This window comes from Watersipora subatra, chromosome 5 (genome assembly GCF_963576615.1).
Source record: "Watersipora subatra chromosome 5, tzWatSuba1.1, whole genome shotgun sequence".
Taxonomy (NCBI): domain Eukaryota; kingdom Metazoa; phylum Bryozoa; class Gymnolaemata; order Cheilostomatida; family Watersiporidae; genus Watersipora; species Watersipora subatra.
In genome coordinates, this window is record NC_088712.1 from 11589510 (window position 1) to 11657896 (window position 68387).

The window sequence follows — 68387 nt, forward strand, 5'->3', positions numbered from 1 at the left end:
AAGGATCCATGGGTGCTTTACCACTTTATGGAATAATTCTCAATATACTGATTACTCTTGATGATCTCTCACAGTGCATGGAACTAGCAAGTCTACTAGTTTAATCTAATTAAAAGATCCATGAGCGCTTTACCACTTCATGGAATAATTCTCAATATACTGATTACTCACGATGATCTCTCACAGTGCATGGAACTAGCAAGTCTACTAGTTTAATCTAATTAAAGGATCTATGGGTGCTTTACCACTTCATGGAATAGTTCTCAATATACTGATTACTCATGATGATCTTTCACAGTGCTTGAAACTAGCAAGTCTACTAGTTTAATCTAATTAAAGGATCTATGGGTGCTTTACCACTTCATGGAATAATTCTCAATATACTGATTACTCATGATGATCTTTCACAGTGCATGGAACTAGCGAGTCTACTAGTTTAATTCAATTAAAGGATCTATGGGTGCTTTACCACTTCATGGAATAATTCTCAATATACTGATTACTCTTGATGATCTCTCACAGTGCATGGAACTAGCAAGTCTACTAGTTTAATCTAATTAAAGGATCTATGGTGTTTTACCACTTCATGGAATAATTCTCAATATACTGATTACTCATGATGATCTCTCACAGTGCATGGAACTAGCAAGTTTACTAGTTTAATCCAATTAAAGGATCTATGGGTGCTTTACCGCTTCATGGAATAATTCTCAATATACTGATTACTCATGATGATCTTTCACAGTGCATGGAACTAGCAAGTCTACTAGTTTAATTCAATTAAAGGATCCATGGTTGCTTTACCACTTCATGGAATAATTCTCAATATACTGATTACTCATGATGATCCCTCACAGTGCATGGAACTAGCAAGTCTACTAGTTTAATCTAATTAAAGGATCTATGGGTGCTTTACTACTTCATGGAATATTTCTCCATATACTGATTACTCATGATGATCTCTCACAGTGCATGGAACTAGCAAGTCTACTAGTTTAATCTAATTAAAGGATCTATGGTGTTTTACCACTTCATGGAATAATTCTCAATATACTGATTACTCACGATGATCTCTCACAGTGCATGGAACTAGCAAGTCTACTAGTTTAATCTAATTGAAGGATCTATGGGTGCTTTACCACTTCATGGAATAGTTCTCAATATACTGATTACTCATGATGATCTTTCACAGTGCTTGAAACTAGCAAGTCTACTAGTTTAATCTAATTAAAGGATCTATGGGTGCTTTACCACTTCATGGAATAATTCTCAATATACTGATTACTCATGATGATCTTTCACAGTGCATGGAACTAGCGAGTCTACTAGTTTAATTCAATTAAAGGATCTATGGGTGCTTTACCACTTCATGGAATAATTCTCAATATACTGATTACTCTTGATGATCTCTCACAGTGCATGGAACTAGCAAGTCTACTAGTTTAATCTAATTAAAGGATCTATGGTGTTTTACCACTTCATGGAATAATTCTCAATATACTGATTACTCATGATGATCTCTCACAGTGCATGGAACTAGCAAGTTTACTAGTTTAATCCAATTAAAGGATCTATGGGTGCTTTACCGCTTCATGGAATAATTCTCAATATACTGATTACTCATGATGATCTTTCACAGTGCATGGAACTAGCAAGTCTACTAGTTTAATTCAATTAAAGGATCCATGGTTGCTTTACCACTTCATGGAATAATTCTCAATATACTGATTACTCATGATGATCCCTCACAGTGCATGGAACTAGCAAGTCTACTAGTTTAATCTAATTAAAGGATCTATGGGTGCTTTACTACTTCATGGAATATTTCTCCATATACTGATTACTCATGATGATCTCTCACAGTGCATGGAACTAGCAAGTCTACTAGTTTAATCTAATTAAAGGATCTATGGTGTTTTACCACTTCATGGAATAATTCTCAATATACTGATTACTCACGATGATCTCTCACAGTGCATGGAACTAGCAAGTCTACTAGTTTAATCTAATTGAAGGATCTATGGGTGCTTTACCACTTCATGGAATAGTTCTCCATATACTGATTACTCATGATGATCTTTCACAGTGCATGGAACTAGCAAGTCTACTAGTTTAATTCAATTAAAGGATCTATGGGTGCTTTACCACTTCATGGAATAATTCTCAATATACTGATTACTCTTGATGATCTCTCACAGTGCATGGAACTAGCAAGTCTACTAGTTTAATCTAATTAAAGGATCTATGGTGTTTTACCACTTCATGGAATAATTCTCAATATACTGATTACTCATGATGATCTCTCACAGTGCATGGAACTAGCAAGTTTACTAGTTTAATCCAATTAAAGGATCTATGGGTGCTTTACCGCTTCATGGAATAATTCTCATTATACTGATTACTCATGATGATCTCTCACAGTGCATGGAACTAGCAAGTCTACTAGTTTAATCTAATTAAAGGATCTATGGGTGCTTTACTACTTCATGGAATATTTCTCCATATACTGATTACTCATGATGATCTCTCACGGTGCATGGAACTAGCAAGTCTACTAGTTTAATCTAATTAAAGGATCTATGGTGTTTTAGGACTTCATGGAATAATTCTCAATATACTGATTGCTCACGATGATCTCTCACAGTGCATGGAACTAGCAAGTCTACTAGTTTAATCTAATTAAAGGATCTATGGGTGCTTTACCACTTCATGGAATAGTTCTCAATATACTGATTACTCATGATGATCTTTCACAGTGCTTGAAACTAGCAAGTCTACTAGTTTAATCTAATTAAAAGATCTATGGGTGCTTTACCACTTCATGGAATAGTTCTCAATATACTGATTACTCATGACGATCTTTCACAGTGCATGGAACTAGCAAGTCTACTAGTTTAATTCAATTAAAGGATCTATGGGTGCTTTACCACTTCATGGAATAATTCTCAATATACTGATTACTCTTGATGATCTCTTACAGTGCATGGAACTAGCAAGTCTACTAGTTTAATCTAATTAAAAGATCCATGAGCGCTTTACCACTTCATGGAATAATTCTCAATATACTGATTACTCTTGATGATCTCTCACAGTGCATGGAACTAGCAAGTCTACTAGTTTAATCTAATTAAAGGATCTATGGGTGCTTTACCGCTTCATGGAATAATTCTCAATATACTGATTACTCATGATGATCTTTCACAGTGCATGGAACTAGCAAGTTTACTAGTTTAATTCAATTAAAGGATCCATGGGTGCTTTACCACTTCATGGAATAATTCTCAATATACTGATTACTCTTGATGATCTCTCACAGTGCATGGAACTAGCAAGTCTACTAGTTTAATCTAACTAAAAGATCCATGAGCGCTTTACCACTTCATGGAATAATTCTCAATATACTGATTACTCACGATGATCTCTCACAGTGCATGGAACTAGCAACTCTACTAGTTTAATCTAATTAAAGGATCTACGGGTGCTTTACTACTTCATGGAATATTTCTCCATATACTGATTACTCATGATGATCACTCACGGTGCATGGAACTAGCAAGTCTACTAGTTTAATTTAATTAAAGGATCTATGGGTGCTTTACTACTTCATGGAATATTTCTCCATATACTGATTACTCATGATGATCTTTCACAGTGCTTGAAACTGGCAAGTCTACTAGTTTAATCTAATTAAAGGATCTATGGGTGCTTTACCACTTCATGGAACAGTTCTCAATATACTGATTACTCATGATGATCTTTCACAGTGCATGGAACTAGCAAGTCTACTAGTTTAATTCAATTAAAGGATCCATGGGTGCTTTACCACTTTATGGAATAATTCTCAATATACTGATTACTCTTGATGATCTCTCACAGTGCATGGAACTAGCAAGTCTACTAGTTTAATCTAATTAAAAGATCCATGAGCGCTTTACCACTTCATGGAATAATTCTCAATATACTGATTACTCACGATGATCTCTCACAGTGCATGGAACTAGCAAGTCTACTAGTTTAATCTAATTAAAGGATCTATGGGTGCTTTACCACTTCATGGAATAGTTCTCAATATACTGATTACTCATGATGATCTTTCACAGTGCTTGAAACTAGCAAGTCTACTAGTTTAATCTAATTAAAGGATCTATGGGTGCTTTACCACTTCATGGAATAATTCTCAATATACTGAGTACTCATGATGATCTTTCACAGTGCATGGAACTAGCGAGTCTACTAGTTTAATTCAATTAAAGGATCTATGGGTGCTTTACCACTTCATGGAATAATTCTCAATATACTGATTACTCTTGATGATCTCTCACAGTGCATGGAACTAGCAAGTCTACTAGTTTAATCTAATTAAAGGATCTATGGTGTTTTACCACTTCATGGAATAATTCTCAATATACTGATTACTCATGATGATCTCTCACAGTGCATGGAACTAGCAAGTTTACTAGTTTAATCCAATTAAAGGATCTATGGGTGCTTTACCGCTTCATGGAATAATTCTCAATATACTGATTACTCATGATGATCTTTCACAGTGCATGGAACTAGCAAGTCTACTAGTTTAATTCAATTAAAGGATCCATGGTTGCTTTACCACTTCATGGAATAATTCTCAATATACTGATTACTCATGATGATCCCTCACAGTGCATGGAACTAGCAAGTCTACTAGTTTAATTCAATTAAAGGATCTATGGGTGCTTTACCACTTCATGGAATAATTCTCAATATACTGATTACTCTTGATGATCTCTCACAGTGCATGGAACTAGCAAGTCTACTAGTTTAATCTAATTAAAGGATCTATGGGTGCTTTACTACTTCATGGAATATTTCTCCATATACTGATTACTCATGATGATCTCTCACGGTGCATGGAACTAGCAAGTCTACTAGTTTAATCTAATTAAAGGATCTATGGTGTTTTACCACTTCATGGAATAATTCTCAATATACTGATTACTCACGATGATCTATCACAGTGCATGGAACTAGCAAGTCTACTAGTTTAATCTAACTAAAGGATCTATGGGTGCTTTACCACTTCATGGAATAGTTCTCAATATACTGATTACTCATGATGATATTTCACAGTGCTTGAAACTAGCAAGTCTACTAGTTTATTCTAATTAAAGGATCTATGGGTGCTTTACCACTTCATGGAATAATTCTCAATATACTGATTACTCATGATGATCTTTCACAGTGCATGGAACTAGCAAGTCTACTAGTTTAATTCAATTAAAGGATCTATGGGTGCTTTACCACTTCATGGAATAGTTCTCAATATACTGATTACTCATGATGATCTTTCACAGTGCTTGAAACTAGCAAGTCTACTAGTTTAATCTAATTAAAGGATCTATGGGTGCTTTACCACTTCATGGAATAATTCTCAATATACTGATTACTCATGATGATCTTTCACAGTGCTTGAAACTAGCAAGTCTACTAGTTTAATCTAATTAAAGGATCTATGGGTGCTTTACCACTTCATGGAATAATTCTCAATATACTGATTACTCATGATGATCTTTCACAGTGCATGGAACTAGCAAGTCTCCTAGTTTAATTCAATTAAAGGATCTATGGGTGCTTTACCACTTCATGGAATAATTCTCAATATAATGATTACTCATGATGATCTTTCACAGTGCTTGAAACTAGCAAGTCTACTAGTTTAATCTAATTAAAGGATCTATGGGTGCTTTACCACTTCATGGAATAATTCTCAATATACTGATTACTCATGATGATCTCTCACAGTGCATGGAACTAGCAAGTCTACTAGTTTAATCTAATTGAAAGATCTATGGGTGCTTTACCACTTCATGGAATAGTTCTCAATATACTGATTACTCATGATGATCCCTCACAGTGCATGGAACTAGCAAGTCTACTAGTTTAATCTAATTAAAGGATCTATGGGTGCTTTACTACTTCATGGAATAGTTCTCAATATACTGATTACTCATGATGATCTTTCACAGTGCTTGAAACTAGCAAGTCTACTAGTTTAATCTAATTAAAGGATCTATGGGTGCTTTACCGCTTCATGGAATAATTCTCAATATACTGATTACTCATGATGATCTTTCACAGTGCTTGAAACTAGCAAGTCTACTAGTTTAATCTAATTAAAGGATCTATGGGTGCTTTACCACTTCATGGAATAATTCTCAATATACTGATTACTCATGATGATCTTTCACAGTGCATGGAACTAGCGAGTCTACTAGTTTAATTCAATTAAAGGATCTATGGGTGCTTTACCACTTCATGGAATAGTTCTCAATATACTGATTACTCATGATGATCTTTCACAGTGCTTGAAACTAGCAAGTCTACTAGTTTAATCTAATTAAAGGATCTATGGGTGCTTTACCGCTTCATGGAATAATTCTCAATATACTGATTACTCATGATGATCTTTCACAGTGCATGGAACTAGCAAGTCTACTAGTTTAATTCAATTAAAGGATCTATGGGTGCTTTACCACTTCATGGAATAATTCTCAATATACTGATTAATCTTGATGATCTCTCACAGTGCATGGAACTAGCAAGTCTACTAGTTTAATTCAATTAAAGGATCCATGGTTGCTTTACCACTTCATGGAATAATTCTCAATATACTGATTACTCATGATGATCCCTCACAGTGCATGGAACTAGCAAGTCTACTAGTTTAATCTAATTAAAGGATCTATGGGTGCTTTACTACTTCATGGAATATTTCTCCATATACTGATTACTCATGATGATCTCTCACGGTGCATGGAACTAGCAAGTCTACTAGTTTAATCTAATTAAAGGATCTATGGTGTTTTACCACTTCATGGAATAATTCTCAATATACTGATTACTCACGATGATCTCTCACAGTGCATGGAACTAGCAAGTCTACTAGTTTAATCTAATTAAAGGATCTATGGGTGCTTTACCACTTCATGGAATAGTTCTCAATATACTGATTACTCATGATGATCTTTCACAGTGCTTGAAACTAGCAAGTCTACTAGTTTGTTCTAATTAAAGGATCTATGGGTGCTTTACCACTTCATGGAATAATTCTCAATATACTGATTACTCATGATGATCTTTCACAGTGCATGGAACTAGCAAGTCTACTAGTTTAATTCAATTAAAGGATCTATGGGTGCTTTACCACTTCATGGAATAGTTCTCAATATACTGATTACTCATGATGATCTTTCACAGTGCTTGAAACTAGCAAGTCTACTAGTTTAATCTAATTAAAGGATCTATGGGTGCTTTACCACTTCATGGAATAATTCTCAATATACTGATTACTCACGATTATCTCTCACAGTGCATGGAACTAGCAAGTCTACTAGTTTAATCTAATTAAAGGATCTATGGGTGCTTTACCACTTCATGGAATAATTCTCAATATACTGATTACTCATGATGATCTTTCACAGTGCATGGAACTAGCAAGTCTACTAGTTTAATTCAATTAAAGGATCCATGGTTGCTTTACCACTTCATGGAATAATTCTCAATATACTGATTACTCATGATGATCCCTCACAGTGCATGGAACTAGCAAGTCTACTAGTTTAATCTAATTAAAGGATCTATGGGTGCTTTACTACTTCATGGAATATTTCTCCATATACTGATTACTCATGATGATCTCTCACGGTGCATGGAACTAGCAAGTCTACTAGTTTAATCTAATTAAAGGATCTATGGTGTTTTACCACTTCATGGAATAATTCTCAATATACTGATTACTCACGATGATCTCTCACAGTGCATGGAACTAGCAAGTCTACTAGTTTAATCTAATTGAAGGATCTATGGGTGCTTTACCACTTCATGGAATAGTTCTCCATATACTGATTACTCATGATGATCTTTCACAGTGCATGGAACTAGCAAGTCTACTAGTTTAATTCAATTAAAGGATCTATGGGTGCTTTACCACTTCATGGAATAATTCTCAATATACTGATTACTCTTGATGATCTCTCACAGTGCATGGAACTAGCAAGTCTACTAGTTTAATCTAATTAAAGGATCTATGGTGTTTTACCACTTCATGGAATAATTCTCAATATACTGATTACTCATGATGATCTCTCACAGTGCATGGAACTAGCAAGTTTACTAGTTTACACCAATTAAAGGATCTATGGGTGCTTTACCGCTTCATGGAATAATTCTCAATATACTGATTACTCATGATGATCTCTCACAGTGCATGGAACTAGCAAGTCTACTAGTTTAATCTAATTAAAGGATCTATGGGTGCTTTACTACTTCATGGAATATTTCTCCATATACTGATTACTCATGATGATCTCTCACGGTGCATGGAACTAGCAAGTCTACTAGTTTAATCTAATTAAAGGATCTATGGTGTTTTAGGACTTCATTGAATAATTCTCAATATACTGATTACTCACGATGATCTCTCACAGTGCATGGAACTAGCAAGTCTACTAGTTTAATCTAATTAAAGGATCTATGGGTGCTTTACCACTTCATGGAATAGTTCTCAATATACTGATTACTCATGATGATCTTTCACAGTGCTTGAAACTAGCAAGTCTACTAGTTTAATCTAATTAAAGGATCTATGGGTGCTTTACAGCTTCATGGAATAATTCTCAATATACTGATTACTCATGATGATCTTTCACAGTGCATGGAACTAGCAAGTCTACTAGTTTAATTCAATTAAAGGATCTATGGGTGCTTTACCACTTCATGGAATAATTCTCAATATACTGATTACTCTTGATGATCTCTCACAGTGCATGGAACTAGCAAGTCTACTAGTTTAATCTAATTAAAGGATCTATGGGTGCTTTACTACTTCATGGAATATTTCTCCATATACTGATTACTCATGATGATCTCTCACGGTGCATGGAACTAGCAAGTCTACTAGTTTAATCTAATTAAAGGATCTATGGTGTTTTACCACTTCATGGAATAATTCTCAATATACTGATTACTCACGATGATCTATCACAGTGCATGGAACTAGCAAGTCTACTAGTTTAATCTAACTAAAGGATCTATGGGTGCTTTACCACTTCATGGAATAGTTCTCAATATACTGATTACTCATGATGATATTTCACAGTGCTTGAAACTAGCAAGTCTACTAGTTTATTCTAATTAAAGGATCTATGGGTGCTTTACCACTTCATGGAATAATTCTCAATATACTGATTACTCATGATGATCTTTCACAGTGCATGGAACTAGCAAGTCTACTAGTTTAATTCAATTAAAGGATCTATGGGTGCTTTACCACTTCATGGAATAGTTCTCAATATACTGATTACTCATGATGATCTTTCACAGTGCTTGAAACTAGCAAGTCTACTAGTTTAATCTAATTAAAGGATCTATGGGTGCTTTACCACTTCATGGAATAATTCTCAATATACTGATTACTCATGATGATCTTTCACAGTGCTTGAAACTAGCAAGTCTACTAGTTTAATCTAATTAAAGGATCTATGGGTGCTTTACCACTTCATGGAATAATTCTCAATATACTGATTACTCATGATGATCTTTCACAGTGCATGGAACTAGCAAGTCTCCTAGTTTAATTCAATTAAAGGATCTATGGGTGCTTTACCACTTCATGGAATAATTCTCAATATAATGATTACTCATGATGATCTTTCACAGTGCTTGAAACTAGCAAGTCTACTAGTTTAATCTAATTAAAGGATCTATGGGTGCTTTACCACTTCATGGAATAATTCTCAATATACTGATTACTCATGATGATCTCTCACAGTGCATGGAACTAGCAAGTCTACTAGTTTAATCTAATTGAAAGATCTATGGGTGCTTTACCACTTCATGGAATAGTTCTCAATATACTGATTACTCATGATGATCCCTCACAGTGCATGGAACTAGCAAGTCTACTAGTTTAATCTAATTAAAGGATCTATGGGTGCTTTACTACTTCATGGAATAGTTCTCAATATACTGATTACTCATGATGATCTTTCACAGTGCTTGAAACTAGCAAGTCTACTAGTTTAATCTAATTAAAGGATCTATGGGTGCTTTACCGCTTCATGGAATAATTCTCAATATACTGATTACTCATGATGATCTTTCACAGTGCTTGAAACTAGCAAGTCTACTAGTTTAATCTAATTAAAGGATCTATGGGTGCTTTACCACTTCATGGAATAATTCTCAATATACTGATTACTCATGATGATCTTTCACAGTGCATGGAACTAGCGAGTCTACTAGTTTAATTCAATTAAAGGATCTATGGGTGCTTTACCACTTCATGGAATAGTTCTCAATATACTGATTACTCATGATGATCTTTCACAGTGCATGAAACTAGCAAGTCTACTAGTTTAATCTAATTAAAGGATCTATGGGTGCTTTACCGCTTCATGGAATAATTCTCAATATACTGATTACTCATGATGATCTTTCACAGTGCATGGAACTAGCAAGTCTACTAGTTTAATTCAATTAAAGGATCTATGGGTGCTTTACCACTTCATGGAATAATTCTCAATATACTGATTACTCTTGATGATCTCTCACAGTGCATGGAACTAGCAAGTCTACTAGTTTAATTCAATTAAAGGATCCATGGTTGCTTTACCACTTCATGGAATAATTCTCAATATACTGATTACTCATGATGATCCCTCACAGTGCATGGAACTAGCAAGTCTACTAGTTTAATCTAATTAAAGGATCTATGGGTGCTTTACTACTTCATGGAATATTTCTCCATATACTGATTACTCATGATGATCTCTCACGGTGCATGGAACTAGCAAGTCTACTAGTTTAATTCAATTAAAGGATCTATGGGTGCTTTACCACTTCATGGAATAATTCTCAATATACTGATTACTCACGATGATCTCTCACAGTGCATGGAACTAGCAAGTCTACTAGTTTAATCTAATTAAAGGATCTATGGGTGCTTTACCACTTCATGGAATAGTTCTCAATATACTGATTACTCATGATGATCTTTCACAGTGCTTGAAACTAGCAAGTCTACTAGTTTATTCTAATTAAAGGATCTATGGGTGCTTTACCACTTCATGGAATAATTCTCAATATACTGATTACTCATGATGATCTCTCACAATGCATGGAACTAGCAAGTCTACTAGTTTAATTCAATTAAAGGATCCATGGGTGCTTTACCACTTCATGGAATAGTTCTCAATATACTGATTACTCATGATGATCTTTCACAGTGCTTGAAACTAGCAAGTCTACTAGTTTAATCTAATTAAAGGATCTATGGGTGCTTTACCACTTCATGGAATAATTCTCAATATACTGATTACTCATGATGATCTTTCACAGTGCATGGAACTAGCAAGTCTCCTAGTTTAATTCAATTAAAGGATCTATGGGTGCTTTACCACTTCATGGAATAATTCTCAATATAATGATTACTCATGATGATCTTTCACAGTGCTTGAAACTAGCAAGTCTACTAGTTTAATCTAATTAAAGGATCTATGGGTGCTTTACCACTTCAGGGAATAATTCTCAATATACTGATTACTCATGATGATCTCTCACAGTGCATGGAACTAGCAAGTCTACTAGTTTAATCTAATTAAAAGATCTATGGGTGCTTTACCACTTCATGGAATAGTTCTCAATATACTGATTACTCATGATGATCCCTCACAGTGCATGGAACTAGCAAGTCTACTAGTTTAATCTAATTAAAGGATCTATGGGTGCTTTACTACTTCATGGAATAGTTCTCAATATACTGATTACTCATGATGATCTTTCACAGTGCTTGAAACTAGCAAGTCTACTAGTTTAATCTAATTAAAGGATCTATGGGTGCTTTACCGCTTCATGGAATAATTCTCAATATACTGATTACTCATGATGATCTTTCACAGTGCTTGAAACTAGCAAGTCTACTAGTTTATTCTAATTAAAGGATCTATGGGTGCTTTACCACTTCATGGAATAATTCTCAATATACTGATTACTCATGATGATCTTTCACAGTGCATGGAACTAGCGAGTCTACTAGTTTAATTCAATTAAAGGATCTATGGGTGCTTTACCACTTCATGGAATAGTTCTCAATATACTGATTACTCATGATGATCTTTCACAGTGCTTGAAACTAGCAAGTCTACTAGTTTAATCTAATTAAAGGATCTATGGGTGCTTTACCGCTTCATGGAATAATTCTCAATATACTGATTACTCATGATGATCTTTCACAGTGCATGGAACTAGCAAGTCTACTAGTTTAATTCAATTAAAGGATCTATGGGTGCTTTACCACTTCATGGAATAATTCTCAATATACTGATTACTCTTGATGATCTCTCACAGTGCATGGAACTAGCAAGTCTACTAGTTTAATCTAATTAAAGGATCTATGGGTGCTTTACCGCTTCATGGAATAATTCTCAATATACTGATTACTCATGATGATCTTTCACAGTGCATGGAACTAGCAAGTCTACTAGTTTAATTCAATTAAAGGATCCATGGTTGCTTTACCACTTCATGGAATAATTCTCAATATACTGATTACTCATGATGATCCCTCACAGTGCATGGAACTAGCAAGTCTACTAGTTTAATCTAATTAAAGGATCTATGGGTGCTTTACTACTTCATGGAATATTTCTCCATATACTGATTACTCATGATGATCTCTCACGGTGCATGGAACTAGCAAGTCTACTAGTTTAATCTAATTAAAGGATCTATGGTGTTTTACCACTTCATGGAATAATTCTCAATATACTGATTACTCACGATGATCTCTCACAGTGCATGGAACTAGCAAGTCTACTAGTTTAATCTAATTAAAGGATCTATGGGTGCTTTACCACTTCATGGAATAGTTCTCAATATACTGATTACTCATGATGATCTTTCACAGTGCTTGAAACTAGCAAGTCTACTAGTTTATTCTAATTAAAGGATCTATGGGTGCTTTACCACTTCATGGAATAATTCTCAATATACTGATTACTCATGATGATCTTTCACAGTGCATGGAACTAGCAAGTCTACTAGTTTAATTCAATTAAAGGAGCTATGGGTGCTTTACCACTTCATGGAACAGTTCTCAATATACTGATTACTCATGATGATCTCTCACAGTGCTTGAAACTAGCAAGTCTACTAGTTTAATTCAATTAAAGGATCCATGGGTGTTTTACCACTTCATGGATTAATTCTCAATATACTGATTACTCATGATGATCTTTCACAGTGCATGGAACTAGCAAGTCTACTAGTTTAATTCAATTAAAGGATCCATGGGTGCTTTACCACTTCATGGAATAATTCTCAATATACTGATTACTCATGATGATCTTTCACAGTGCATGGAACTAGCAAGTCTAGTAGTTTAATTCAATTAAAGGATCCATCGTTGCTTTACCACTTCATGGAATAATTCTCAATATACTGATTACTCATGATGATCCCTCACAGTGCATGGAACTAGCAAGTCTACTAGTTTAATCTAATTAAAGGATCTATGGGTGCTTTACTACTTCATGGAATATTTCTCCATATACTGATTACTCATGATGATCTCTCACGGTGCATGGAACTAGCAAGTCTACTAGTTTAATTTATTTAAAGGATCTATGGTGTTTTACCATTTCATGGAATAATTCTCAATATACTGATTACTCGCGATGATCTCTCACAGTGCATGGAACTAGCAAGTCTACTAGTTTAATCTAATTAAAGGATCTATGGGTGCTTTACCACTTCATGGAATAATTCTCAATATACTGATTACTCATGATGATTTTTCACAGTGCATGGAACTAGCAAGTCTACTAGTTTAATCTAATTAAAGGATCCATGGGTGCTTTACCACTTCATGGAATAATTCTCAATATACTGATTACTCATGATGATTTTTCACAGTGCATGGAACTAGCAAGTCTACTAGTTTAATTCAATTAAAGGATCTATGGGTGCTTTACCACTTCATGGAATAGTTCTCAATATACTGATTACTCATGATGATCTTTCACAGTGCTTGAAACTAGCAAGTCTACTAGTTTAATCTAATTAAAGGATCTATGGGTGCTTTACCACTTCATGGAATATTTCTCAATATACTGATTACTCATGATGATCTCTCACAGTGCATGGAACTAGCAAGTCTACTAGTTTAATTCAATTAAAGGATCCATGGGTGCTTTACCACTTCATGGAATAATTCTCAATATACTGATTACTCATGATGATCTTTCACAGTGCATGGAACTAGCAAGTCTACTAGTTTAATTCAATTAAAGGATCTATGGGTGCTTTACCACTTCATGGAACAGTTCTCAATATACTGATTACTCATGATGATCTTTCACAGTGCTTGAAACTAGCAAGTCTACTAGTTTAATCTAATTAAAGGATCTATGGGTGCTTTACCACTTCATGGAATAATTCTCAATATACTGATTACTCATGATGATCTTTCACAGTGCATGGAACTAGCAAGTCTACTAGTTTAATTCAATTAAAGGATCCATGGGTGCTTTACCACTTCATGGAATAATTCTCAATATACTGATTACTCATGATGATTTTTCACAGTGCATGGAACTAGCAAGTCTACTAGTTTAATTCAATTAAAGGATCTATGGGTGCTTTACCACTTCATGGAATAATTCTCAATATAATGATTACTCATGATGATCTTTCACAGTGCTTGAAACTAGCAAGTCTACTAGTTTAATCTAATTAAAGGATCTATGGGTGCTTTACCACTTCATGGAATAATTCTCAATATACTGATTACTCATGATGATCTCTCACAGTGCATGGAACTAGCAAGTCTACTAGTTTAATCTAATTGAAAGATCTATGGGTGCTTTACCACTTCATGGAATAGTTCTCAATATACTGATTACTCATGATGATCCCTCACAGTGCATGGAACTAGCAAGTCTACTAGTTTAATCTAATTAAAGGATCTATGGGTGCTTTACTACTTCATGGAATAGTTCTCAATATACTGATTACTCATGATGATCTTTCACAGTGCTTGAAACTAGCAAGTCTACTAGTTTAATCTAATTAAAGGATCTATGGGTGCTTTACCGCTTCATGGAATAATTCTCAATATACTGATTACTCATGATGATCTTTCACAGTGCTTGAAACTAGCAAGTCTACTAGTTTAATCTAATTAAAGGATCTATGGGTGCTTTACCACTTCATGGAATAATTCTCAATATACTGATTACTCATGATGATCTTTCACAGTGCATGGAACTAGCGAGTCTACTAGTTTAATTCAATTAAAGGATCTATGGGTGCTTTACCACTTCATGGAATAGTTCTCAATATACTGATTACTCATGATGATCTTTCACAGTGCTTGAAACTAGCAAGTCTACTAGTTTAATCTAATTAAAGGATCTATGGGTGCTTTACCGCTTCATGGAATAATTCTCAATATACTGATTACTCATGATGATCTTTCACAGTGCATGGAACTAGCAAGTCTACTAGTTTAATTCAATTAAAGGATCCATGGTTGCTTTACCACTTCATGGAATAATTCTCAATATACTGATTACTCATGATGATCCCTCACAGTGCATGGAACTAGCAAGTCTACTAGTTTAATCTAATTAAAGGATCTATGGGTGCTTTACTACTTCATGGAATATTTCTCCATATACTGATTACTCATGATGATCTCTCACGGTGCATGGAACTAGCAAGTCTACTAGTTTAATCTAATTAAAGGATCTATGGTGTTTTACCACTTCATGGAATAATTCTCAATATACTGATTACTCACGATGATCTCTCACAGTGCATGGAACTAGCAAGTCTACTAGTTTAATCTAATTAAAGGATCTATGGGTGCTTTACCACTTCATGGAATAGTTCTCAATATACTGATTACTCATGATGATCTTTCACAGTGCTTGAAACTAGCAAGTCTACTAGTTTATTCTAATTAAAGGATCTATGGGTGCTTTACCACTTCATGGAATAATTCTCAATATACTGATTACTCATGATGATCTTTCACAGTGCATGGAACTAGCAAGTCTACTAGTTTAATTCAATTAAAGGATCTATGGGTGCTTTACCACTTCATGGAATAGTTCTCAATATACTGATTACTCATGATGATCTTTCACAGTGCTTGAAACTAGCAAGTCTACTAGTTTAATCTAATTAAAGGATCTATGGGTGCTTTACCACTTCATGGAATAATTCTCAATATACTGATTACTCATGATGATCCCTCACAGTGCATGGAACTAGCAAGTCTACTAGTTTAATTCAATTAAAGGATCTATGGGTGCTTTACCGCTTCATGGAATAATTCTCAATATACTGATTACTCATGATGATCTTTCACAGTGCATGGAACTAGCAAGTCTACTAGTTTAATTCAATTAAAGGATCCATGGTTGCTTTACCACTTCATGGAATAATTCTCAATATACTGATTACTCATGATGATCCCTCACAGTGCATGGAACTAGCAAGTCTACTAGTTTAATCTAATTAAAGGATCTATGGGTGCTTTACCACTTCATGGAATAGTTCTCAATATACTGATTACTCATGATGATCTTTCACAGTGCTTGAAACTAGCAAGTCTACTAGTTTATTCTAATTAAAGGATCTATGGGTGCTTTACCACTTCATGGAATAATTCTCAATATACTGATTACTCATGATGATCTTTCACAGTGCATGGAACTAGCAAGTCTACTAGTTTAATTCAATTAAAGGATCTATGGGTGCTTTACCACTTCATGGAATAGTTCTCAATATACTGATTACTCATGATGATCTTTCACAGTGCTTGAAACTAGCAAGTCTACTAGTTTAATCTAATTAAAGGATCTATGGGTGCTTTACCACTTCATGGAATAATTCTCAATATACTGATTACTCACGATGATCTCTCACAGTGCATGGAACTAGCAAGTCTACTAGTTTAATCTAATTAAAGGATCTATGGGTGCTTTACCACTTCATGGAATAATTCTCAATATACTGATTACTCATGATGATCTTTCACAGTGCATGGAACTAGCAAGTCTACTAGTTTAATTCAATTAAAGGATCTATGGGTGCTTTACCACTTCATGGAATAATTCGCAATATACTGATTACTCACGATGATCTCTCACAGTGCATGGAACTAGCAAGTCTACTAGTTTAATCTAATTAAAGGATCTATGGGTGCTTTACCACTTCATGGAATAGTTCTCAATATACTGATTACTCATGATGATCTTTCACAGTGCTTGAAACTAGCAAGTCTACTAGTTTATTCTAATTAAAGGATCTATGGGTGCTTTACCACTTCATGGAATAATTCTCAATATACTGATTGCTCATGATGATCTTTCACAGTGCATGGAACTAGCAAGTCTACTAGTTTAATTCAATTAAAGGATCTATGGGTGCTTTACCACTTCATGGAATAGTTCTCAATATACTGATTACTCATGATGATCTTTCACAGTGCTTGAAACTAGCAAGTCTACTAGTTTAATCTAATTAAAGGATCTATGGGTGCTTTACCACTTCATGGAATAATTCTCAATATACTGATTACTCATGATGATCTCTCACAATGCATGGAACTAGCAAGTCTACTAGTTTAATTCAATTAAAGGATCCATGGGTGCTTTACCACTTCATGGAATAGTTCTCAATATACTGATTACTCATGATGATCTTTCACAGTGCTTGAAACTAGCAAGTCTACTAGTTTAATCTAATTAAAGGATCTATGGGTGCTTTACCACTTCATGGAATAATTCTCAATATACTGATTACTCATGATGATCTTTCACAGTGCATGGAACTAGCAAGTCTCCTAGTTTAATTCAGTTCAAGGATCTATGGGTGCTTTACCACTTCATGGATAAATTCTCAATATAATGATTACTCATGATGATCTTTCACAGTGCTTGAAACTAGCAAGTCTACTAGTTTAATCTAATTAAAGGATCTATGGGTGCTTTACCACTTCAGGGAATAATTCTCAATATACTGATTACTCATGATGATCTCTCACAGTGCATGGAACTAGCAAGTCTAGTAGTTTAATCTAATTAAAAGATCTATGGGTGCTTTACCACTTCATGGAATAGTTCTCAATATACTGATTACTCATGATGATCCCTCACAGTGCATGGAACTAGCAAGTCTACTAGTTTAATCTAATTAAAGGATCTATGGGTGCTTTACTACTTCATGGAATAGTTCTCAATATACTGATTACTCATGATGATCTTTCACAGTGCTTGAAACTAGCAAGTCTACTAGTTTAATCTAATTAAAGGATCTATGGGTGCTTTACCGCTTCATGGAATAATTCTCAATATGCTGATTACTCATGATGATCTTTCACAGTGCTTGAAACTAGCAAGTCTACTAGTTTAATCTAATTAAAGGATCTATGGGTGCTTTACCACTTCATGGAATAATTCTCAATATACTGATTACTCATGATGATCTTTCACAGTGCATGGAACTAGCGAGTCTACTAGTTTAATTCAATTAAAGGATCTATGGGTGCTTTACCACTTCATGGAATAGTTCTCAATATACTGATTACTCATGATGATCTTTCACAGTGCTTGAAACTAGCAAGTCTACTAGTTTAATCTAATTAAAGGATCTATGGGTGCTTTACCGCTTCATGGAATAATTCTCAATATACTGATTACTCATGATGATCTTTCACAGTGCATGGAACTAGCAAGTCTACTAGTTTAATTCAATTAAAGGATCTATGGGTGCTTTACCACTTCATGGAATAATTCTCAATATACTGATTACTCTTGATGATCTCTCACAGTGCATGGAACTAGCAAGTCTACTAGTTTAATCTAATTAAAGGATCTATGGGTGCTTTACCGCTTCATGGAATAATTCTCAATATACTGATTACTCATGATGATCTTTCACAGTGCATGGAACTAGCAAATCTACTAGTTTGATTCAATTAAAGGATCTATGGTGTTTTACCACTTCATGGAATAATTCTCAATATACTGATTACTCATGATGATCTTTCACAGTGCATGGAACTAGCAAGTCTACTAGTTTAATTCAATTAAAGGATCTATGGTGTTTTACCACTTCATGGAATAATTCTCAATATACTGATTACTCACGATGATCTCTCACAGTGCATGGAACTAGCAAGTCTACTAGTTTAATCTAATTAAAGGATCTATGGGTGCTTTACCACTTCATGGAATAGTTCTCAATATACTGATTACTCATGATGATCTTTCACAGTGCTTGAAACTAGCAAGTCTACTAGTTAATTCTAATTAAAGGATCTATGGGTGCTTTACCACTTCATGGAATAATTCTCAATATACTGATTACTCATGATGATCTTTCACAGTGCATGGAACTAGCAAGTCTACTAGTTTAATTCAATTAAAGGATCTATGGGTGCTTTACCACTTCATGGAATAGTTCTCAATATACTGATTACTCATGATGATCTTTCACAGTGCTTGAAACTAGCAAGTCTACTAGTTTAATCTAATTAAAGGATCTATGGGTGCTTTACCACTTCATGGAATAATTCTCAATATACTGATTACTCATGATGATCTCTCACAATGCATGGAACTAGCAAGTCTACTAGTTTAATTCAATTAAAGGATCCATGGGTGCTTTACCACTTCATGGAATAGTTCTCAATATACTGATTACTCATGATGATCTTTCACAGTGCTTGAAACTAGCAAGTCTACTAGTTTAATCTAATTAAAGGATCTATTGGTGCTTTACTACTTCATGGAATATTTCTCCATATACTGATTACTCATGATGATCTCTCACGGTGCATGGAATTAGCAAGTCTACTAGTTTAATTTAATTAAAGGATCTATGGTGTTTTACCTCTTCATGGAATAATTCTCAATATACTGATTACTCATGATGATCTTTCACAGTGCATGGAACTAGCAAGTCTACTAGTTTAATTCAATTAAAGGATCCATGGGTGCTTTACCACTTCATGGAATAATTCTCAATATACTGATCACTCTTGATGATCTCTCACGGTGCATGGAACTAGCGAGTCTACTAGTTTAATCTAATTAAAAGATCCATGGGTGCTTTACCACTTCATGGAATAATTCTCAATATACTGATTACTCACGATGATCTCTCACAGTGCATGGAACTAGCAAGTCTACTAGTTTAATCTAATTAAAAGATCTATGGGTGCTTTACCACTTCATGGAATAGTTCTCAATATACTGATTACTCATGATGATCCCTCACAGTGCATGGAACTAGCAAGTCTACTAGTTTAATCTAATTAAAGGATCTATGGGTGCTTTACTACTTCATGGAATAGTTCTCAATATACTGATTACTCATGATGATCTTTCACAGTGCTTGAAACTAGCAAGTCTACTAGTTTAATCTAATTAAAGGATCTATGGGTGCTTTACCGCTTCATGGAATAATTCTCAATATACTGATTACTCATGATGATCTTTCACAGTGCTTGAAACTAGCAAGTCTACTAGTTTATTCTAATTAAAGGATCTATGGGTGCTTTACCACTTCATGGAATAATTCTCAATATACTGATTACTCATGATGATCTTTCACAGTGCATGGAACTAGCGAGTCTACTAGTTTAATTCAATTAAAAGATCTATGGGTGCTTTACCACTTCATGGAATAGTTCTCAATATACTGATTACTCATGATGATCTTTCACAGTGCTTGAAACTAGCAAGTCTACTAGTTTAATCTAATTAAAGGATCTATGGGTGCTTTACCGCTTCATGGAATAATTCTCAATATACTGATTACTCATGATGATCTTTCACAGTGCATCGAACTAGCAAGTCTACTAGTTTAATTCAATTAAAGGATCTATGGGTGCTTTACCACTTCATGGAATAATTCTCAATATACTGATTACTCTTGATGATCTCTCACAGTGCATGGAACTAGCAAGTCTACTAGTTTAATCTAATTAAAGGATCTATGGGTGCTTTACCGCTTCATGGAATAATTCTCAATATACTGATTACTCATGATGATCTTTCACAGTGCATGGAACTAGCAAGTCTACTAGTTTAATTCAATTAAAGGATCCATGGTTGCTTTACCACTTCATGGAATAATTCTCAATATACTGATTACTCATGATGATCCCTCACAGTGCATGGAACTAGCAAGTCTACTAGTTTAATCTAATTAAAGGATCTATGGGTGCTTTACTACTTCATGGAATTTTTCTCCATATACTGATTACTCATGATGATCTCTCACGGTGCATGGAACTAGCAAGTCTACTAGTTTAATCTAATTAAAGGATCTATGGTGTTTTACCACTTCATGGAATAATTCTCAATATACTGATTACTCACGATGATCTCTCACAGTGCATGGAACTAGCAAGTCTACTAGTTTAATCTAATTAAAGGATCTATGGGTGCTTTACCACTTCATGGAATAGTTCTCAATATACTGATTACTCATGATGATCTTTCACAGTGCTTGAAACTAGCAAGTCTACTAGTTTATTCTAATTAAAGGATCTATGGGTGCTTTACCACTTCATGGAATAATTCTCAATATACTGATTACTCATGATGATCTTTCACAGTGCATGGAACTAGCAAGTCTACTAGTTTAATTCAATTAAAGGATCTATGGGTGCTTTACCACTTCATGGAATAGTTCTCAATATACTGATTACTCATGATGATCTTTCACAGTGCTTGAAACTAGCAAGTCTACTAGTTTAATCTAATTAAAGGATCTATGGGTGCTTTACCACTTCATGGAATAATTCTCAATATACTGATTACTCATGATGATCTCTCACAATGCATGGAACTAGCAAGTCTACTAGTTTAATTCAATTAAAGGATCCATGGGTGCTTTACCACTTCATGGAATAGTTCTCAATATACTGATTACTCATGATGATCTTTCACAGTGCTTGAAACTAGCAAGTCTACTAGTTTAATCTAATTAAAGGATCTATGGGTGCTTTACCACTTCATGGAATAATTCTCAATATACTGATTACTCATGATGATCTTTCACAGTGCATGGAACTAGCAAGTCTCCTAGTTTAATTCAATTAAAGGATCTATGGGTGCTTTACCACTTCATGGAATAATTCTCAATATACTGATTACTCATGATGATCTTTCACAGTGCTTGAAACTAGCAAGTCTACTAGTTTAATCTAATTAAAGGATCTATGGGTGCTTTACCACTTCATGGAATACTTCTCAATATACTGATTACTCATGATGATCTCTCACAGTGCATGGAACTAGCAAGTCTACTAGTTTAATTCAATTAAAGGATCCATGGGTGCTTTACCACTTCATGGAATAATTCTCAATATACTGATTACTCATGATGATCTTTCACAGTGCATGGAACTAGCAAGTCTACTAGTTTAATTCAATTAAAGGAGCTATGGGTGCTTTACCACTTCATGGAACAGTTCTCAATATACTGATTACTCATGATGATCTCTCACAGTGCTTGAAACTAGCAAGTCTACTAGTTTAATTCAATTAAAGGATCCATGGGTGTTTTACCACTTCATGGATTAATTCTCAATATACTGATTACTCATGATGATCTTTCACAGTGCATGGAACTAGCAAGTCTACTAGTTTAATTCAATTAAAGGATCCATGGGTGCTTTACCACTTCATGGAATAATTCTCAATATACTGATTACTCATGATGATCTTTCACAGTGCATGGAACTAGCAAGTCTAGTAGTTTAATTCAATTAAAGGATCCATCGTTGCTTTACCACTTCATGGAATAATTCTCAATATACTGATTACTCATGATGATCCCTCACAGTGCATGGAACTAGCAAGTCTACTAGTTTAATCTAATTAAAGGATCTATGGGTGCTTTACTACTTCATGGAATATTTCTCCATATACTGATTACTCATGATGATCTCTCACGGTGCATGGAACTAGCAAGTCTACTAGTTTAATTTATTTAAAGGATCTATGGTGTTTTACCACTTCATGGAATAATTCTCAATATACTGATTACTCGCAATGATCTCTCACAGTGCATGGAACTAGCAAGTCTACTAGTTTAATCTAATTAAAGGATCTATGGGTGCTTTACCACTTCATGGAATAATTCTCAATATACTGATTACTCATGATGATTTTTCACAGTGCATGGAACTAGCAAGTCTACTAGTTTAATCTAATTAAAGGATCCATGGGTGCTTTACCACTTCATGGAATAATTCTCAATATACTGATTACTCATGATGATTTTTCACAGTGCATGGAACTAGCAAGTCTACTAGTTTAATTCAATTAAAAAATCTATGGGTGCTTTACCACTTCATGGAATAGTTCTCAATATACTGATTACTCATGATGATCTTTCACAGTGCTTGAAACTAGCAAGTCTACTAGTTTAATCTAATTAAAGGATCTATGGGTGCTTTACCACTTCATGGAATATTTCTCAATATACTGATTACTCATGATGATCTCTCACAGTGCATGGAACTAGCAAGTCTACTAGTTTAATTCAATTAAAGGATCCATGGGTGCTTTACCACTTCATGGAATAATTCTCAAAATACTGATTACTCATGATGATCTTTCACAGTGCATGGAACTAGCAAGTCTACTAGTTTAATTCAATTAAAGGATCTATGGGTGCTTTACCACTTCATGGAACAGTTCTCAATATACTGATTACTCATGATGATCTTTCACAGTGCTTGAAACTAGCAAGTCTACTAGTTTAATCTAATTAAAGGATCTATGGGTGCTTTACCACTTCATGGAATAATTCTCAATATACTGATTACTCATGATGATCTTTCACAGTGCATGGAACTAGCAAGTCTACTAGTTTAATTCAATTAAAGGATCCATGGGTGCTTTACCACTTCATGGAATAATTCTCAATATACTGATTACTCATGATGATTTTTCACAGTGCATGGAACTAGCAAGTCTACTAGTTTAATTCAATTAAAGGATCTATGGGTGCTTTACCACTTCATGGAATAATTCTCAATATAATGATTACTCATGATGATCTTTCACAGTGCTTGAAACTAGCAAGTCTACTAGTTTAATCTAATTAAAGGATCTATGGGTGCTTTACCACTTCATGGAATAATTCTCAATATACTGATTACTCATGATGATCTCTCACAGTGCATGTAACTAGCAAGTCTACTAGTTTAATCTAATTGAAAGATCTATGGGTGCTTTACCACTTCATGGAATAGTTCTCAATATACTGATTACTCATGATGATCCCTCACAGTGCATGGAACTAGCAAGTCTACTAGTTTAATCTAATTAAAGGATCTATGGGTGCTTTACTACTTCATGGAATAGTTCTCAATATACTGATTACTCATGATGATCTTTCACAGTGCTTGAAACTAGCAAGTCTACTAGTTTAATCTAATTAAAGGATCTATGGGTGCTTTACCGCTTCATGGAATAATTCTCAATATACTGATTACTCATGATGATCTTTCACAGTGCTTGAAACTAGCAAGTCTACTAGTTTAATCTAATTAAAGGATCTATGGGTGCTTTACCACTTCATGGAATAATTCTCAATATACTGATTACTCATGATGATCTTTCACAGTGCATGGAACTAGCGAGTCTACTAGTTTAATTCAATTAAAGGATCTATGGGTGCTTTACCACTTCATGGAATAGTTCTCAATATACTGATTACTCATGATGATCTTTCACAGTGCTTGAAACTAGCAAGTCTACTAGTTTAATCTAATTAAAGGATCTATGGGTGCTTTACCGCTTCATGGAATAATTCTCAATATACTGATTACTCATGATGATCTTTCACAGTGCATGGAACTAGCAAGTCTACTAGTTTAATTCAATTAAAGGATCTATGGGTGCTTTACCACTTCATGGAATAATTCTCAATATACTGATTACTCGCGATGATCTCTCACAGTGCATGGAACTAGCAAGTCTACTAGTTTAATCTAATTAAAGGATCTATGGGTGCTTTACCGCTTCATGGAATAATTCTCAATATACTGATTACTCATGATGATCTTTCACAGTGCATGGAACTAGCAAGTCTACTAGTTTAATTCAATTAAAGGATCCATGGTTGCTTTACCACTTCATGGAATAATTCTCAATATACTGATTACTCATGATGATCCCTCACAGTGCATGGAACTAGCAAGTCTACTAGTTTAATCTAATTAAAGGATCTATGGGTGCTTTACTACTTCATGGAATATTTCTCCATATACTGATTACTCATGATGATCTCTCACGGTGCATGGAACTAGCAAGTCTACTAGTTTAATCTAATTAAAGGATCTATGGTGTTTTACCACTTCATGGAATAATTCTCAATATACTGATTACTCACGATGATCTCTCACAGTGCATGGAACTAGCAAGTCTACTAGTTTAATCTAATTAAAGGATCTATGGGTGCTTTACCACTTCATGGAATAGTTCTCAATATACTGATTACTCATGATGATCTTTCACAGTGCTTGAAACTAGCAAGTCTACTAGTTTATTCTAATTAAAGGATCTATGGGTGCTTTACCACTTCATGGAATAATTCTCAATATACTGATTACTCATGATGATCTTTCACAGTGCATGGAACTAGCAAGTCTACTAGTTTAATTCAATTAAAGGATCTATGGGTGCTTTACCACTTCATGGAATAGTTCTCAATATACTGATTACTCATGATGATCTTTCACAGTGCTTGAAACTAGCAAGTCTACTAGTTTAATCTAATTAAAGGATCTATGGGTGCTTTACCACTTCATGGAATAATTCTCAATATACTGATTACTCACGATGATCTCTCACAGTGCATGGAACTAGCAAGTCTACTAGTTTAATCTAATTAAAGGATCTATGGGTGCTTTACCACTTCATGGAATAATTCTCAATATACTGATTACTCATGATGATCTTTCACAGTGCATGGAACTAGCAAGTCTACTAGTTTAATTCAATTAAAGGATCTATGGGTGCTTTACCACTTCATGGAATAATTCTCAATATACTGATTACTCACGATGATCTCTCACAGTGCATGGAACTAGCAAGTCTACTAGTTTAATCTAATTAAAGGATCTATGGGTGCTTTACCACTTCATGGAATAGTTCTCAATATACTGATTACTCATGATGATCTTTCACAGTGCTTGAAACTAGCAAGTCTACTAGTTTATTCTAATTAAAGGATCTATGGGTGCTTTACCACTTCATGGAATAATTCTCAATATACTGATTGCTCATGATGATCTTTCACAGTGCATGGAACTAGCAAGTCTACTAGTTTAATTCAATTAAAGGATCTATGGGTGCTTTACCACTTCATGGAATAGTTCTCAATATACTGATTACTCATGATGATCTTTCACAGTGCTTGAAACTAGCAAGTCTACTAGTTTAATCTAATTAAAGGATCTATGGGTGCTTTACCACTTCATGGAATAATTCTCAATATACTGATTACTCATGATGATCTCTCACAATGCATGGAACTAGCAAGTCTACTAGTTTAATTCAATTAAAGGATCCATGGGTGCTTTACCACTTCATGGAATAGTTCTCAATATACTGATTACTCATGATGATCTTTCACAGTGCTTGAAACTAGCAAGTCTACTAGTTTAATCTAATTAAAGGATCTATGGGTGCTTTACCACTTCATGGAATAATTCTCAATATACTGATTACTCATGATGATCTTTCACAGTGCATGGAACTAGCAAGTCTCCTAGTTTAATTCAGTTCAAGGATCTATGGGTGCTTTACCACTTCATGGAATAATTCTCAATATAATGATTACTCATGATGATCTTTCACAGTGCTTGAAACTAGCAAGTCTACTAGTTTAATCTAATTAAAGGATCTATGGGTGCTTTACCACTTCAGGGAATAATTCTCAATATACTGATTACTCATGATGATCTCTCACAGTGCATGGAACTAGCAAGTCTAGTAGTTTAATCTAATTAAAAGATCTATGGGTGCTTTACCACTTCATGGAATAGTTCTCAATATACTGATTACTCATGATGATCCCTCACAGTGCATGGAACTAGCAAGTCTACTAGTTTAATCTAATTAAAGGATCTATGGGTGCTTTACTACTTCATGGAATAGTTCTCAATATACTGATTACTCATGATGATCTTTCACAGTGCTTGAAACTAGCAAGTCTACTAGTTTAATCTAATTAAAGGATCTATGGGTGCTTTACCGCTTCATGGAATAATTCTCAATATACTGATTACTCATGATGATCTTTCACAGTGCTTGAAACTAGCAAGTCTACTAGTTTAATCTAATTAAAGGATCTATGGGTGCTTTACCACTTCATGGAATAATTCTCAATATACTGATTACTCATGATGATCTTTCACAGTGCATGGAACTAGCGAGTCTACTAGTTTAATTCAATTAAAGGATCTATGGGTGCTTTACCACTTCATGGAATAGTTCTCAATATACTGATTACTCATGATGATCTTTCACAGTGCTTGAAACTAGCAAGTCTACTAGTTTAATCTAATTAAAGGATCTATGGGTGCTTTACCGCTTGATGGAATAATTCTCAATATACTGATTACTCATGATGATCTTTCACAGTGCATGGAACTAGCAAGTCTACTAGTTTAATTCAATTAAAGGATCTATGGGTGCTTTACCACTTCATGGAATAATTCTCAATATACTGATTACTCTTGATGATCTCTCACAGTGCATGGAACTAGCAAGTCTACTAGTTTAATCTAATTAAAGGATCTATGGGTGCTTTACCGCTTCATGGAATAATTCTCAATATACTGATTACTCATGATGATCTTTCACAGTGCATGGAACTAGCAAATCTACTAGTTTAATTCAATTAAAGGATCTATGGTGTTTTACCACTTCATGGAATAATTCTCAATATACTGATTACTCATGATGATCTTTCACAGTGCATGGAACTAGCAAGTCTACTAGTTTAATTCAATTAAAGGATCTATGGTGTTTTACCACTTCATGGAATAATTCTCAATATACTGATTACTCACGATGATCTCTCACAGTGCATGGAACTAGCAAGTCTACTAGTTTAATCTAATTAAAGGATCTATGGGTGCTTTACCACTTCATGGAATAGTTCTCAATATACTGATTACTCATGATGATCTTTCACAGTGCTTGAAACTAGCAAGTCTACTAGTTTATTCTAATTAAAGGATCTATGGGTGCTTTACCACTTCATGGAATAATTCTCAATATACTGATTACTCATGATGATCTTTCACAGTGCATGGAACTAGCAAGTCTACTAGTTTAATTCAATTAAAGGATCTATGGGTGCTTTACCACTTCATGGAATAGTTCTCAATATACTGATTACTCATGATGATCTTTCACAGTGCTTGAAACTAGCAAGTCTACTAGTTTAATCTAATTAAAGGATCTATGGGTGCTTTACCACTTCATGGAATAATTCTCAATATACTGATTACTCATGATGATCTCTCACAATGCATGGAACTAGCAAGTCTACTAGTTTAATTCAATTAAAGGATCCATGGGTGCTTTACCACTTCATGGAATAGTTCTCAATATACTGATTACTCATGATGATCTTTCACAGTGCTTGAAACTAGCAAGTCTACTAGTTTAATCTAATTAAAGGATCTATTGGTGCTTTACTACTTCATGGAATATTTCTCCATATATTGATTACTCATGATGATCTCTCACGGTGCATGGAATTAGCAAGTCTACTAGTTTAATTTAATTAAAGGATCTATGGTGTTTTACCTCTTCATGGAATAATTCTCAATATACTGATTACTCATGATGATCTTTCACAGTGCATGGAACTAGCAAGTCTACTAGTTTAATTCAATTAAAGGATCCATGGGTGCTTTACCACTTCATGGAATAATTCTCAATATACTGATTACTCATGATGATTTTTCACAGTGCATGGAACTAGCAAGTCTACTAGTTTAATTCAATTAAAGGATCCATGGTTGCTTTACCACTTCATGGAATAATTCTCAATATACTGATTACTCATGATGATCCCTCACAGTGCATGGAACTAGCAAGTCTACTAGTTTAATCTAATTAAAGGATGTATTGGTGCTTTACTACTTCATGGAATATTTCTCCATATACTGATTACTCATGATGATCTCTCACGGTGCATGGAATTAGCAAGTCTACTAGTTTAATTTAATTAAAGGATCTATGGTGTTTTACCTCTTCATGGAATAATTCTCAATATACTGATTACTCACGATGATCTCTCACAGTGCATGGAACTAGCAAGTCTACTAGTTTAATTTAATTAAAGGATCTATGGGTGCTTTACCACTTCATGGAATAGTTCTCAATATACTGATTACTCATGATGATCTTTCACAGTGCTTGAAACTAGCAAGTCTACTAGTTTAATCTAATTAAAGGATCTATGGGTGCTTTACCACTTCATGGAATAATTCTCAATATACTGATTACTCATGATGATCTTTCACAGTGCATGGAACTAGCAAGTCTACTAGTTTAATTCAATTAAAGGATCCATGGGTGCTTTACCACTTCATGGAATAATTCTCAATATACTGATTACTCTTGATGATCTCTCAGAGTGCATGGAACTAGCAAGTCTACTAGTTTAATCTAATTAAAGGATCTATGGTGTTTTACCACTTCATGGAATAATTCTCAATATACTGATTACTCATGATGATCTTTCACAGTGCATGGAACTAGCAAGTCTACTAGTTTAATCTAATTAAAGGATCCATGGGTGCTTTACCACTTCATGGAATAATTCTCAATATACTGATCACTCTTGATGATCTCTCACGGTGCATGGAACTAGCGAGTCTACTAGTTTAATCTAATTAAAAGATCCATGGGTGCTTTACCACTTCATGGAATAATTCTCAATATACTGATTACTCATGATGATCTCACACGGTGCATGGAATTAGCAAGTCTACTAGTTTAATCCAATTAAAGGATCCATGGGTGCTTTACCACTTCATGGAATAATTCTCAATATACTGATTACTCATGATGATCCCTCACAGTGCATGGAACTAGCAAGTCTACTAGTTTAATCTAATTAAAGGATCTATGGGTGCTTTACTACTTCATGGAATATTTCTCCATATACTGATTACTCATGATGATCTCTCACGGTGCATGGAACTAGCAAGTCTACTAGTTTAATCTAATTAAAGGATCTATGGTGTTTTACCACTTCATGGAATAATTCTCAATATACTGATTACTCACGATGATCTCTCACAGTGCATGGAACTAGCAAGTCTACTAGTTTAATCTAATTAAAGGATCTATGGGTGCTTTACCACTTCATGGAATAGTTCTCAATATACTGATTACTCATGATGATCTTTCACAGTGCTTGAAACTAGCAAGTCTACTAGTTTATTCTAATTAAAGGATCTATGGGTGCTTTACCGCTTCATGGAATAATTCTCAATATACTGATTACTCATGATGATCTTTCACAGTGCATGGAACTAGCAAGTCTACTAGTTTAATTCAATTAAAGGATCTATGGGTGCTTTACCACTTCATGGAATAGTTCTCAATATACTGATTACTCATGATGATCTTTCACAGTGCTTGAAACTAGCAAGTCTACTAGTTTAATCTAATTAAAGGATCTATGGGTGCTTTACCACTTCATGGAATAATTCTCAATATACTGATTACTCACGATGATCTCTCACAGTGCATGGAACTAGCAAGTCTACTAGTTTAATCTAATTAAAGGATCTATGGGTGCTTTACCACTTCATGGAATAATTCTCAATATACTGATTACTCATGATGATCTTTCACAGTGCATGGAACTAGCAAGTCTACTAGTTTAATTCAATTAAAGGATCTATGGGTGCTTTACCACTTCATGGAATAATTCTCAATATACTGATTACTCACGATGATCTCTCACAGTGCATGGAACTAGCAAGTCTACTAGTTTAATCTAATTAAAGGATCTATGGGTGCTTTACCACTTCATGGAATAGTTCTCAATATACTGATTACTCATGATGATCTTTCACAGTGCTTGAAACTAGCAAGTCTACTAGTTTATTCTAATTAAAGGATCTATGGGTGCTTTACCACTTCATGGAATAATTCTCAATATACTGATTGCTCATGATGATCTTTCACAGTGCATGGAACTAGCAAGTCTACTAGTTTAATTCAATTAAAGGATCTATGGGTGCTTTACCACTTCATGGAATAGTTCTCAATATACTGATTACTCATGATGATCTTTCACAGTGCTTGAAACTAGCAAGTCTACTAGTTTAATCTAATTAAAGGATCTATGGGTGCTTTACCACTTCATGGAATAATTCTCAATATACTGATTACTCATGATGATCTCTCACAATGCATGGAACTAGCAAGTCTACTAGTTTAATTCAATTAAAGGATCCATGGGTGCTTTACCACTTCATGGAATAGTTCTCAATATACTGATTACTCATGATGATCTTTCACAGTGCTTGAAACTAGCAAGTCTACTAGTTTAATCTAATTAAAGGATCTATGGGTGCTTTACCACTTCATGGAATAATTCTCAATATACTGATTACTCATGATGATCTTTCACAGTGCATGGAACTAGCAAGTCTCCTAGTTTAATTCAGTTCAAGGATCTATGGGTGCTTTACCACTTCATGGAATAATTCTCAATATAATGATTACTCATGATGATCTTTCACAGTGCTTGAAACTAGCAAGTCTACTAGTTTAATCTAATTAAAGGATCTATGGGTGCTTTACCACTTCAGGGAATAATTCTCAATATACTGATTACTCATGATGATCTCTCACAGTGCATGGAACTAGCAAGTCTAGTAGTTTAATCTAATTAAAAGATCTATGGGTGCTTTACCACTTCATGGAATAGTTCTCAATATACTGATTACTCATGATGATCCCTCACAGTGCATGGAACTAGCAAGTCTACTAGTTTAATCTAATTAAAGGATCTATGGGTGCTTTACTACTTCATGGAATAGTTCTCAATATACTGATTACTCATGATGATCTTTCACAGTGCTTGAAACTAGCAAGTCTACTAGTTTAATCTAATTAAAGGATCTATGGGTGCTTTACCGCTTCATGGAATAATTCTCAATATACTGATTACTCATGATGATCTTTCACAGTGCTTGAAACTAGCAAGTCTACTAGTTTAATCTAATTAAAGGATCTATGGGTGCTTTACCACTTCATGGAATAATTCTCAATATACTGATTACTCATGATGATCTTTCACAGTGCATGGAACTAGCGAGTCTACTAGTTTAATTCAATTAAAGGATCTATGGGTGCTTTACCACTTCATGGAATAGTTCTCAATATACTGATTACTCATGATGATCTTTCACAGTGCTTGAAACTAGCAAGTCTACTAGTTTAATCTAATTAAAGGATCTATGGGTGCTTTACCGCTTGATGGAATAATTCTCAATATACTGATTACTCATGATGATCTTTCACAGTGCATGGAACTAGCAAGTCTACTAGTTTAATTCAATTAAAGGATCTATGGGTGCTTTACCACTTCATGGAATAATTCTCAATATACTGATTACTCTTGATGATCTCTCACAGTGCATGGAACTAGCAAGTCTACTAGTTTAATCTAATTAAAGGATCTATGGGTGCTTTACCGCTTCATGGAATAATTCTCAATATACTGATTACTCATGATGATCTTTCACAGTGCATGGAACTAGCAAATCTACTAGTTTAATTCAATTAAAGGATCTATGGTGTTTTACCACTTCATGGAATAATTCTCAATATACTGATTACTCATGATGATCTTTCACAGTGCATGGAACTAGCAAGTCTACTAGTTTAATTCAATTAAAGGATCTATGGTGTTTTACCACTTCATGGAATAATTCTCAATATACTGATTACTCACGATGATCTCTCACAGTGCATGGAACTAGCAAGTCTACTAGTTTAATCTAATTAAAGGATCTATGGGTGCTTTACCACTTCATGGAATAGTTCTCAATATACTGATTACTCATGATGATCTTTCACAGTGCTTGAAACTAGCAAGTCTACTAGTTTATTCTAATTAAAGGATCTATGGGTGCTTTACCACTTCATGGAATAATTCTCAATATACTGATTACTCATGATGATCTTTCACAGTGCATGGAACTAGCAAGTCTACTAGTTTAATTCAATTAAAGGATCTATGGGTGCTTTACCACTTCATGGAATAGTTCTCAATATACTGATTACTCATGATGATCTTTCACAGTGCTTGAAACTAGCAAGTCTACTAGTTTAATCTAATTAAAGGATCTATGGGTGCTTTACCACTTCATGGAATAATTCTCAATATACTGATTACTCATGATGATCTCTCACAATGCATGGAACTAGCAAGTCTACTAGTTTAATTCAATTAAAGGATCCATGGGTGCTTTACCACTTCATGGAATAGTTCTCAATATACTGATTACTCATGATGATCTTTCACAGTGCTTGAAACTAGCAAGTCTACTAGTTTAATCTAATTAAAGGATCTATTGGTGCTTTACTACTTCATGGAATATTTCTCCATATACTGATTACTCATGATGATCTCTCACGGTGCATGGAATTAGCAAGTCTACTAGTTTAATTTAATTAAAGGATCTATGGTGTTTTACCTCTTCATGGAATAATTCTCAATATACTGATTACTCATGATGATCTTTCACAGTGCATGGAACTAGCAAGTCTACTAGTTTAATTCAATTAAAGGATCCATGGGTGCTTTACCACTTCATGGAATAATTCTCAATATACTGATTACTCATGATGATTTTTCACAGTGCATGGAACTAGCAAGTCTACTAGTTTAATTCAATTAAAGGATCCATGGTTGCTTTACCACTTCATGGAATAATTCTCAATATACTGATTACTCATGATGATCCCTCACAGTGCATGGAACTAGCAAGTCTACTAGTTTAATCTAATTAAAGGATCTATTGGTGCTTTACTACTTCATGGAATATTTCTCCATATACTGATTACTCATGATGATCTCTCACGGTGCATGGAATTAGCAAGTCTACTAGTTTAATTTAATTAAAGGATCTATGGTGTTTTACCTCTTCATGGAATAATTCTCAATATACTGATTACTCACGATGATCTCTCACAGTGCATGGAACTAGCAAGTCTACTAGTTTAATTTAATTAAAGGATCTATGGGTGCTTTACCACTTCATGGAATAGTTCTCAATATACTGATTACTCATGATGATCTTTCACAGTGCTTGAAACTAGCAAGTCTACTAGTTTAATCTAATTAAAGGATCTATGGGTGCTTTACCACTTCATGGAATAATTCTCAATATACTGATTACTCATGATGATCTTTCACAGTGCATGGAACTAGCAAGTCTACTAGTTTAATTCAATTAAAGGATCCATGGGTGCTTTACCACTTCATGGAATAATTCTCAATATACTGATTACTCTTGATGATCTCTCAGAGTGCATGGAACTAGCAAGTCTACTAGTTTAATCTAATTAAAGGATCTATGGTGTTTTACCACTTCATGGAATAATTCTCAATATACTGATTACTCATGATGATCTTTCACAGTGCATGGAACTAGCAAGTCTACTAGTTTAATCTAATTTAAGGATCCATGGGTGCTTTACCACTTCATGGAATAATTCTCAATATACTGATCACTCTTGATGATCTCTCACGGTGCATGGAACTAGCGAGTCTACTAGTTTAATCTAATTAAAAGATCCATGGGTGCTTTACCACTTCATGGAATAATTCTCAATATACTGATTACTCATGATGATCTCACACGGTGCATGGAATTAGCAAGTCTACTAGTTTAATCCAATTAAAGGATCCATGGGTGCTTTACCACTTCATGGAATAATTCTCAATATACTGATTACTCATGATGATCTCTCACGGTGCATGGAACTAGCGAGTCTACTAGTTTAATCTAATTAAAAGATCTATGGGTGCTTTACCACTTCATGGAATAGTTCTCAATATACTGATTACTCATGATGATCTCTCACGGTGCATGGAACTAGCAAGTCTACTAGTTTAATCTAATTAATGAATCCATTGGTTCTTTACCATTTCATTGAATAGTTCTCAATATACTGATTACTCATGATGATCTTTCACGGTGCATGGAACTAGCAAGTCTACTAGTTTAATCTAATTAAAAGATCTATGGGTGCTTTACTACTTCATGGAATAATTCTCAATGCACTGATTACTCATGATGATCTCTCACAGTGCATGGAACTAGCAAGTCTACTAGTTTAATCTAATTAAAGGATCTATGGGTGCTTTACCACTTCATGTAATAATTCTCAATTTTAAAGTGAATAATTTTGTAATAAAACTGATCTTTCATTCAACATATTAATTTCTCCAACAAATTTCAATCTTACATATATACAAAAAAAAACCGAAAATAAAATCCTTAAAATTCTTAACCATTCAAGAGCTTCAACATTACAAAAACATCAAATCTTCAAAAAAATAACTTTGTACATAAACACTTTCTCATATATATTCAATGTTTCAAATATATAACAATCTCCAGAAAATCAACCCCTCGGTGTCCCAGATATTAACCCCCTCACTCATCCGGTAATCTCTCGCTCTCCTCGATAATCCGCGAGATCCACTCCGGAAAACCAACCAGCCCTCGATGTCCCAGATATTCACCCCCCACTAATCCACCGATAATCCGCGACGATTCGGCCGACTAATCCGCAACGATTCCCCCGACTAATCCCGCGATAATCCACGTTTAATCGGATGACTCATCCCCCACTAATCGGATGACTCATCCACAGATAATCCGCCGATTACGCCGGGAGCGGATCCATACCCCCTCGAATTCAACCCCCTACTCTACACCACAATTTCCCCCCAACCCCAACATCTCATTCAACTCCACGCAATTCAATCTACACCCTTAGCCAATTTAATTCGCAACCCCCTTTTTCTATCCCCCCGCTGGATCCGTCACTTTTTTGTGTAGATCTGCTCTCTACATACTACTGATACGGGGTCTTAGGTAAAACTGGAAGTGTTTGTCATAAACTATTGCTACGATAAGTTTGATATTGAGCTTTTTATTGGCCTTTCAATTTACGCAAGAACATCATGTGACAAGACAATAACCAAACGGCGCGGATACATCATCGAAATCAAGAGATTCCAATCTACGGCGGCTTTTTGTTTTTGAGCTTTTAAGAGCTTTTAATCACATTTCCACATATTTGGCACCTACCACACAGCAGAGTAAGACATGGCGAATCTTTTGATACCAAATAACTGTAATGTGAATTTTGTTGCAAGTCAACCTTTAAAGATTCACAAAGAAGTATGTTTTGCTGTGTTTTAGCAACCAATGAGCAACTATAAAGGCCATTCATACTTATAAACGGAGGGTAATTTCTCGTGAACCATTTTCAGTCATTTAGAAGTGCTGCTAAATGAAATTGAGTTTTAAGACAAATTAAACAAAGTTTTTCTAATCTGTTGATTATTTAATGTTTTTCTTGCATGGCAAGGATGTTCATGCATGCATATATAGAAATTGTGTGTAGAAAATATGTGTAAAAAGAAGATTCTATGATTGACTATGTGTGAAGAAAGTGAATATTTCTTCTTCGAGTAGATCATGGGATTAAAAAGGTGCAAAAGACTATATAACTTTCAAACGCTTTTGATAAATATATTTTCATATTATTCAAAAGGGTTTTACTTGACTAATTTAACAACTAGTTACAAGTTGTCAGTAAAATACAAAAGGTTACCAATTTTTAATATTTTGATTAACAGAAGCTTACAAACTATGTCCTTAACTTTTATCAGTACCTGTTTATCATTAAAAATTAAATTCACAGACTGACTTTTCTGTGTTACTAGTAATTATATTTTGTCTGTTCTATTTCACACCTTTTTATCGTAGATTGTTCTACCATATGAGCAAAAAGAATCCTAAATTATTAGCCTTGGTCCGGAGTTGTATAACTTTATTGATCTTGCATTCTGATAGGCCTGAGGCTATGGAAAATACTGATTTGCTAACTTTCAGGAATATTTCTTGGAAAACTAGTTAGGGTAAATGCTGCAAAATTATAAATTGCCATTATTTATTATTTCGCTCATATATACCATTCTCAACAGATATGTGAGTGTCACTGGTGTCACTCACTCAAAATATTTTGCTCAATCTTCAAGCTTGCTATATCTACACAAATATTTGTTGTTTCCCTGTTACAACATATAGTAATGCTGTCAACAATGATTAAACTTGTTTTGTGAAAGGTTATTAAAATATCCCACTTAGAGATAAACTCTGTACTTTGAGTAAAAGCTCACTTATGAGCAATATCTTGCACTGCTCTAACTATAGGGTCCAACCATCAATATGTCAGGACGTGCTACACTAATTAGTATTAGTACGCTTGGAGTAGATAACAAAAGCATCAATCTAATAGTGTTTCCTATCACGATGACTTAACTTGAGCAAAATTATTAGCGTTGCCCCGATTTCAATATCGGAATCGGTATCGGTGCCAATATGGGTGTTAAGTATCTGAATCGGACAGATCAACTTTTCTGCCGAAAATCGTATTTTAGCCTGCTACACTAATAAAAAATCATCCGCTGCAAGTTCCTTACTTTTAGCCAATGAATTCCGGGCCTGTCACACAATCTTGTATTTCACGCCTATAGCCTAATAAACATCCACACAGCTGAGGAATCTTTTGGCTTTAGTCAGAACGTAATGACAAATTGCGGTATTTTCCAATTACAGTATATCGGTATTTGAATCTATATACATGTATATCTTTTTCCATAAGTACCAATAAATACATCAATATTTATATTTTCTTTGCATTATATTTTTATTTGCATAAGAAAATTAACTATTATCTATGCAACACAAAATATCTGAATCAGTATCTGAATCGGATTATTTTTTAATAAGAATCAGTATATCAAATCGGCATATAAATCAGCTGGTGAAATTAGAATCGGGGCATCTCTAAAAATTATGTAATGTAATAATAAATCAATTGAAAAACGAGCTCACTGCCATCTGACTTAATCATTGCAAAAATTGGATAGTTAAAATTATAAACCGTCTGCAAATATTTTGTGGCGATCCAGAATTATTATATTTTAATTTTAGTATAATACTGTATTTGTATGACTTTGTGTGCTTACTAATTAAACTTTTAAGTATACTTGTGTCATTCAGTCTGATTTTATAAATATGCATGTTTTTTGATGTTTGTTAGACTCAATATGTAGCAGTTGTGAACATTTTAGCTAAATATATGAGAATAAAAACAGTCTCTGTCTCATTCCTACTGTCAACAATTTATTGATCACTTATGATTACTTATGACAAAATATCACATTTAACTTTTCAAATTTTTATTTTAAAATTTTTCATTAGAATTAATGAAAAATCTCACCAACTACTGAAAATGTTATAGCTAGCAATAAAACATACAGAAAGACATAATTTTAACATCAACAACAAAATAAGAAATGTGATCAGTCCTAGTAATTGATGACATAGCCACGAAAGTTGATCATTTGCTTTTAAAAGAGTTATTTGTTATAATAGCTAATTGCTCCATCAATCGAGTAATCAATGACCAAAGAACTGACTATATAAGAAACCAAGGCAGTTTAATCTCAGTCTCTTGCAGTAATCATTGAAATCATTTTATCATTTATTCAGCCACAAATGCTGTAGTATTATTATCTTCAACATATATTTGTTTGAAATTTAGAACTGCGTCTCCCACGCTTTTTGTAATATATTTAGCAAAATCCTTCTTTTTTGTTGACAAAAGCTGATCTAAGCAGAAGCTGCAATTTAATAACTTAAAGTATCGGTTACTAAAAGGAAGGGTTTCTGCTGTACTATACAGAATCTCGGCACGCCATCTAATCTCTGGTGACTCTCATCTCAGATTCAGTGAACTGGTTTGGGTTGCAACTCCACATTATCCCTCCCAAGCCATTACTATCATAGACTCGATTCAGTATTACAAAAAGGCAGGAATTGTACCACCAGCCACCTACAATGCAGTCACAATGAAATACACTGAAATATGATACATGTATAGCTTAAAATGGTTGAATGAAAACTATGATTGGAATAAGATAAATATTTGATAAGTTTACCGTCAAGTTCTTTTCTACTGCATTAAACTTGTGGTCTATGTCAACATTTTTAGTATCATCCATGACACTCAAAAAATTATTATTGCACTTTTGCTGTCTAAGTTCATACTCTAAATACACATAGAGAATTGTACACTTAAAATTAAAAAGGAGAAAAGTCAATATCGGGTTCTATTGAATTTGTTGAAAAGTTGCAGGAATTTGATAAAGTTTGCACACAATAAAGATTCATGGCCAAGCAACGAATACACAAATGTCAAATAATTATTTGTGAGTCCAACTAGCAGTGGTGTGATTGTAAAATAAGTTACTGAAAGTTTTTGCTGACTATAATGATGACATTCTACTAGAGCAATGTTGTAATTTCTGCAAACACTACTAGATAAATAAGAATTATAAACACGCTAGTACAGAAATGTAAACAGCATCAACTTATTAAAGATATTGTTGACAGACATAGGGTTTTGTGGCCAGCTAGATAACTTGATATAATTTACCTCCTTGGTCATAGCTTATGACATGATTTTGCTCAATAGGGCATGCACTGCTTTCTATTTTTTTCAAAGAAAACTTGCCGAAGAGACCACAAATGCTGTCGGGAGTAGATCTGTGCTGAATAATTAACGCTGCAAAAATTGTTCTACCTCGAAGCTTTATTCATCAGTTTTTAAACAGCAAAAACTCTGTCAGTCAGCTTCTGGGCTTTAGCTGATTGACCAATATTTGCTTTTTTGATATGAAAAGAAAACTTGAGCGCAGAGGAATATCTTAGTAGAAAAGATTTATCCATGCACAGCCTTGAATGGAGTAAAGCTCAGCATCGGCTATTTGTATTTTCAATACATTTCAGAGTAGTTTAATTACAAACTTTTTATTAGGTTTTTTCTAAATGCAAGCAGAAATGGTGTTGAAGAACTATCAAAAGATATTTTTTAGGAAGAACACCAAGTTCTAAACGACAATAGAAAAAGAGATTTCGAAGAAGTGATAAAACTAGCTGAAACTAACAGACCTTTATATTCTTGAGCGCAGTTGTCTACATTATTGTCTTGATCACGATCAGGAGTGCTGAACTTCATCCCATTATGGTAGTCCAGACAAAAGGCACCTAAACTCCCTCGATAGCCATCATTACTTATCTGTTTGTAAAGAGATGTGTAATTTGTATAATAAACAATAAAATTAATGTATTACAACTCTCTGTTTCTCTATTAAGTTATGGAGACAACCCAACCTTTAGGTTAACATTATTATTTACCTGTTTATAAAGAAAAATGCAAGTTTTTTCCGGAAATAAATTAAATGACACATTCAAAGTTTTTGCTTCTCTTTCCAGGCCTGTATTCCCTGGTTGTAAATTAGAGTGCAAATGCTAGGCAACTAGTTATGAACATTTGTGCAAATCTATCAGATAAAAAGTTGCCAAATGCTTTAATCTACTTTTATAAAAATCATAAAATCAGCTAAAATTTTTGAATACATAATAAAAGAGTTCTTCAATATCTTGCATTATTAACTCCAAATTGCAAGGAGATTTTGCACAAATCAGAATTGGTCTAACACTTAACGTTTAGCTTTACAGAAGTTCCTTACTTACAAACCTATCAACTTTTTATAGCAGTAGTCATCCTTGTGAATAACTTTCTAAAAACATTTGTTCAGTGGTTTCAATAAATGAGTTTAATATGAAACCTAGAAAAGAAGACTTTAATGCAATCAGTACTTCCATGAACCACTTTTGAGGCCAACATGTTAGTGTAGCTTCTAGCAGAATGAAATAATTAACACATTTAAGAAAATATGAAGCAAGGATTTTGAAAATGTCTGATTATTAGGACATGCATCGGCCAGATACATGTTTTTTTGTAACGTTTACCTTGCTTAAAGTCGATGCTAAAACTCTATATAATTTGCATTACCTTAAACCATGACATACTTACTGATAGCCTGTAACCGTCTGATGAGTCATTTATATAAAAACTCTGCCAGATTCCAGACTCTGTATTTCCATCAACAGTTTTGAGTAAAATGGAAAGTTTTGTGTTTGTACTGGTCAAAGCATGGATTTTGTCTAAACCTGCAAAAAAATATCCATGAATAATTTAAAAATGCATTACAAAACAAGAGGTAAAGTTTTTGCTATAATCGAACATCTCTGTAATCAATTATAAGCACATTTTAAACTTCAACAACTCGGTGATTCAATGACGGCCTCACTGATTCATTGTTGTCTACAAGGAATTTTAGGTAGCTGGTAATATAATAGATATCTAAGTTATAAAGCAATGCAACATCTTCAACTGGTTGTGACTGACTTAGCGAGTAAATAAGGTAACAATTAGGCAATTGAAAATTACCGAAAAGCTTTAGCTTTCATATATTTGCAATGCAATAAATCTTTAATATACACTTTTTTATATTTTTGACAATTTATATATAGTTTAGACACAGGTGGTGTATCGTGCCTGCTGATTTAAACAAGTTTATGAGCGTTTTCATACACCAGTTTACACATTTTTTTCTCGCAAAATGAGAATCAATAAAACAATTTTATCTGGTATTCATCTCAAAAGTTCCCACAGAAATGCTATAACATATAATTAAAAATAATTCACAATTAAAAATATGTAAACTAATAGAACAAAGGTTAAAGGTTATTATCTAGGATTATAAAATATATAACCATAGTTACCCTGCCTAACAGAGCTTTTGGTGCAAAATGAAAGGCATTGTAAGCTTTGATCTAGGTCGCTCTTTCAACTTACCTAACCAATATTCTCCATCTATATCACCAAATCCTGTTTGGTAATCTGTCCAATTTCTCAAAAAGTCAACATATCCATTGATTCTTTTCTGAAATACAGTCCAGCCATGGCCATCAACAAATTCGCACCAGACGGGAAAGTGTTCACCAGCCATACGAGGAGGGTTGATTTGATAAACTCCAGAAAGTCTGTTTCCTTGCTCATACAGCTCTTGGCAATCTGAATTGCAAAACCAAACTAATAGGCTGGTTGTTCGGCTTAATTACAACCAAGCCATATAACTATTTTCACCAAAAACTTTGAGATCTAATGTTACCGTAAACACTAGATAAAAATTCTGGGTGGGCTTTTCCAAATGTTTTAAGCATTTATTTGGTGATATCATATATTTTTAGGCTTATTTAATTAACAATTATTTTTGATGTAAATACCAAAATTATAAGGAGAACTGAAAAGTCTACCATAGAGTCAAAAGCCTACCAAGTCTACATGACTCAGAGATGTGACTCATTTATTTAATCCTCAAATTCAAATAAAACCCTTTCCTTGATAAATTTTGTAATTGATTATTCAATTGTGTTATCTGTTTATCTCAAACATATACAGTAAATAAATATAACACTTTTTTTTAATTTTTTGCATTGCAAAAATGCAACATTCCATCTCAGTAGATGATTTTTAGATTATTTCGATTTGCGTCCTATATATATATTTCTCAAAGTATGTCGATGTTCCATCTATAGATCTTAAAACCTTTGAATAAATATTGCGTATCGAAGTAGTTTCGATCTCGGACCCTGTCGTTTACCAGTCTGACGCCTTGCCCACTAGACTACAGAAGTCGAGGTGCTACCTTGCCAATATAAGTCACTATATCAGAGCAAATACCTAACTGCTTTGCGCATGACACCGGTCATAGCCTAACGTCATGGGAAGCTGTTGGCTCACATTATTAAACCGGCTGATAGCAAACAACTCTCACTTCTTCTCATTGTTTATAATACAAAACACTTTTCTCATGATATGTAGTTTGATAGTTAGAATGGCAAATGTTGTTATATGTTAAATACAAATCAATTTTCTGTCCAAAGACTCTTCTATTACACGGGCAACGCCGAGTGGCACAGCTAGTTGTACAAATTTATACATTGCATTAATTGTCTTCCAATTGAAAGACCGCGTCTATTCAGGTTTGATTGTATTTTGTTTGACGTGAAATCATACAATGTCATGATTTACCTTTTGGTGTTGGCACCTCACTAGTCACAGATTGTTCAGTTGTAAGCTGTTCGGTCAAAGGATGTTGACTTGCTGATGGTATTGAAGTTGCTTCCTCTGCTGCTTGAGTTTGCTTAAACGAAAGTTGGTTGGTAACATTTTGCAATAGCTGACGAGCCGCATTGATTTTTTGTTGTAAATGAAGCAGTTCTTGACTTTTAGCATTCTGCCCGATGACATGTTGGTCTGAAATTAAAATTAAAGAAAACAGGAGTAAGACCAATCTCAATATGAAAGTCATTGTGTGACGCTTGGGGTAGAATGAAAGACTCAGTACTGATCACTGTTTTTATATTTTCTACTTGTTAGGCCTTGCCCACTTTTTGTAAGACAAAGTACCAACTTATCTTTATTATCTTTGCTTTTAAAGTTCAGTATTTATTTATAAACCAAGGCTATGTTTAAGTGAGGTAAGCAAGACTACTGTAATTCAAAGAAAAAACCCACGTTTCTAAACCTTCTTAATAAACACAAAATCATTGCGTAAAATTGCTTGCATTATTTAATATACATAGTTGCTAGCCATAGACTGACTCAAAATTATGCCATTGTTAAAGGTTGACTTGCAACATAATTCACATTACAGTTATTTGGTATCAAAAGATTCACCATGTCTTACTCTGTTGTGTTGTAGGTGCAAAATATATAGAAATGTGATTACAAGCTTTTAAAAGCTCAAAAACAAACAAGTAATCGTCCTCATCGTAAGACCATGTCTATTGTGACCATGTCTATTTTTCTTACGCGTCTATTTCATCGTTATTGTAAAGCTTCACTTTGAGCACGGATATCTCAAAACCTTCTATAAAAAACTGTTTAATTTTTCAACTTTAGCTCGAAAGAGTTCATATCACATTTTGATAAACAGAACGAGCCTGTTGGTCTGCCGTGATATTAAAAAAATGTTGCAGAAATTACTCACGCTGTTTGGCAGGAAGTATGTGTCACATAATCAGATTACGACTAGACGATTAGACCAAACTGAAACAAAACTGTACACTAGCGAGCGCTATATTTGATACAGGCTCTTCAAAAAAAACCCGAAGTGTTTGTCATACACTTGTGCTACGAGAAGCTTTATACTGAGCTTTTTATTGGCTTTTCAATTTATGTAAGAACATTTTGTGACAAAACAACAACCAAATTTAATGACTATGTCAGAGAAATGAACTGATTTCAATCTACACAATTCTCTAAATCTCTTCAATTTTTAAAGAGCAAGAACGAGGCTTTACTATTAAATTTATGCATATGAAGTGATTGAAAATATGGAAGGTCAAGTGAAAAAATCTTGTCACTTTTTTAGTGTGTCACTCGATGATGTCTTATCCTTTTTTGTAAATGTAAAATGGCTGATGAGCAGCTAGCAAGATCATATCTTGTTCAGAAAGTTGAAATAAGCTAATTTAATTAATTAATGAAATATCTTTGCAAAGTAAGTGTGACACAGAAAGGTTATATCCATGGTGCCCTAAATAATACTAAATAGTTTATGAAAATGTTTTCTGATGAAGTTTAATCAAAACAATTGTTTGCATTTATCAAGGATAATCATTTTATTGAGAACAAATATCTGTGCATTATTTCAAGCCTGAATCTTCTAAGTTGTTACGGAAAAAACTTGCCACTTTTCACAAAAAATATTAATCCTTACAAAAGTGTATGAAGTTTATTTTGTTAACTTGAAGTTGGTACATAAACTCTTTTAAATACTTTAGTCCTAATCATAATAACCTGCCCTGATACAAAAAATATTTCACAATGAAGTTTATGCTTACAAGGGTGATAAACCATTTGCAGGTGGAACATGTGGCAGGTCACGCCTCAAAGTAATATAATTTTTGTGTAAATATAAAATGGCTGATAAACACTCTAAAATGATAAGCTAATTGAAACTTACTCAAACATACATGTTCAATCTTTGTCTCAATATAGACACACCTCTTAGAGGCTGTTAAACTACTTTTAATGTTGACTTCAGCTCAACATATTGTACACACTGCCAAATTCTGTTATTTACTATAATTGGTTGTATTTCTCATTGAATAAACATGACAAATAGTTTCGCTTTTTATGATGACATTTGATTTTAGTCAATGTTACATTCTATACCAATTTTAGAGGTCCAAGTTCCTTGATTCATAAAATGCAATATTAATATTATAGACCTAATACAATAATTACATGACTATATATATAATACATGTGTTATAAGATATGAATACAACAAATTTAAAACTTCTGTCGCATAAAACCTTTTCATTTCAGCATTATTCGTTATTAAATGGAGTGAAACAAAAGTGAAAACAAGTAAAAAAAGTTTTAAATTATGACAAAGTTAAAGTTTAATAAAATTCATGATGCAACTTAGCTTTAGGTGTGTGTTTAGTAAGCAACATTTATAAAACTTTAAATTCAATATTTGCAGTACACAGCTGCATCAAAAGTAAAAACTCCATACAGCGCGTACACCGAAGTAAATTGTAACATTACATTTTATTGCAAATCATAACCAATAAATACAATTAATAAGCTGAACATACTGTGGGCAACTATAGCTTCTATGGTTAACCTACTATATTATTACTAGGTTTTAATATGTAAAATAGCTATTTTACATTTTGATAATTTTTACTATGGGGTGTTTGCATTGGATCATTACAAAATGTTTCTTTTTCATTGTAGACAACATTTTTTAATAAATATATTCTATAGTAAAATAATGGCATAAATTGTACAGTATAATAAAAATATGGCTGGTCACATGATGAGGTCTTATCATTTTTTGTAAATATAAAACAGCTGACCAGCAGTTAGCAAAATCAAATCCTGTCCTTAAAAGGAAATCAGCAAATCTATTTAACAAACTATCTTTGCAAAGTAAATGTGACATAGAAGGGTTATGTCCATGGTGCCCCAATTACTAGTAAAGATTTCATCAAAATCTTTTTCTGATGAAATTTAATCAAAACAATGGTTTGCATTTATCGAAGGTAACCATATTATTAGGAATAAATATCTGTGCATTATTATAAGCATGAATCTTCAAAGTCATTATAAAATATAGTTGTCATTTTTCGATATAATATTAATCTTAATATGATTGTGTTTGGTTTTTTAGTTTAATTTTAAGTTGGTAGATACATTATTTTAAACACCTAAATCCTGATCATAATAACCAGCCTTGATACGGAAAATATTTCACAATGAAGTTGATGGTTATACGGCTGGTGAAACAATGGTAGGTGGAACATGTGGCAGGTCCCATTTCAAAGTCTTATAATTCTTATGTAAATATCAAAAGGCTGATAAACACTTATGAATGATAAGCTAATGGAAATTTACTCTAACTTACATGTTCAATCTTTATCTATATATAGACACACCTCTTAGAGAATGATAAACTACTCTTAATGTTGACCTTAGCTGAACATATCGCACAACTTTAATTCATAAAGTGAATAGTTTGTATGTCTCATTGAGTAGACATGACATATAGTTTGGCTTTTTTATGATGACAATTGAGTTTAGTCAATGTATCGTGCTAAAACCTGTTTAGTTATCTTTGTTCTTTGATGTGTAGAACGCCATACTAATAATACTGACATAATATAGTAAATATATGACAATGTATAATAATTATATGTAATATAAGAGATGAAAACAACAAATGTAAAACTTCTAATAAAGTTACTACTCAAATATACCTTTATTAGATAAAAGGAGTCTGTAGCGAGTAGTATTAGTATATATACTTGACTTTCATTATTATCGCATTCCTGTTTCTTTGTAAAACTCTAATTAAACCCAGCAAAGTGTCTATGCAATTACAGAAATAAAGAAGTCAAAAAATGATACTATTGTCATTGTAAGCTGGTTCACATATCACACTTAAACGCTTGAGAAAGAACCCTGATGATTTAATATGCAATACAAGTTGTGGTTGTAGCCCATATTTCAGCTGGTTCCCCTGTGGTTTGATGCTGTAGTGAAACATTTCTATAGCAACGCTACAAATATGTTTTTGCAGTTCCAGGGTGTTATTATTACTCATCTACATGATATAGAAAAGCTGGTTGCTAGCTTTGCTAGCGGTCAGACTATTTTCAGCTAAGAGCAACTTTGCATCTACATCAAGTAAAAGGCCTAGATGTCTACCAATAAGGTAATGTCCAGAAAACAGATTTAACATTTTTGCGATGTCAAGCTCGATATTGTGAAACGTTTAGTAAAATACATGTATAACTGCAGTATTTCATCACTGATAATTGCGGAGACAAGATGATGCAATAAATACACCTCTTTTAACCTGAATCGTAAGTACAGGTTAAATCTTAGCAATGTAACATTTTGAGTTAACTTTTTAATTTATTATAGTGAAATAAGTGATGAAAAAGATTTCTATATAACAAGCTCTAGTTAGTTCATACGCTAGCTTATCTTTTTATAGCAAACTAATAAAGTGATTTTTGTACTTCATCTTAACACAGTATTAAATATTTTAGAGTCAGTGAAACAAAAGTAGCTGAAGGAGTACTGAAGGCAGATGCTTTGCAATTCTTATTTAAGAGATTAACTGATGTTTTTATTCTTATCTGTGATGTTGATAAGTAGCTCTTTTTTATATTTTGTTTCACAAATCAGTAACGTCAAAGTAATGTGTAAAAAAAAAGGAATATAAGTTACTGTAGAAAAAGCGTCAAAAATGACCTAAATTTTTCTTCAGGTTTGAGAAATAAAAGGTTTCTAAGCATTTGTTGAGAAAAAATCAAAAACTAATTGCTGTAAAACCTCTATTTGAATACCACCTTTATTTAACCACTGCTACAAAAGACGAATAGAAAAAGGGGTTCAACTCTATCATTGAATACCACCTCTATTTTATCACCAATTTGATAATCTTTAGTCCTAATAATCTCAAATTAGGAAGTAAATTGTAGAAATGTGTTCACAAAATGGTGCTAATAATAATCTGATTACATCAATAAATATTAGCTTTTTTGTTTTTCCTGTCAAGTTTAGTTATGGTTTACTTGAAAAGATCGATCATCACAATCAGCAGATCTAGACTTTGATTTGAAGTTGTTGAGGTTCAAATTCATACTATGTAATAGCAGCCGATGTTGATATGTTTGTATTTTACTCAAATGTCGTAGCAATGATCAAATGTAGGCATTTTAAGGCATGTTTTTGTTTTCAAACAAAATTTACAATCTCTGCATAGAGGCTGATTACACTTATTGATCTGTTTGCTACAGTTTGCGAGCATGACTTCCTTTTTATGTGTAATCGAATATTAGTTACGAGCAACGATCTTGTCAGAAGTCGATTTTACATAGCAGCATTGATGTTATTAAATAATATGTTATAAACTTTCAAGTTGAAGATTTGGATTATAATACATGTACATCAAATGATACTAATATGTATTCAAAAAAAATAAAATAAACAAACAATGCTTACAATTTATGCCAGAAAAACATTTCAAGACCAAACTATTTGCAATGTTTGCTCATCAGGTTGCATCTTACAGGTGATTGTTGCATTTGTTAGAACCTACTTAGTTTTCATCAGATCATTCGCTACTACACTTACCAGTGTCTCCTGACCAATTATATTTTCTGCCCCGTTGACCTAGCTAATATTAGTTCGTATACGCTTCTCACATTATTCAAAAAAGGTTTTTTGCGTGTCTACAGCTTGCACAATCTATGTAAAGCACAAGTTTTAGCTTTAAATAGTATACATGATATAGTATTATTGGCTTGAGTAATCGCTAATGCGATTATGCAAACTAATAATTAAAGTCTGTTCTCCACTTACATAGTTTTACGATTTTTTTTTAAATGCTAGAAACAATACCCGTGATATAATTAGTAAACGGAAAGGGCAAATGTGTTGCATTGTTTTGCTCTTAAAAGACTTACATTTATTCTGTCAATATTCCGACGAGCTAAATGGAAATTGCAATGCCACTTTCTAATTGAACAACACCCCTAATTAAGTACCATTATATATCAAGGGTTTAAAATAGAGCACTATATTGTTCAAATGAAATTTTTAGGGTATACATTTTGATCAGCATTCAGCAACAGTTCTAACTCACTTTATTAACACTTCACTACGCTTCAACCTACTTCACTAACAAAATTTAGATAGCGATCAGCTACCTGATTTAGACTGCTTTGAATCTTCTGATACAGTTAAACATTTGATTAGATTTGGAACAGACTGATTTTTAGGAAAGATGCAAAAATTAGTGCATGTCAGTCGCTATGAAAGTATTGCAACGCTTAGTCTGCAACCTGCAATCTCTTAGTATCCTGAAGGATTTGCTATATAAAGTTTTTGAAAAAATTTTCCATTCTTTGGCATCTTGGATCATTGTCCACAGTACACCAAAGCACATGGTTGATGGTTTCTAATTTTTTAATTACGAGAACTTTTGTTAAGGTGTGTCGGAGGTTACAAAAATATTTTTTTACACCAAACAACAGTTCATGGAAACCCGAGTTATTGTTTACTAAAGGAAAAAGTCTATTGAATTTTTTCAATGAAAACTTTGATAAAATACTAATTATTTTTGATTTTCAAAAAAATATCTTCACTAGAATAGCAGAAGGGTTACAGTATTTACAAAACATTATATCCATATTATGATATCATATTCATAAAATAGAAGTGAGCAAGTTAAATGATACAAACTATTTTTACAAACTGGTCGGGTCACAAAACCCTTGTCTATGATGCTAAAGTTGTTAGTATACGGATAAAAACGGTTTTTCATGTGTTTAAGCCCAAAAAATGTGATTATTTTTTAGGAAAAACATATTATTGAGGAACAATATCTGAGAACAACTTTAAAACAAGCACATAAAAATTTTTCAAATAAAATATAATAATATTTTCATTTAAAGAAAGTTTACTTTTTGAAAAAATTGGTAACTCATAATATTATTAAAAACTATAGCAATATATGATATTTGATTAAATTTGTGATACAATTCACTTAAACAAAAAATCATAATTATAAAAAGCAATTAGCAGCCACAAATGATTCTTTACTATGGAGTTCATGTGTATGAAGTAATTGAAAAGATGACAAGTTGCTTGGAAAGGTCTTATAATGTTTTTTTATTATAAAATGGTTTACTAGTAGCTAGCAAAATCAAGTCCTGTTCATAAAGTGGAAATCAGCAAAATAAATGTAACAAACTATTTTTGCAAAGTAAGTGTGACATAGAAAAGTTATGTCTGTGGTGTCCCAATTACTACTAAATAGTTCACGGAAAGGTTTCTTGTTGAAGTTTGATCAAAACAAGTGTTTGTATTCTTCAAAGGAAACCATCTTATTGAGGATTAATATCTGAGAATTATTTTAAGCATGAAACTTCCCAGTTATTATGGAAAATATTTGTCACTTCAGAATAGTATTAATCACTATAGCATTGCTTGAAGTTTTTTAGATTTAATTTGAAGTTGGTACATAAATTCTTTGAAATACCTTGATCCTGATCAAAGCAAACAGGATGGCTACCAAAAGTTTTTGCCATAAAGTTTATGCTTATATGAGTGATGAGCCATTGGCAGGTGGAACATGTGGCAGGTTGAACATGTGGCAGGTAGAAGATGTGGCAGGTCACATCTCAAAGTCTTATAATTCTTATGTAAATATCAAATAGCTAATAAACACTTATGAATGATAAGCTAATTGATATTTACTCAAACACACATGTTCAACATTTATCTATATATAGACACACCTCTTACATACTGATAAACTACTTATAATGTTTTGTTGTTTCAAACTGAACACATTGTGCAGGTTGCATAATTTGTATGTATATGTCATTGAATAAACACCACCTATATTGTTGCTGTATTCTGATGACAATTAAGTTTAGTCAATGTATCATACTTTAAACCTTTTATGACTCGTAGAATGACATGTTAACTTTATTGGCTCAAAATTATAATTTTATGACAAAATATATTATATGTGTGATAAAATATGGAAACCACAACCTTAAAACTTGTACAAGTTAAAGGATAACTCATAAGGATTAATAACAATATAGCCCTTAAATCTTAAACTCTTTTAACAATAAGGCTTAAACTAGGTATACACGCTGTTGCAGCAATCAGAAGATGTCAGGTCAGATTGATAGCAGTGTGAAACTAATGAATTCAATGAACTATTTATGTAGAATAAAATAAAAAGCAAACCTTTGGTACATGCACATTTATTTTATATAAAAATTTATATATATGCGATAAAAATCTGTATTTGGACGCCACCTGTTTTGGACCACCACTATCTGAACGGCACTATAAAAGAAGGGTTGAGAATAGAGTCCTATCCTTTAATTGAATGTCACTTGCATTTGAATGTCACTTCTATTTGAACGCCACTTTTATTTGGCCAATATAATTTGACACTTTTAGTTTTCACGAACCCGTAATAGCATGTGCTCAGTAGAGAATTGTCCACAAAATCATTCTAATAACGACTCGGCTGCATCAATGACCACAAATTTGTTTGTTGTTTCTGTTTGTATTGAAGTTCATTTTCCAACTCAAAGTGTTTTTGTTAGAAACTTTTATTGCAACACTATAACAATGATTAGCAAATCTATCAGGCTAAAAGTAGTTCCTTGTTAAGCGCAACCTATATAGCTCATTGTATGTTGAAAAATGTTCTTGCGTTTACAGAGACAAGTGTGATACTACATATTTGGAGGTTAACATTGTTAGGCTATCTTGAATACGTGAGGTTTATCTGTATTCGTGCTTGAAGTTTTTACTCAAAAAAAGCATCACGTAAAAAGAATTTCTCAGTTGGAAAATGCTTTGGTACTAATATTGAAAAACTCAGCTGCGCATATGAGAATTTGAAAACACAATACATCGTAGGTGTTGAACGGCCAAACTAGTATCAAAATGGTTTCAAATCAATACAACAATCAAAGCATAATTAGAATGGCAAACAATGAATATGCTTTTATTTTCAAAAATAATGTTGCTTGTTTTAAAGCTAACTTCGGTGTTTTCAGGTGTTATAATTATAGTTTGTTTATGTCACTTTCCTTGAAATTTCTTTTTAAAAATCTTTTATTTTATGGTATTATAAAACTTATAAGTTTGCATATTTATAGCATATAGTTTGATGAAATAATTGTGGTGATCTGAACTTAGCTTCACAATAGATCGACACTCATAACTCATTGTTTTATTTCACATAAAAAGCTAGTTCTGGCTGTGAATTATAATAAGCATATCGATGAGTGCAATGTGCTTTTACAAAACCTTGTTCAATATACATGTAGGTATAAAATAAAAGCATACCTTCAAATTTATAGCTGATTACAACCATGAAAGCTAGAACCAACTGCAACACAGGCTACAACATCATTGTTGGCTAATAGCAATCAATAAATATCAACTGGTAGAAACATGTATCAGCTTCTCCGTGCATATTTATTTAGCAAATTTATGACAAGTTGGAGGTATGTTAGCAAATTTCTTTTCTCTGAAAAGATTAAGGTCAGACCGCCCAAAGGAGAGTGCAAAATATAGGCAGCATTTAATTATTCCATGACAAAATTAAATTTAACAGCTCAAAATCCGGAATTACCTCTAATGAAGCACTAAGGTAAAGGTTGAAAAATAAAGAGCCATGGCGTGCAAATAAATGTTTTACGGAAAATAATGTATTCATGCATACAAATGTATATATATATTTTTATTAATGTTATTGCATTTGATATTCTATAATTACTGGTAAATTATTGAGAACAAGTTTCAAGATTATTTAATGAAAACCCGCAGTTGACAGATCAAAAATTAGTAAAAATTAGTAGTAGCAATGCATCTAGTAACTGGTCACTGATAAAGATAAACTGCATTAAAAATAAGTTTTTGTAAAATAATTTACACTCATGACAATATTACACTCACATGCATCATATACGTATTATAGTTATTGTACATATTATACCTTCTTTATATATAACACATATTGCACATATTATATGTATCATCAGTATTCTATGTATAATACATAGTCTATGTATCATACATATTAAGTGTAACATGTGTATCCTACATACCATATGTATCATCATACGCATCATATGTACCATACACATCATGTGTATCTTATTTATTATACATGTCATATGTATCAGATGTATCGTATTTATTTTACATATTTTACATGTCATACATAACATATGTATATATGTCAAGATGTATACTGATACTTGGTCTCCAGTTGGAACAAATATGACATTTAAATTTCATTATACTTTATTTATTTATTAATTGATTTATATTATTATAATGCATATGCATACTATTTTTTTTCTTTATTTGTTCAGTTACTAGACTATTATAAGTGTAAAATAGTCTGTTTAATGAAGCAATCGAGTCAAAACTGAAAATAAAATGAGTAGAATTTAGTCTGAATATAATATTTACATCGTCAATAATAGCCAACCAAATTAACCACCGTTGAAATATTTGCAATTTTTACAAAAGCTATTTCTACAAAAATGTTGAAAAGATAGAACATTTGAAGACATTATGTTTTTGCATCTCTTCCATACTGCATTTTTTTGCCATGCGTCATCAAGAAAATTTTTCACTATGTTCAATGTTAATGGCCAGCGTGCTAAATACGTTGGAATCACAAAAGTTTCAAGGTGCTATTTGTTGAAATGCCTCCTTCTACACCTGAAATAAATGTTATGCTCTTTCCATTAATTCAGCATTACTCAGTATAAGTTGCAGTGAAAATGAAACCGTAAACGGGTAATAACTATAGAGACATTGACAATATCAAGGTTTTTTTCTAATAAAATACATAATAAAACTTAGCTACTTAGTACGTGTTTATTGAATTAAGTTTATTAAAGTCAAATGCAAAGTTTATTTAATGCAATTGTATCAAGGGTAAGATAAAATACACTCAAGGTACACTACTAAGGTACACACCATGTACAGTAACCATACATTTTCTTGCAGATGATAAACACTGAATACTCAAAAGTTGCTGTAGATAGCTATAGTTATTAAGGTTAATATACTATTTTGTTACTACTATTTATTATATACAAAACATATATAAAACTTAGATAGCTTTGGTTAGCAGAGTTTGTGTTATAAAGTTACTATGGGTTTTCAAACTCATCTATATGAAATTATTTCCCTGTCAAGCCAATCTTGAAACAAACTAATGTCAGTTGGTGCGGGATCAACAGTTCTAATTTTCACTTAAATGTTTCACTTTCAGTAAAATTTTTGATTTTTGATAAAGTTTGATAAAATTTGATTTTGTCTATTTGTGTGAGCTGAATTGAACTGGTTCATCGAAGTTAGAATAGTCAAATAATTAAGGATTAAATAGCTGTGTTTCACATCTAAATATACAACAAAAATCAATCTTCACATAATCTATGATGCAAAGGAGTGTGAGTTGAATTGCTGTTTCCTTGAAATTCTTTGAACTGAGTTATTTTGAAGCCGCAAAAAAATTGCTATTTATATTTTGGATGACATGAAAGATCTCATAAAACTTACATGTATATTCAATATGATGCAGCCATAAGAACTGCATCATAGTGTGTTAATATTTTATGTATAATAATACATGTACTTAATTACAAATTAGAAAATATAATTAAGCTAGTATTGAGTATAATACCATCTGCACTTTAAAATAAAACATTAAATTTTGGTTTGTGATATACTCAAAGTTATATGAACTCAACTGTCAAATAGTGTCTGACTTGATCAGTACAATCTTGTACTATGCTGATAATTCGGCAAAATCGTCTTACTTTTGCATTTGCAATATAATTCCTCATTTTATTAACAAGACAATGAGCTTATATACACACTTTAACAAACAATTTAGTTATATCACAAGAGCAAGTCTTTTTTTATTTGCAAGTGGCTGGTGGTTTGAAAGATGCCATGATTCTTATCTGAATGGGTTCTATGATAGTGCCAATGGAGGGGGCAAGATTGTCTGGAGAAGCAAATTTCTCCATTTTACGGAATCTGTGATGAGAGTCAACAGAGATTGATGAATATTGTTTATACTTTTAAACTCAAACTCTAACCTTCTCCTTATGAGTTTTCAGATTATATACCCTCAAGTATATTTATCTGACCAGCTTGATTATATTACATTGTCAAAGATAACTATGCTTCATGTTACTATGCTTACTGATTACTTCAAACTAAACAATTTTAGATTTTTGAAGCTTGGGCGTAAAATTAGGTTGCAATTAACATACATTACTCATTCAACCAATTACCAAAAACTTTAAAGAGATGCTTAGATTATCAAAATAAATTATATGATTTGTTACAGTTATAGACATTTTGGGTTGCAAACTATCACTTTTTAAGACTATGATGAATGGTAGCTCTTTTCTGCTAGAAACAAGAATTTATTCCTAAGCAGTGTAGTGAGTCATAATAAACTTTTAATTTTTTTCCACTCCATAGGACGTATTTGTTATAAGAGGCATATCAACTATAAACAGTGTGGCATTACTCATATCACTAATATCACAAAACATTTTTTTTTAAAATGCTTAAAAATGAATTTACCACTTAAATCTATTTCATTATAATTTTCATCACGAAAGGTTTTCAGGAAGGTAAAACTTTTCGTTAAGCAACCAAATAAAGTAAGTCAAAAGCACTGATTAGTATAAAGGCATTTGTTCATAAATTAACATTTTTTGACAATAGCAATTTGTTCCAAGAAAAGCAGAACTGTCTGTTGACTTCAGTTAAAATGATTAAAATCATGTTTGAAAAATGAAAGCACTTCATGAAATGATTTCCTTAACCAGATTTAATGTTTTATACTTAAGAAAGTTTTCAAAGACATAAACTCTTGTTTATTTGTAAATACTTAAACTGTAATACTGTCTGGGTGGTCTTGTGGCATCAACCATCATTCTGTCTAACATACAGAGCGGTTTTGAAGTTACTGGTAATCTTAGTGCCAGGAAACTAACTATCTGCACAGATGAAAACCATATATTTTGCTCTTTAAAAGGTTTGTATAAAACAAGTGAACAAACTATAAAAAGCACCATTTCTTGCTCAGCAGTCCCAAGTGTTTCCATTTTGTTGATTTTAAATAAGTATGCACTGATTTCATGCAGTCTCTTTGAAATTCGTTCTGTAGATGCTGGTGAGCTTTTTAGGTTGAAATTACCAGCTTGTCCTGAATACATGCTGAATACATAAAAACTGCTTCCTAATGAAGTAATGTGCCAATAGCTTTTGTGCTACTAGTAACACACACTTACAAACAAGAGGTTAACAGTGATAAGTAATGCCTGGAACAGACTGACTTCTTACTTTTCTTGATTCTGTCATGTAACAATGACTAACCATTGATAAGTGTAGTCATACAACAAGATAAGAGGTAATCGTACTTATGCAAACAGTGTACTGTCTTGTAGCACTAACTAGCATTGAACTGTGTTCTTTGAAATACAAAAAAAAGAAACTGTTCAGTTTCCGCCTCTAAGCACTTAGGAGCTAAAGTATATGATCGGTTTGGTTTTTCCCGGTTCATCCAATCACGCCGACTGCTCTAAATTTTTTGGTTGACCGGAAACTGGTAGACTACCAAATGCTAGTTGTTAGACTGCAGGGTAGGTGTTATTTTGACATTGAAAACATACTTACAAAAGACTTCGGTAAATGCATTTGAGAAAATAATGCAGTAGGCTAATTATATTGTAGATTGTGTTTTCAGTGAGACAATAATGTTATATGTTAGTACATCAATATACCACTTAATCATTTTAGCTAGTAAAATAGCTAGTACTCAAGTAAGAAGAGCTGTTACAGTGTATCATCAATCAGGTCAACTGCATGCTTGTCAGAGTTATGTTTTAATATAACAAAAAATTTAGTGTGTTGTCAGAGGTCGCGTCAGGTGACCAGATAAATTGCAAAGAAAAGCTCTCGGTTTGATTAGTCTGTATTCATATTCTTTGTTAAAACTAGTTTTATGTTGGGACTGCATTAATGATTTGACTAGCAAAATATCTAGTACTCAAGTAAAACAAGCTGTCATGATGTAACAACAAATAAGTCAACTACAGGTTAGTGAAAATTATGTTGTTTATAAAAAGCATCATGTTGTGATGTCAGCAAATAATCTGAAAGAATAGATGACAGTTGATTGGTGCAGAATTTAGATTGTTGGTCTACCAAGCTAGCAGTTTGCAGTTTAGTTTATGCATGCTATAAAAAATTTTCTCAACACTCAGCCGTTCCTCTAGACAGATAGACAGAGAAACCATGAGTCACTTGAAAACTTTATCAATCGATCATTCTCCTTGAATCAGTTAAAAAAAAGTTTTAAATGGTCTATTAAACCTTATTGTTAACACAAGTAAAAAATGAAACCCGGAAAAAGACAATGATAAATATAGACAATAAAATTAAAGTCAGTTTATTAACAAACTAGCTGAATACACCACATTATCTAGAAAATGAAAAATATTTGCAGTAAGAATTTATTTTTACATAACAAATAATCACAGTTACCATTCTCACTTTTAAATTTCTTACCGTGGGAAAAATGTTTAGTGCAGTTAACATAAATTGCATTTTGTTGCCAATTTTAACACCGAAACGAATATTTGTAACTTTTTTAGTATTTATACTGAAATACAACAATTGTAAATATTTTTTCTACCAAAATACCTTGTTTTATGCTTCTTTTTGACAGTGTGGTAACTGAATAATTTACATGTAATTGCTTGGTATGGAAAAGAGTGTCCTGAGACACAAGTTAATTGGCTTATGAGCTCAGAATCGAATCGCATTAAATGCTGAAATCAGAATTGCTAATCTTCTTGAGCATGACAAAAAGTTGGTTCATTCCATAAACCCACCAAGTTGAATAATTTCAGTGATGCGAAATAGATAACAGATCAGACTGACAACACAATCATTGCAATAAAGAAGATAATCTTAAAAATACATTGCACTCTGATAACACCCGCAGATTATGTTATGAGAACATGATATGTATGTCACAGAACAAGTTAAAATCAGATGAGTTGGTTCAGATTCAATCTACCATTCAGTTTGTTTTAACTCATATGGTTAATCTGGACCAGCTACATTAGACTGTTTGACTCCGTGTGTAGCAAATGTAGTTGTTATCTAAATATAAAAAAGACTGCGAACCTCTCCTTGGTAATACATGTACGTATGCTGAACTAACCAAGCATTTATATTGTAGATTAAGTTCAGCAAGAGAACTATATTTTAAGCTAGTATACAGAAAGAACTGGTCAGGCTAGCTACTCTTAGCAACCACACATCTGTGTTAAATGCTAAAAGCTTTACCGTTGTTTAAACAACATATCATTGGTTTATTGGTTCATATTTTCATGGTTCCTGTCATTGCTACTGCATGGTTAATTGTTCTTTACTATAACAAGAACCAGACTGCTCTGTCTGCCTATCTAAAGCCTGGTTGGTGATTGGGAAAGAAGATCAGATCATTTGAGATTTGAACCCATGCACATATGCACAAATTCATAAATATACCATTATATCACTTTAGCTAGTAAAACACTTAGTACTGAACTAAAAAGATTTACTAGCAATATCAATCGAGTCAACACCAACAATTTAACCAAATGTTCATCCAACCTATTTTGCTGGCTGTGTTGTATCATTGGGTAGCACTTATCCATTGTAGTTACTCTCTTGTTATCATCTGCCAATGTGCTACAATATATTATTCTAATTAAAATTACTTAATTTACCAGAGTTATCTTTAAAACTTTCAATTGGTGTGGTGGTATACTGAGGTTGTACTCCTTGCATAATGTTCTGTACACAACACTTGCATTATGGTTATGCAACTCGGTGTATACATTTTCTCGTAGCTGCTTGCATCAACTTTTGATGTGTTGAATGAGCTCTGCGGCATTTTTGAACGGTTTGCATCTAGGATCAATTATATTGTGTTAGGTCGGTATTTGGAGTTGCTTAATTTGAAACCCTTGTTTCTGTGCTGCAATGATCTGCAACTCTGTGTCAGTGGTTTGTTCACTTTGTTCACCTGCGTTGACCATCTTGAGAATGGTAAATATTCACTATATTAAACATAAAAAACTACTATAAAGTAAAATATATATAAAAATCGTAAAATACAACTGTTAAAAATACAATTATCATTTTTTTCTTATGTATTCTTGTAGTTTACAATTTATGAAAGTGAGATAGGCCCAATATCAAAAACAAAAGTTGTTCACATCGTTGCATAGACGACTCCGTACTGACTTACCTAAATTTATTAACAACTCTGAAGAAACTAATGATCCGGATTTTATTGGCAGCTTGTGAGTGTGCCCTTGTTATCGTTTGCTAGTGAATCCGCTCAAGTGTGTTTAGACACACACCAAAAAGATCTCTGCGCTTCTCATGAAGCACATAATAAAATTGCTCAGTGTGTTTGGACCTGGGCAAGGTTGTAGAATAGGTAATGTAATTCTCATAAGCTGTGTTGCTATTACTCGTGATATGCAGGGCATTCACCTAGTTTCTCAATAAAACACAAGTTTAATCAAATTGACTAGTAGGGTTAATGGAATGCAAACTAGTTATAAGTTTTTTACGTTTAACAATCATAACATTAAGTGGTCAAGAATTTATTAAACTTCATAGAGCACCACAATGCAGCAGGCTGCAAGATATGGTGAGAGACCGACTGCCATTATTTTAAGAGCCTACGTCTTATACAGGTACGTCTGACAGCAACAGCAGGTGTGTTAAAATACAAATAATATAATATAGGTCCACTCATAAATGTTTAGATTAAACACTGCTGTAAAATAAATGTAAGTACTACGTATGAAATAAATCATAATTATCTCCTTGGTTTATTATAGTAGTTATTGTATAGTTTTACATATTTCATGATCATAGTGATATACCATGTATATTTATTACAATTTTTGTTCAAATGTATCTGTATACTTATATGTACCTACAATATACAAATCATATATACCTAATATATTTTTACTGTAAAATTTACCATATTACTATACCTCATGTATACTTGTTGTATACCTCCTTATATTTAAATACATGAAGTGTACTTTCGGTATAGTTTATCATATTTATATACCTTATGTATATCTAGTTTCTAGTGTTTATATGTCTGATATATACTGCGTAGTTTATCATATTAGAACACCTTAGGTAAGCTTACTGTAGAGTCTATTATATTTACATACTTGATGTTTATTTACTGTATAGTTCATGATGTTTATATATCTCATGTATATATACTGTATAGTTCATCATATTAATATAACTCCTGTATTCTTACTGTACAGTATGTTATATATGTATACCTAACGTTTACTTACTGTATGTGTTGTATTCTTTCAGATAGTTGTATTTATTAGTATGCTGAACTGAGTGCACAATGAAATGATAAAAAGATATCCCAATTATATATGCAGAGGCTTGATAGCGATTTGGCTTTAATAACCAAAAAGTATTAGTTCCATAAAAGCATGTTGAAAAGCTGTATAACAAAATATAGCAAATTTACAATTAAAACACATGTTTAGTGGTTTATGTAAAACATTGTGATGTCTTTACAATATAGTTTGTAATATTTATATACCTGATGTATACTTACTGTATATTTTCAGATTTATATATATAGTGTATACTTCATGAATGGTTTATCATATTTATAGGCTTGATGCATGTTTATTTACAGTTTATCATTTTGTATCATAAGTTTGATTCTGTTCATTACCAATCGTCCTTCGTATATATGTAACTTTCTCAGGAGAACCTCCAGTTTCATAAACAGGAGCTATACTTGCTCAAATAATTAATCATTAGAAAAAAAATTTTTAAATCGTTCATTGTTTTTGGTAGCGGCAGCCCTTTTATTGCTCTTTCTGTTTCGGATTCTAATCTATTATTTTAGCGCACATTTTTATCACGTTTTTTCACACTCAAGACATGACCAAAAAGCTTTACACTTCTTTTTTCAAACTTCACATTCATCACACTTGTCTCTATTTAATGTCATACTTGCGATGGATAACTTCTTTAACACACGTTCAAGTCACTCATTATGTTCATCTTTTTTATGTTTTGCCACTTGAACTGTATCAATTATACCGATGACGCCTTTCTCATCACTCGATGTATTTGTCATATATCTTTGAAAAAATTCAGCAGTGGCAAAAATCTCTATTGCCATCTAATAATACTTACATAAGCTGACAATATGTCTAGAATTTGCCTCACAGTTTAATTTCCAGGTAGAACCCCTAAAAGGGAGAGTTGATAATAGTGTGAACAACTTGAATCAGTGAAAATCTTGAAAATCAGTGAAACTTGAATCAACTTTTCTCAGTGAAAATGTCTCACACAAAAAAACGGGAAAAAAAAGAAAAGACCGAAATCAGAACCATCTCTTCACTCATGAATCAACTAGGGTAAAATCTATGAGGAGAGTCAAGCAGGAAAGACATCTGCAGAACATGACTCAATAACATAAGGTAACAATTCTGAGGTCTGTGGAACAGACACCAAGGAGCGACCTAAATTCTATTTATCGCTAGCAACCCTGGTGGGTAGCACTAAATAGACCCAAGAAAGACTGGCTTGGGATGAAAATCATGATCACATGGGCTATATGACTCTAAAAGAATGGTATGTCCATTACTACTCCCATTCCCCAGCACAAAAGAATGACTTTTCTAAGGTATACAGCTGGGTGTCGTTCGATTAATTTTTAAAAACAGACAAAAGAGGTTATGTCATGGCTAAGCATGTCATAAAGCCACTAAAATACACTATTCTACCAAGTACATGGTGTTGTTCATGAGTGGCAGAAGCTGATTCAACATAAAAGCTGCATGTAATTAAAACTCAAACTATATTGACAAATGAAACTAAAGGGTATAACAAAACAGGAGCCTAAAAAAAGAGTTAGTGTCTAAAAGGCAAAAAGGCGAGCACTATTTCCATCAGCTCATCTCCACGCATCAAGTCTTTAGATTATCTATGGCATGTAAAATCAACCCTTCAATCCCCTGTGCAGCTCCATAAGAGGACTACAAAGTTATCTAACAACATACTGATATGCAAGCAGAGGACGTCCTAATCTAACTAAAAGGGTAGCAGAGAGACCCATCAGCCTTTATCTAACCTACATAGAAAATAGGCAGAAGTTGCACTCATATACATCCTCAGCGCTTCTTAGAGATGGAGATTACAAAAAGGACACTTTGTACAAACTCAAAAATGACCGAGGAGGTAACCCTTAGCGAGTCAGGAGGTTTTGACTTTTAATCGACAGAAATTGATAATACATCAACAAAATCGAAACTAAATCATCCACACAGTCCCCATCAGATATCTTAGATAGTTTTAACAACAGAGATTAGACATAGAAGGGAGCGATAAAGTAAATTAAAAAAGCGCTCTCAAACAGTATGAAAGATATGAGTGAGATACTAGATGTATTTTATAGTTGTGGAACTAACATTCTTCCAAATAAAAATTGTAGGAAAATTAGCCAAATGTCGTTTAAAACGAACTTATCTGGAGAACTAAACAGCCAGCATATAAATTGCTATTTAGCAAAGTGGCGCTGCTGTGTGGACTGCCTGCAATGTACTTGAAGTCAAAACCTACCCCGCCAAATACCCAACACTGGCCAAATAGTCAATTTAGGCAAAATTGAAAAAGAGAAAGCGTGGAAGCTACCAGCAGTGACTATAAGGTGTTACAACAACGTTATAACTTCCAAATGAGCATGGTTGTTAGTTGTGCTGTTATTGCTTGCTAAATATTGTTGAGTTTCTTCTAAATATATGTACATGTATGTAAGAAATAAATTTAGTATAAATACTTTTTATTTTGAAAGATAACTCACAGTTTTATTAACTAGGCATTATTGAACTTTTTTAAAAATATATGCTAAGCAACAATATAATTTGTAGAAGTCGATTTTTTCAGCATATTTTTTTGCAGAATAAAACACTATTATGGCTTTCACTAAGCCGTGTTGGTTTTTTATTGATAAAAACAGTTTTAATTTTCTAGTGTTTAAATTTTTTGGTGAGTTTTTCAGTTTTATGTCTGGTGCATAAATGCCAGACCTAATCTAAATTGTGAAATACACTAGAAATTCCCCTGTCATATAGCCCACGACCAAAGTGATATTGGAAAAAAGAAAGGGTACTGATAGTTGAAAAATGCAATATTAGCAGTAAAATGGCAGTGCAGTGCAATAGGATAACTGCAATGGTAGCTGCAATGGTAGCTGTAATGTACTGGGTGTTATCATGTACAACAAACATCAATAATGAAAAGAAAATATTAAATGTTTATATCTCTCCCTCTGCATTAGGTGAAATGCAATATTAGAAGTAAAATGCACTGATATTATTAGAATAACCAATATTATTAATATAGTAATACAGTAATAATAAAAAACCAATGCACAATTTTGTTAACATTACAAAATGTCATAGCTAACAATATCAAAAAGTTGTGATATTATTATTATTATTATTATTTATTATATCCAAATTATGAAAAACATAAGGCTTAAACATCATTCCAATTTCATTTCAAAAAGCATACTTGAATTTCTTGCAGGAAAAGTAAATGCAAATTGAGTAGAAAAATTCTACAATTTTATTTTTTATTTTATTAAAAATTGAAAGTCTTTTCTATCCATATCTTGATTGTTTGCATTCATTGCAGTATTGAGATAACTCTTTCACTTAGTTGGTTACAAAATGCTTTATTCACAATTGATATACAAACTAGTTTAGTAGAGTTGGGCTTTAAAAAGTTTATATATTCTTAAAATGTTTGGATGGCCTCAGAAACTTATGGACAGCAAAAGTAATCATTTCAAATTTTGTTTATGTTTGTTTTAATTTAGGGAATCGCAGTTCTAGGTATATTATTTACATTCAATATATTTATGCTTGTTTGATCCAAACTAGCATTACATGTAAATTCACCTGTTTATCTCTATACTTTTGCACTTCAAGTCAGCTGCTGTTCTCACTAAATATTTATTTTTCTTGTCAGGCTAAAAACAGCTCTTGGCACTAAGCAAAGTACCTACTATGAAAATATTTCGACTCTAAGTGATTTCTTAGAAAGAAAGCACTCTTTGACAGAGGAGGAGACTACCATTTACTGTCATGGAATTCAGAACCTTGGTAACTTTCTAGTTTTATCTACTTCTAAATTATGGGTGTTAATTCTTACATTATTTATGTTTCAATCTAGAAGTTTTTATATTAATCATATCACATTGTACAGTATCTCATTCTAAAAATAGTTTCCCTGCATCTCAATCCCTTTCCTTCAAGGTTTTACTAGCTTTTTGATGTGACAAAAATAAGTTGTTTCTAGAGCGGTGCACAGCCAGTGTTGTATGCGCCCTTCAGTGCCCATTACAGCTGAAAAGTGATGTCCATGCTAAGCATCCTTAATGAAACCTAACATATGATAGTCACTCAAAGTTAAATCAGGACTGTAAGCTAAATGGCTGAGAGTCACCCATTTACCAATATAGAAAGAAGGGTTATTATTAGGAGGTGCCTTTTTTGCAAAGATAGCCAACACCTGTAGTATGATGGTACTCAAAACACTATTGTCTAGTCTTGGCGACATTTTAATATATAAAGTGAATAGTGTTTTTACTGAATGAATCACCCTCGTATTCTTTCAGTTCAACACGATAATAAAAAATAATAATAATGATAATAATATATATCCATTATTTTTTGTTTATTGTCTACAAAAAACCTGATTTTGCTACAAGCAAATTCGGTACGCTTTAGTCAATAAGACTGTCTCATAAGCTTGTAGTAGTTTTGCTATCATAATCTAATAATAGTTAAAATTGTTATACTAAATAATCATGTCCTAGATCATGCCAAAAACCTTGTAGCTTTTTCTCAAAGCTGTTTATTCTCAAATGCTTTCTGAATAGTGCCCACCTATTGTAACCATATGTGTGTTCATTTCATGTAGTTTTATGTATCAAAACACCTCTATTGTTGATGATATTTAAACCATTTTTCATAGTTGAAAGACTAAGCTCCCAAAATAAAGATAGCTTCGCATAAGTACCAAAATTTCTACATAGTTATTTTCTCTTACTTTGTTTAGTACCCTCTAGAGCATGATAAGTGCTAACTCACATTCTCAGCCAGTTTTAATGAAAACTGTGCCTGTTATGGTTGTATGAAATATACATGTATTTGAATATCAGTTTATGGCTGATTTTCATAGTAAAATATTAGATTTAGGTTCACAAACTGTCTTAGACAGAAGGCTGCTGTGATAAACATACTTCTTAGCATAAATAGGAGGAGTTAACGTCTGAGGAGGATAGATAGGTAGATAAACAAATAAAAAAATACATAGACAGAAAGATAGGTAGACAGATAAAGATATAGATAGGTAGACAGACAGACAGACAGACAGACAGATAGACAGATAGATAAATAGATAGATAGATCGATAGATAGATAGATACATAGATAGATAGATAGTTAGATAGATAGATAGATAGATAGATAGATAGATAGATAGATAGATAGATAGATAGATAGATAGGAAGCGCCTCCTAAAACAACATCATAGGAGGCTCACAGTTTCTGATGCAGCTCTAGTAACAATTGTATTGTTCTGTTAGTCATGAGTTCATTATATCATACTATTAGCAAACTGTGCTTTCCTTCATGAGATATTAAATGCTTGAGAAGTGAGTGTGTGACTTTTACATGTAGAATATATATAGCTTTAGAAACCTATATGTAACAACTTAAAAGTTGTCCATGTCCAAAACTTAACAAACCCATGCATTACTGGTTATGTGTCCCAATTACTTTGTACTGCGTTGTAAGACACTTTAATGATTTCTTTGTTTAGTGCAGAACAGACTCTGTCCTCATGATTTAGAGTTTATAGAAAAATTTGTTAGCTATGCTAGAAATAAAACTAGAAGGAATAAAAAGATAGCCCTCAGCACGCTACTCCACGATGTCTTTGTAGAAGAAACTGTAAATTGGCTTAAAATTGCAGCCGTGAGTAAAACTTTATTAATTGTTATTTAATATTTATCTAAATAAAGATTTAATTAACAACCTCATTGTGTTATAGTTATTTTAATAACAATTAAATTATTAATTAAATGTTCCATGCATGTATTATTTTGATAAATTAGTAAAAATAATTATAGAAAAAAGTTAGTTTTGCATAAACTACAGGTCTGTGTCAGCTTCACTGTGTATGTTAGTACAGATAAGATAAAAGATAGTTTACATGTTTCTTGTGCATTGAGCAATACATTACAATACATACAATAGTACATACAATACAATAGTAAGTAAGCTAATACATAACATAATACATTACAATAGTAATTAAGCTCAGTGTAAAACTACTCTAACAAGCTAACTACCTTCCATCATGGTGGGTGACTTAATACTGGCTAATTTTCTAGGTAACACACGGTGATTGTGTCGGTAATGGGTGTTGGTCTAGTTTCAAGATTATTTTTTACTGCTACCTTACTATAAGCTAACTTGTTTCAGAAGAGCTCTTACAGTAATTATTGTGCTAGCAGTAGGGTGTCTTTACAGATTAACTTACACATGTTTTTATTAGAATTATTCAGTAAGTATCCGTATTTTATTATTGTTTTCAATTTTTTTACGCTTGAAAAGATGCCAGGATGTTTCAAAATTAAAATCTATAAAACTTGATCGTAGTTAAAACGCTAAACAAAGGTGCCAAAATGACATCGCTAATTGTTCAGCTGTCTGGCTGTCTTGTTATTGATATTGGCTGCTACTATTTTCAAAGGCGGTGTTGCACGTCTCTTCTGTCTGTCTCTGTGCAACTACAGACATCATATTATACCTTTGTTTAACCTGACCAGTTTACCCACAATCAAGTTTTGTCGATTTTAATCTAACAGCATCATGGTGGTCAGACCACCTCAAACACTAAAAACATTTGTAAATGATAAAAAACACTGATACTTTAAAATCAAATTCATTAAAATTTTGTCTACGTTAATTTTTAAAATTAGTTTTCATTGTGTTGTTGCAATGTGCAATATAATGGCAGCGCAAGTATTGATCAAAAGATGTCGAAGAATCTGAAAAAACCATGTGAAAATTCTGCTGTTTAAAGAATAGAGAAAGCATAATATTATTATGCTTTATTATTCATCTTGAGGTGTTGACTGATGTTCTAAAAAAAGGGTCAAGGAGATTGACCAACCAGAAGCTGAGATATAGCCAGCCAATCACAGGTCTACCAAAAAACATAAGCGTTTTGGTAATCATCAATATATGACGTATGAAATCGACTGGTGTGCCATTGGTCAATTAAGCCAACTAATGCGCTCTCTTATAACAATCACGGCGTTTTAATTGGTTTAATCCTTGGAAGTATAGAACAATCAAATTGGGCCTAACAATCATCACTCCTAGAATTCCGAACCAGTCCCTCTGACGTGTAGATTAGTTTTAGCATAAAATAATTACACGCATCTATTATTTCGCAACATTTCGCTATCTTGCTAGTTCAGCTCAGTTTTGTTGTTCTCCTACTTAGCTTCCCTATTCAGACTCATCTTTAGCGTTGTTCAGATTTTTTTAACTATAGCTAATAAATGGAATCAATTAAGTCAATCATCAATCTCGGTTATCATTTGGAATTTTCTACAAATTATATTAGTTACATCATTTATTCTATACGCAGTTGTATTATTATTTTGTATAATATGCATTATGAATATTATATAAGTCATAAAAAATAATCATAGATAAGATAATAGATCAATAGAAAAATCAAAGCAAAAGTTATCGTTTTCTTTTCTTATAGCAAGAG

General features: G+C 33.0%; 1 protein-coding gene across 1 annotated transcript; it reads right to left on the reverse strand.

Annotated features, from left to right (window-relative positions):
* Positions 1-39126: 39126 nt before the first annotated feature.
* LOC137397119 (microfibril-associated glycoprotein 4-like) lies at positions 39127-59545 on the reverse strand. Its single transcript, XM_068083405.1, has 6 exons — positions 59533-59545; positions 43371-43595; positions 42132-42350; positions 41307-41443; positions 40379-40505; positions 39127-39260 (listed from the first exon to the last, which is right to left on the reverse strand). The coding sequence occupies exons 1-6, from the start codon at positions 59543-59545 to the stop codon at positions 39127-39129; spliced, it is 855 nt and encodes a 284-aa protein (XP_067939506.1).
* Positions 59546-68387: the final 8842 nt, after the last annotated feature.

Excerpts from the sequence above, each read along its gene's own strand:
- LOC137397119 (XM_068083405.1), bottom strand. Across the intron at positions 41,444-42,131 it reads AGATGGAGAATATTGGTTAG|GTTTAGACAAAATCCATGCT; the intron begins GTAAGTTGAAAG and ends ATTTTTTTGCAG. Across the intron at positions 40,506-41,306 it reads CAGACGGTTACAGGCTATCA|ATAAGTAATGATGGCTATCG; the intron begins GTAAGTATGTCA and ends CTTTACAAACAG.